General features: G+C 38.3%; 1 long non-coding RNA gene across 1 annotated transcript; it reads left to right on the top strand.

The window, feature by feature from the left end:
- Positions 1-39160: 39160 nt before the first annotated feature.
- Positions 39161-45533, top strand: LOC132641103 (uncharacterized). The gene is made up of 2 exons (XR_009582684.1): positions 39161-43521; positions 44617-45533. It is a non-coding gene; the product is annotated as an uncharacterized LOC132641103 (long non-coding RNA).
- The last annotated feature ends 26556 nt before the right edge of the window (positions 45534-72089 follow it).

The raw sequence follows: 72089 nt of genomic DNA, 5'->3' as shown, positions 1-72089 counted from the left end.
GATCATTCAAGTTTTTAGGGAGGGGGCATTTCAAGCGTGGAGTAGGCGGAAAGCAAAGCAGCCGCTATCGACCACGTGCCTCCTCAATCAGCCTTGTTATTAAGCCCCAACCTAGGTTAGCCTTTAGGACACTCTTATGTGCATCATGTCATTTGGACCTAGCAGGACTCGATCCTTTGTAGGATACTTGCCTCAAAATGATGTCAAACTGGGACCATAGCCCAAAAAGGCATTAATCATCCCTATGTGCTAATTGTTGCATCTTGAGGGTAAAACGGTCATTGGCGGACTGATTTGGTGAGGAGTGTTTGAAAAGAAAAAAAATTAGAAGACTTGAAACTAGTAAGTGGGTGTTGAAAAGAAATTTCATAGCATTAGGAGTTTTAGCGTGTTTTATAAAAGAAAAGAAGAAAAAAAAAAGATTTTTCCCGTTCTTTGATTTATTAGAAAAAAAAAAAGGATTTTTTTTATTCCTATAAATTTTGTTCAAAAAATAAAATTCCAAAAAGATTTTACTTTCGTTATTTCTTTAAAAAAAAAAAAAAAGTGGTTTGTTTGGTTTTAGTCTCTTTAGCACGTGTCTTAGTTTTTTTTTTTTTTTTTTTTTTTTTAAAAAAGATTTTTATTTTTGTTATATTCCATGTTTTTGAAAAAGAAAAAAAAAAATAGTTGTTCTTTTCGAGTGAGATGTCAGTTTTTCAAAGTATCTTTAATAGTCTAATCGGGATGAACTACGCACACCCGATTCCCGTCCCTCGGAGCGACGATACGTAGGCAACCTTTTTCGTGTTCGGTGATCTTTACTCAAATAATAAAATAAAAAAAGAGTCTTCTTTATCCTTATTCAAAAAAAAAAAAAAAAAAAAAAGGAAGAGAAAAGAGAGTTAGTTTAAAAAAAAAAGGAAAGAATGGGGAAAGAAAAGAGTGAGTCATGGCAAACTTTTGTACTTGCAGCAAGTTAACTTGCTCAAACGAAAAGAAAAATGAGAGGAGGAAGGAAAGGCCAAAGCGGTGGAAATTGGGATGATGCCTAAATGACCTTATGCGCTCAAAGTCATCCAAGAACTGATAATTGTGACTAGGTGCATTGCATACAATGTGATATTCTACTTTTAATGTCGTAACACTAACACATTGTTTTTTATTTATGATTTATTAAAGAAAGTTGTTGGTTTGTGGATAACACCGGGTCAAAGGGAAAGTACTCATGACCAGCAAAGAATCAGACACTACCATCATTGACCCGTCAAAGAACCATGTGGAACAAGATTCAGGGTCACATAGTGAGGCTTAACGGTTCAAACAACAAATGATTGAAATGCATCAGCCATAGTCTAGCGGGCAACCCCCTCCGCTATTTTCCACTTCCACTGACACTTCGCTACCAAACCCACCAGATGTCATTCCATATCACAACTATCCTTGCAGCTCTGACACCTATTTCACTACCCAAGAAGCCAAAATCACTGCATGTCCTGCACCACCCGCTATTCCTGCCTTTGTAGCCACTCTACCCACTACCCCTGCTTTTGCAACTCATCCACTAGTTGTGATTCTTGGATCTATTTGTGCATCTGTGTTCAATATTCTTGAGACCCAGCATTATGCTCCTGAACTGACACTTAAGGTGCTTGATTCATATTGCTACACCATTCAGCTCAAGCAACCATTTGAACTTAAGAATCTTGTCAAGACAGAGGAGCATGAGGAAATGTTTGGGAAAATGAAAAGTTTGGAAAGATCTATGAAGAACTTACAAAGTCTTGGAGGTCATAGAAGTGTTTCGTACGAAAACCTATGCATGTTCCCTAATGTCCATTTTCCTACTGATTTTAAGGTCCCAAAGTTTGAAAAATACGATGGACATAGTGATCCTGTGGCCCACTTGAAGAGGTATTGCAATCAATTGAGAGGAGTTGGGGGTAAGCAAAAATTGCTCATGGCCTACTTTGGTGAGAGTTTGATGGGTTTAACCTCAGAATGGTTCATTGATCAAGACTTCACTAAGTGGCATATTTAGGACGACATGGCTCAAGAATTTGTGCAACAATTTCAATATAATATTGACTTAGTCTCTGATCAACTTGAAGAAAAGATCTATAGAAAATTTCAGAGAATTTTCCATTAGTTGGCGGGAGTAGGCTGCTAGGACCACTGACACCCAATTTTTGACCTCCAAAAATTCAAATTAACTAGTCAAGCTTCTTGAATTCCAAACAGAGTAAAGAATTAATCAGAAAAATCAAAAAAATACTTTCTAAACTATTTTCGGTGCTATTTTGCCATTTCATTTGGCAAAATACCATAATATATATTACGTATAAGTTTAAGTATTAATTTTGTCTATTTTATCAATTAGAAAATCCATTTTTGCACAAAAACAAGGGTTTTAATTAAATACGTATTTTAATTGTCGGTTTAAAGTCATATTTTACTTTGTTAAAATCAAGAAGCTTAATTAGTTAATTAAATAATTACTTCATCTCAATTTCACATCAGTTAGTTTAATGTTAAAAGGTTGGTTCGATTTTACAAGGATTGAGTTTTAATTGGCTATTTTAGATGAGCTTTTGGTTACAATTGAAACAAGAAAGGCTATTTATTAAAATAAACTCTAGCCAAACCCAACAATCCTATTTATCAATTTGAGCCCCTTTTTCTCTATTTTGGCCCAATTAGCCCAGCCCAACTTCTAAAATAACCCGACCCAAATACTTAATCCGCCTAAAGTTATTTTTTTGCCCTTCATTTTTTAGCAATAAACAGATCATCAACCAAACGAACCCCAACAACCATATAGAACCCAGCTAGATAATGCGATTTTTGGTTGAAATTCGAGGACATTTTTGCTTTGTTCAGCCATTTCGGGTAAACCATTCAATGCCCTTGTTTTCTTCTTCCAGCAAACTCTAGTTCAAACGGTAACCTTGCCCTTTTCCTTTTTCAATTTCATGTTTTTTGGGAATTTCCTTGGCTTCTCTAGTAAGATTCAAAATTTTCAAATTCCTGCTCAAAGTCGAAACTCTAGTTCTTTTTCTCCTATAAATACCTGCATTTTGAACTTCTTTTTTTGGGCCACCACTGTTCCCTTAGGTTTACACACCTCAAGAGAGGTTTTGGACACCACAAATGGGTTTTTACACCCGCAAGAGTAGAAACACTTAGAAACTAGGCTAAGCCTTGAGTTTCGAGGAAGTTTCTTGCTCGTAGTTAAATTTTTGAAGTCGTTTCCGTTCGTCGGAAGTCGATTCGGGTGAAAGGTAGTTCGTCGTCGACCCTCGTCGCCCCCGTCGCTGCTCGGCAAAAAGGTAAACTTTCCCCCAGTGTCTTAGTTTTATTCATTTCTTCTATTTTTGTACACTTTCAAATTCGTGTGGATTACTCTTAGTTTTTGATTTATTAGATATTTAGCTTTTTATATATGTTTGAAGCATGAGTCAGTTTTTTCCATTTAATTTTCATCGTTATCTCAGTAGCATTCCATTTCTATAGGTATATCGTGTCCTGTTTTGCTTAAGGAAATTAGTGCAACCAGTGTTTTGATTTCTGTTTAACATAAATCAGTTTGTACTCTATTTGGATTATGTGTTCACGTCATGGTATTAACACTAATTTTGCTTTTAAAGTAAATTCGTGTTAGTGTATTAACAAGACTAAATATATGTTTGAGTACCAGGATTCTGTCATTAGGTTTCTGTGTTAAGAATTGGATAAGAATAATATGCATTCTGTTGTGGAGAGCTCTTTTTCTAGAATTTATCTCTTGTGAGTTATGTCCCAAGCCTCAACCAAAGTGTTACGCTTGGCATTTGTGAATATGACTGGTGGGGCGAAATCTAGCTTGAAGTGCTGTCAAAATTTATATTGACCTACTGTTTAGTAAAGCTAAGTACTCCAAACCTCTTTCTTTTGGGTTGTTATAATTGTTTTGATTTGGTTTAAGTTTAATGACAAGGGACCTTTGAGGTTTTGTTTGAATATTGCTATGACCAATTATGTAATTCTCAAGTGCTTCTTTTCCCTTCTTGTTATTTGCTTTCTTTACTGTTTCCCTTCAGTTTGATATAGTCTAAATATGTATGTGTTTAAGTCAAATTAGAAGTTTTAAGTTTTCAATTATTTTCTTTGCTGACAAACTCAAGTTATTTGCTAGCAAACACATGTATTCTCTATTTTGAAAGAAAAAGAAGTTTATATAGGTTCTTTAGTGCTGAATATGATTAGATGAACATGTTTGGTTATTTAAATTCGTTTTAGTCCGAGTCAGGAATATCCTGCCCAGAATATTATGCCAAAAATGATTCGAGCATGTTTTGAACATCACTGCAGTCCGCTTATATAAATCTGTATGTTGACAATAAGTTGTATTAGAAAGCCATGGCTCTAAATTCTTCTTTTATTACTTGGACATCATGGACGCAAAATAAATAATCTTAATGTTCGACCTCTAGATAAGTTTCTTCCTTTCCCCTGTCAAGGAGTATTTTAAACATGGACCTATATGTTTTGTTTAGTAGGATGGATCATTAGCTTTGGGTAATATTTTATTATAATAGGTGACTGATTAATCTCTTGGAAAATCTGGATTAGAGTCATATTCTTTTATTGGAAGTCATCTTTATAAATGTTAATTCGTTTAGTTCCGTCTGTGTCAATATTTTGTTCTTTGACCATATGTAGTCTTCTTAGTATATTTATTTGATACAACAAATACTCACAACCTTCAGCTCTTGCTTTAGACATAAGGCTTTTGTTCAAATATAGAAAGCATGTTGCTACATTAGTACTATAAACTTATTAATTTTCTTTTGTTGGCATGATTTAGCACAAGTGCAAAGTTTATTGAGGTAATATAAAATGAACCACTAGTTTAGTCACAGCTAAAACTTGATTCTGAAAAAGACGAGGTAAGATTTGCCTTACCATTAAGATTGAGGCTGCTCAAGAAGTTTGTGTTTAAGAAATGTACTGTTTTTCCACTCCGAGAATAAATCTGAATTCCGGGATAAAAGGGAATAGATTAGAGTTTAGTAATCCTTTGTTTAAGCTTCAGTTTATTATACCACTATGATGGAATAGTAATCCTATCTATCTTCATTAATTTGTCTATTAAGTAAGGTCTTGAAAGTCTTTTGAGAAAGTAAACATGTTCTGTTTTAATTCACGGGTTGCAATTGGTTGTTACTTAATCTTAATTGGTGATTGAAGAGCTCGGTTTGATCTATTTCTAAATATCAAAATCTGTTCCAAGTGCTAGCTGCTCATGTTATGGTTTAAGAAACATGGCTTAACAAGTTTACTTTAAAGAAGAATAGGCTCCCAGGTCTTCATTATTTTTTAAGAGCTAATCCTCATTTTCTTTGAAATAATTGGGAACTCTTGGTTGTTATGGATTATTCAGGTATTCATACACTCTTAATCTCTGAACTTTAATTCTCATTTAATATGTTAAAACATGGCTAAATATGGTAATTCTTCAACAATTGATATTTTGTGTTTCTTTGTTAGTAGCCTGCTAGAGCCTATACTTTTCGATACTCATTCTTTACTTTTCTTTTCGTTGTATGACCTGGGGAGTTTCAAATCCCAAATGTCCTTGAGCTGGTGCTGAATTAGAAAAATTGCTGCATTTTGAGATTCCGGAAGCTGGGGTTTGAATAGCTGCTACTGTTTAGCATATATTGTTACATCTGAGTGTGGTTTGCTGCTACATTGTGATGCCTCACTTGAGATGAATTGTTGTACTTCGGACAAGTCCAAGATTAATGAGAATATGCTGCCACACTTGGATGTAAATTTGTTCCTGCATGTGTGAAGCAAAAAAGCTGCAATAGGTTGGCGTTGCTACTATCTGATTACTGTTTCTGTTTAAGGACAATTGGCTACTGTTGTTGCTGCAAATTTTGAGGCAATTTTTCATTCCGTTTGAGGCCATTTGCTGCTGCATTTTTGTCCATTCGCTGATAGATTTTGGCCAAGCAATTTGGTTGTACTTTGAACCTCCTAGCTGTTATGTCTTTTGATGAGCTTAGATGCTAAGCGGCTTGCTGAAATCCATTTGTTGTTGGGAAGTAGCTGCTGCAATCTTTGGAATTCAAAAGCTACACTTCTACCATATACTACATTTGATTATATTCACTGATTTGAACGCGATACTACACTTGGGCCAATGAAAAATTTATTTTTGAGGCCATGCCTTGTCCGGAAAGGTTATCCCTCGGTTTAGGCAATGATGATCTCATAGTATAGTAATAAAGTAGGATCCAACATGCGTTTTGGCAAGGCGACTAGAACGATTGATGAGTCACTAGTTCACAGCCATGACATGTTCCGGAGTCCTTTTCCCTAGATTAAAAAGAAACATGAGTCTGAGCTTCCATAATCAAAGCTCTCAAAGTTTGATACGAGTTCGAGGGATATTATTATTTATATTCCTAAATATCACCCTACGTGGTGGCATATCATTTTGACTAATTACTTTCCGTCTCATTCTGTGGGGTACCAATAAAACAGCACGGAAAGCAAAGCTTAAGGGTAAAGTAAAAGGATCGGATGCTTAGAGCTTCAGATGAAGATTAGGAGAGTGCGAGATTTGGGCCCAAGGTCGATAAAGCTAAACTTTCTTCCCTTCTTTATTTTTGTTTAAAAACATGTTTATTTTATAAGTTTCCATTCACTTTGAGTGAACATGTTTTTTGTTGTAAATATTTGTATAGGTATTGCAACCCTTATAAGTTGGAACCTAGGATTCGGGTAGATGATATTTCAAATTGTACCCGAATAATAAAAGAGTTGTATTCCATTTGATTAAAGTAGCTAAAAGTGAAAGAATGTTTTCTTGTACAAAAAGTTGATTATCTTTGAATATATCTTTAAAAGTACATTTTATAATTTGAGAAACTTAAGAAAAGAAAGTAAAAAGAAATATTTGGGCTAGACCTAACTTAATGAATTCAAATGAATAAAATTTCTTTAAAAGCCTGAGTTTAGGAAAATAGTTCTGAGGATATGATTGACCAAAGAGATAAAATGTGGATAATGCATGAATTAATAAAAGACTATACATATATGTATACATATGTATTTTCTTACAAACACACACATAGGATTAGGTTTAGACAAGGCACGCCCAATATTACTGTCCTTATAAGTAAAAGGACAAACTATTTTCTACCCGGATATTTTAAACCCGAACTCAAAGTACCTTTACTTAAAGGGGAATTTACTTAACTCTTTTAAAACAAAAATGATATGCCATGACAGTATTTTTATACGGAAAACTAAACAAAGCATAAGCACTTCATACAAAATCACACATTGAAGCTTGAAGGTCAGTTGTATGCCACGGTTCCTTAATACTAGGGTGCCTAACACCTTCCTTAAGGGATCACCAGAACCTTTACCTAGAACTCTGGATTGCGAAGGATTTTTCACTGTATTTGAATAAATCCTTAACCACCGATTTTTCTAATTTCCTTAAAATTAGGTGGCATCTCTTTTTCAAAACAAGTTCGAAGGAGCACCAACAAACTCGTAGTAGTTTTCTGAGCGCTAACCCCGCTCGCGAAATGCGAACCGTAACAACCACCGTTGAATGAAAGCGAGGTTGTGGAGACTTTTATCCAAGCTCAAGATTAAGAATATTATCAACACATGCTCCCTGCCTTGGGCAAATCATTTGTTGACGCCATTAAAATAGGGGAGATTGTAACGACCCTCCCGGTCGTTATGGAAAATATAGGATCACCCCACCAAATAGAACTTTTCCAAGGGTAGAACGAGCTAATAGAAACTCGATTGTATAAGTCTAAGAACTGAAAACTTGACTTCTTTGTGATTATTGTTTGATTGTGTTGAGTCCATGGGGGGGTGACATAGGAAATTAGAAATCCGTCGGGAATTTCGAAGCCACGGGTGATTCCGTATGGCGTTTTTATATCATTGGGCATGTTTTGTTGTGTTTGTGAGGCCTCAGATGAAATGTTAGGTGGTAGAGTTGAAAAACTGTGAAATCAGCGAGCTTACTGGCTCAGCGGTACCGCTTCGGCGGTAAGCCGAGTCTGGGTGTGTCCGCTATGGCGGGCACTGAACCACTGTAGCGGTGCCACTATAGCGGGATCAGGCCCGCCACAGCGTAGGGAAGGATTTAGTGAGGTCCGCTATAGCAGGCACTTGCCCGCCATAGCGGGACCGCAGCAGTGATAGATGGGCCGCCGTAGCGGCCGACAGGGACAGAATATCGGCTTTTAAACACTTAGTTTTGAATTTTTTATTCATAAAAATCCAAAACAGTTCCCCACAAGCACCTAGGGCGAAATTTCAAGCTAGGGCAAGAATATCCTTGAGAGGTAAGTCTCACTCATTCCTTCCATCATTACGCTTTCATATTCTTGATTATCATCCCATGTATGGGTCTACAATGGTGAATTGATTAATAGACTTCCAATAATTGATTGGGTTACAATTGTTATTGTGTGTTTATCACCTAATGGCTGGAGTTATCACTTTTTAATCAAGAATTGAACTATTAGAGACATGAACTAAGTGAGTTGAGACTTAAGGTTTCATAAAAATGGTCGCTTGACCATGGGAACTACTTGTAATAGATGTTTTGATTAAATAGCCTTGTAAATTGATAGTTGGTGGTTTCTAAGGCCAATGTTAGGCTGATTTACACCTAAAAATCACTCACCCATTGGAATGGGGCAAAAGGGAAGGGTGTTCTTTGAATTGATTTTGTGACTAGAGTAATTTTGACTTATTTAGCATCTTAATTGCTAGATTTTGAGTGTTCCGAGGCTTTATGGAAGGAAAAGTCTATAGCGGAGTATCTGCATTGTTTAAGCTCTACATTTGAGGTAGGTTACGGTCTACTTGAGTTAGACTTTGATTAGTTGATTGTGTGTGTTGTGAAATTGATAGGAGAAAGTATGTCTAGTCTTCAAGCATGATGTGCGTGGTTGAAATTCCTATATGCTATTGATTGAGTGATTATGTGGGTTTCGTGCCACTATTTATTAACAATGTGACTATATATATATATATATATATATATATATATATATATATATATATATATATATATATATATATACACACACACACACACATATGAAAAGGCTCATTTGACCGGGGTGAGGATAAGGCCTAGCTATGAACAAGCACATTTGACCGGGGGTGAGGATGTGGCCTAGTTGTGAGCTCGTGTCCGAGGAGTGAATCCGGAACGAGTGGTACATGGGCACCAAGAGTCCCATGCAGGTCATGACTACTGAGCAATGACATCAGTTAGTATGTGTGTACAGCGTGTGTATGGTTATTGTTGGTAGACTTATTCTGTTGTTTGCGTCCGTTGGTCTGACTCTAGATATCGTTGGGTGACTTGATTGTTATTATCCTTGGTCGACTTGTTGTTGGGTTATTTGATTATGTGCTGTTGACTGGCTTGTCTATTTTATTGATTTTATGATGTATGCATGATACTAATCTTAGTCAGCCTATTATATCTACTTATACATAGTGTTTGATACTACCTTGCTGCATTCTTTGAGTGCAGATTGTGATCCAGAGATTGCTACCCGACCTTATATCTAGCGTTGAGGCCGTTTGCTGACAGATTTAGGGTGAGCTTCTATCCTTGCCAGGCCGCCTCGAAGATCTTCTTTTCTGATGTCTATTTTCATTCCAGACATTGTTGGTTATTTAGTTAGACAACATACATTCCTTAGACATGTTTTGGATTAGAGTCCTTGTACGGTGACTTTCGGATTTTGGGATTGTAATAGTTAGGACTTCCGCATTTACTTCCTTCTTTTATGGCATGACTAAATTTTGATTTATCTTGTGCTTGAATGGTTAATAACTGATTGAATTGGTTAACATAAAAATGGACTTGAATGAGTAGATGGCTTACGTTTTGGTTCGCCCACTAGGAGTTAGTGTGGGTGTCGGTTATGTCGGGTTGGGTCGTGACAGAGTTGGTATCAAAGCTTTAGGTTTATCGATCTCGTCGTACAAGGATATGTCTAGTAGAGTCTTGCGGATCGGTACGGAGACGTCTGTACTTATCTTTGAGGGGCTACTGAACACTAGGAAAATTCCATTTTCTTTCTTTCTTTCTTTCTTTCTTTCTTTCTTTCTTTCTTTCTTTCGTGCTACTTGATTCCAATTGGTATCTAGATGATTCAAAGTGGTATCTAACTATCCTTCATTCTCTCGCAGATGGCGAGAACATGCGCGACAACAGCCAGAGGTACAGGTGGAGGTAGAGGCGCAGGCAGAGGGGCGACATCGGCTGGGGGCAGAGTCCCAACAAATGATCATGTGCCTCCAGTGGCTCCTAATGAGGCCGCGAAAGATACAGCTGCACCAGCTCAGCCGGGGACAGTGCCAGTTCATCCAGGTGCTGCAGCTGCTCCAAGTATACCAGATGCGATGGCGCAGGTGCTGAACTGGCTACATGGGTTGGCACAGACCGGGTCGATACCGGCCGTTCCAGCAGGTAGGGGTGCAGGGATAGCAGCCCCAAGTCTGGATAGAGTTCAGGCTCCGAGAATTCACATGCTGCAGCAGTGGCACCTCGCTTCGAAGAAGTTTCGGGTTTCAAGGCATTTTCGAGGCTAGTTACAGGGCCAGTGATGACCGATGAAGAGCATGATTTATTTTGGAGGTTCACTAAAATGAAGCCTCCAGTTTTCTATAGTACTGAGTCAGAGGTTGCCTACGAGTTCATCATAGATTGTCATGAGAGGCTCCATAAGATGGGGGCTGTGAACAAGTATGGGGTTGAGTTTGTGACCTTCCAGTTCTTGGGTGATGCCAAGTTATGGTGGAGGGCATATGTGGAGTGCAGGCCAGCTGGGTCACCTCCGTTGACTTGGGTTCAATTCTATTCAGTGTTTCTAGATAAGTATGTTCCACGTACTCTGAGGGACAGAAGGAAGGATGAGTTTTCTAATATTGATCAAGGGAACACGTCTGTTGCTGTTTATGAGTCCTGTTTCCATTCCTTGTCCCGATATGCTCTTCAGTTGCTGCCTACTGAGGAGGAGAGGATCAGGCATTTCGTGAAGGGATTGAATACTGGACTTCAGCTACCAGCTTGTAGCTACTGGGTTTCATTCCAGGAGGTAGTGGAGCATGTCCGTGTTGTTGAGGGGATTAGACAGGAGAGTCATGAAAAGCAGGTAGAGAAGAAAACTCGAAGGGCTGGAAATTTCAGCAACTCCTTCTCGAGAGGTTAGAGTTCATAGGTGTATTCAGGGCGTCCGGTTCAGTCCACTTTGCAGGTGTCCGTTGGGGGCGCATCAGGGGCCAATTATCAGTCTTTAGGTTTATATGGGGGTTATACAGCTTCATCAGCTTCTATTCAGCGACCTACGCTGGACCGCGCTTGTTACGAGTGTGGTGAGGTAGGGCATATTAAGAGGTTTTTCCCCAGACTCAGACAGGGTGGACATGAGACTCAATATCAGGCTCCTTCAGCTTCTTTGCACCAGATAGAGGAGGTAAGGACAATGCACCGGCAGGGGGGCAGCCACACCGCGGGTAGGGGTGGCGCTCAGCCTAACTGAGGCCGTCCTCAGGCAGGCAGAGGTGGACAGCAGCCCGACAGGGGCGGGGTTCATACTGGACAGGGTAATCGCGGTGGTTCGCAGGCTACAGGAGGGCGCGGTCACTTGTACGCTTGCCCAGGTAGACCCGAGGCTGAGGCCTTCGATGCTGTCATCGTAGGTACTATCTCAGTTTATGACCGGATGGCTTCTGTTTTATTTGGTTCAGGTTCTAATTTTTCATATGTGTCTTCATATTTTGTTGTGGGTTTGGATATGATGTGTGATACTCTTGTTGCCCTTATTTATGTATTTACTCCGGTTAGGGATTCAGTGGTGGTAGATAGAGTCTACCATTCTTGCGCGATTACATTTATGAGATATAGTACATGGACGGATTTGATGATCCTAGACATGGTAGACTTTGGTGTCATATTGGGCATGAGTTGGTTGTCCCCGTATTATGCAATTCTAGATTGTCACTCCAAAACCGTTACCTTAGCTATGCCCGGGGCACAAAGACTTGAGTGGAAGGGCAACCTTAGTCCCCTCCCTAAGAAAATCATATCCTTCGTTCGTGCTAAGAAGCTAGTGGAGAAGGGTTGTTTAGCGTATTTAGCACATAGCCGTGATACCAGCGCAGATACTCTATCTGATCGTGATATTGACTTTCGGATTGATTTAGACCCAGGGACTCGTCCTATCTTTATTCCACCCTATAGGATGGCACCAGCAGAATTAAGGGAATTGAAAGAACAACTGCAAGATTTTTTGAGTAAGGGGTTTATTCGCCCAAGTGCCTCTCCTTGGGGTGCTTCTGTGTTGTTTGTTAAAAAGAAAGACGGGTCTATGCGTATGTGTATTGATTACCGTTAGCTAAATAAGGTAACTATCCGGAACAAGTATCCCATTCCCCGTATTGATGACTTGTTTGATCAGTTACAAAGAGCTTCTGTATTCTCTAAAATTGACTTAATGTCAGGGTACCACCAATTAAAGATTCGGGCAGAGGATGTTCCTAAGACAACTTTCAGGACCAGGTATGGGCACTACAAGTCCTTGGTTATGTCTTTTGGGTTTACAAATGCCCCAGCTGCGTTCATGGATTTGATGAATAGTATGTTTAAGCCCATTCTAGACTCTTTCGTGATAGTGCTCATTGATGATATCCTGGTGTATTCTAGAAGTATGGAGGAGTATGAGAAACATTTGAAGATTGCTCTTGGGGTATTGCGAGAGAAGAGATTGTATGCTAAGTTCTCCAAGTGTGACTTCTGGTTGTCTTCTGTTTCTTTCTTAGGGCATGTAATTTTGAAGGAGGGTATTATAGTAGATCCGCAGAAAATTCAGGCAGTCAGGGAATGGGTTAGGCCCACATCAGTGACCGAAATCCGTAGTTTCGTGGGTCTGGCTAGCTATTATCGTCGGTTTGTGAAAAGGTTGGCCTCTGTTGCTTCTAATTTGACCCGTTTGACTCAGAAAAAGGTATCATTTCAGTGGTCCAATGAGTGTGAGGAGAGCTTTCAAAAGCTCAAGATATTGTTGACTACAACGCCTATTCTAGCATTGCCCGTGGAGGGCAAGGATTTTGTTGTTTATTATGATGCTTCATGTTCTGGTTTGGGTGTTGTTTTGATGCAGCAAAAAAGGTGATTGCTTACGCTTCTCGACAGTTGAAAGTGCATAAGAAGAACTATCCTACTCATGACTTAGAATTGGCAGCGGTGGTGTTCGCACTGAAAATCTGGAGGCACTACTTGTATGGTGTCCATTGTGAGGTGTACACTGACCATCACAGCTTGTAGCATGTGTTCATTCAGAGGGATCTGAACTCTAGGCAGCGGAGATGGATGGAACTTGTCATGTCCCAATCGGAGAGCCATGACGGGCACCCGGGGCTAACCAACCGGGCACCTCTCATCGTACATTGACATTCGTATCTAAGTGAGTCACATAGCTTATCAACAAGCTCTATGCCTCAATATTACCATTTCCAACGGTTAAAACACTTTTATATCAACATCAACAACTACGCCCATATATATATATATACACAAGCCGACGAGGCTTAACAAAATAATATACCAAAAGTATGAGCCGACAAGGTAAAAGACATCTACTATACATGTGTCACGACCCGACTAGGGCCATGACGGGTACCCAGGGCTAACCACTGAGCATCACTCATTCTATTATTTATCATACTCATTAAGCGTACATTCATTAACTTTATACTCAATCATAGAAAAATCATTCTTCATTTGGAAACGTAATTACTTTCATATACATAAGCCCTTCGGCTATCAAAATAATAATATAGATACAATAGTAACATCGTGAGACCATACTACCCACACATGCGTATCTACGAGCCTCTAATAGAGTACTAGACATGTGGGCGGGACAAGACCCCATCGTGCCCAAAATACATATATATATACACAAAAGAATAAACCAAATAGCACCTCCGGAATAATGGAGTGCTCCTGTAAATCTACTGGTAGCTCTTATGGATCTGCATCGTCTCCCTGTCTACCTGTGGGCATGAACACAGCGTCCAAGATGAAAGGACGTCAGTACGAATATTGTAATGAGTATGTAAGGCATAAACAATAATGATATATCAATGAAATACGGAGACATCGAGTGAAGAGCGATCTGTAACTGACTGTCACTTAAAACTGAAATAATGCATGCTAACTTACTTCATAATCATCATCATATCATGTATGCATATATGTATAAGCTGCCCGACCATATAGGTACGGTGTGATAATCATTAGCCCGCGTTTAGGCCTCCCGCATCCAGGGTATCATCTCATGCCGCCCACTAGTGGTGTCTGCCCATGCCATCTAGACATGGTGTATACGCTGCCCGCTTTAGTGTCTGCCCGGCCATGTAGGCGCGGTGTGATAGCATCATGTACATCCTTATCATATTCTCATCATACTATTATCATAATGCATGACTTGGAACTTAAGACAATTATACTCTATCGGGGTGACATAAGGTCGTGAACCCCCGATTTCGTTATGGAGCATTCATAAGCATTCTGCCTCATCTTGAAGGAATTTTAGCATATAAGGTGAGTGTATACAATGAACAACATCAATGGATCATAATAAGAATCATTAGCTTGTAGAAACATAGTATCATGGGCCTTAGACTCTTTAGACTTAGACTCATCATTATCATGCTCGTAACATACCTCTTATCTTATCTAACATGAAGCTCTTTACTAAGATTGACTCATAATGTTCGGGATGTAGGACAGTCATGAAGAGCTAGGGAATATCATGTCACACGAATCATGCCTTAGAAAGAAGGGACTAGCCTTACATACCTTTTCGTTTAGCTACTCTATCGCTTGAACGTTCCTCTCCAATATTCACGTTTCTACCTTCAAGAGAGTTTATACTCATATTAGATAATCAATAACATAAGCGTGTTTGAACTAAAGCTATAGAAAATTGAGCAGCGTCTCCTTTATTTATACTACTTTCTCCATATCATATATCAACTCCCAAACATCAATAACAACATCCAGAATATCATCATCAATAACTTTTATCAAATTCATCATTATCCAATCCCCACAATTTCCTCTCAAGGTCATCCATAATCATGATCATAGTACAACATTACATTCATTATCATCTAATGTTTCTATTATGCTCTTGACATCATTCATAATGTAATTACAATCACAACATATCAATATTCATGCTTCATTCCAAACTACCACTCAAATTTTACACTATTCCCACTTTCATGACCCATTTCCTATACCCTTCCACAATCCAAGGGTTTCAACTTTTTAACACCTTAAATAACATGTAAATACCATAAAACTTACCTTTGATAGTGTGAGAATGAGCTTTAAGTGGAAATACTTCACTTGAACAAAGCCCTAGTTCTACTTCCCATGGAATTTCTTGACTTGGATGAACTTTGATGTGTTTCTCACACTTAGTTTTGTTGATTTGATGAAGTTGATCATCAATTTCTCATGAGTTCTTGTATATGGAGTGTGTGGAAGGTTCTAGAGAATTCTCGAGCTGTGTAGAAGAAAAATGAAATGAAATAAATGTGTTGAGGTCCTTATATCAACTTTTAAAAATCTGTCCCGACGAAATTATACGGATACTTATACGATCCGTATAAATTTATACGGTCCATATAAGTGACCGTGAAACTGCTTCAGCAACCATCCCTTTTTGTGTCAATTTGACGGCACATTATACGGTCCGTATAAGTGACCGTGAAATCACCCCGTCAACTTCTCGCTTCAGTGTTCATTATACGGCACATTATACGGTCCGTATAAGTGACCGTATAATCCCATCAGTGAGGGACTTCACTGTGTCGATTCTGCGGTCCATTATACGGACCGTATAACATTATACAGACCACATAATCAGCCGTAGAACCCACCTTTTCTCCGATCTTGTTCTCGTCACTTTGTTTGATCTCAAATCCTTATGGAACCTTCTTGACACTTGTTTAACTCCTCATTAACGATCTAAGGGACATTATAATTCTTCTCCAAGGCACTATTAAATCATCATTAACTAGTTACTCGTAAATCCTTTCCGAAACCTATCGTATGCCCTGCCTTTTCTTGTCAAACTTTCTTCTCTTACTCCGAATGTCTTTGAGACCTTAATTAGGGTCATCAAATATCATTCCTTACTTATTCAATTACCGTATTCTCGTGCTCTTCATTAGTCTATTCATTATGCATCAACGGGGAATTTTTCGAGATGTAACAACATGACTGTCTTGAGCCTCTAAGAATAGTATGAAACATCATCATAAAGACGAAACAGGGCCCCGCCATGCCCATATATATACAAAAGAATAGCACTCACAGCTGCAGCTCCGGATCAAATGGAGCTCCTCTAAGCAATCACTGGATATGCAGCCTAAGGATCAACTCTATCTCCCTGTCCACCTGCGGGCATGACACAGCGTCCACAAACAAAAAGACGTTAGTACGAGTAATGTACTGAGTATGCTAAGCATAATCAATAGCATAATGGAAGCATGAGAAAATAACATAAGATAGAAGAGTCATGGGAGGATAGAGCCTTTTATACGTCTAGCGTCGTTCATTGTATTTACTTACCCTCTTTCTAATGGGGACCTCCCATTTCATACATTTATACTTATACTAGTATCATACCCGACCTCAGAGGTTCAGTGTCTTACGTACCCGACCATGATGAAGTTCAGTGTTATACGTACCTGGCCCTACCAAGGCTCAGTGTTACCCGTACCCAACTGTAGTGGTGTGCGCGCGATAGATATCATGCCCGGCCATATAAGATTGATGTTCTTAATAGTCATACCTTGATGCATATATATATATATATATATATATATATATATATATATATATATATATATATATATATATATATATATATTACATACATATCCTCAACATTATCATCGTCATCATTACTTCATTATATCGTTCCTTAGAGGATCAACTATTATAGGATAAAATCGATGGTATCATGAGATTTTCAAGAATCACGAACCTTAGTGATTCTAAGAACGGAGTCATCTTGGAAGACAATATGGAATTCACGTGAGGGTATACAGCGATGGGATCATGCCTTAAGAAAGAAGGGTTAGCCTTACATACCTCTTTGTCTTCTTAACTACTTAACGTTCACCGTCGAAGCTTGGAAAATCTACATTTGAAAAGGATTCGTACCTTGGTTAGGCCTTAAAGATACTCTTAAATTCAAACTAGAACAATTCATGAGTTAACGAAAATTGGTCAGCATTTCCCTTATCTCATCGAATTCCACCATATTACAAAACAACTCCCAAGCATCCGTAATAACATCCACAATATCATAATTAAGTAATCACATTCCATTAAGTCTTCAAAATTCATTCTCATATTCAACTTATACTAACAACTTCACATCTACCCTTAGCACATTTTCATACAATGCTTCCTCATCATCATTATTACCTTTTATAACAAGAATATATCCATATCATACTAAGAATCATGATTCAAGTTGGCTTACTACTCAAAAACATCATGAAAACTATATTTAGAATTCATCCTCTACTTTCTCCTTTCACCCAAGTTATGCAACAACTAAGCATTCTTAATAACATGAAATAAGCATGAAAACTAACCTTTTATCTCATAAGAATGAGCTTTGGAGCAAGCTATCAACTTATATGGAAACCCTAATTTCAATACCCAAGTTATTCTTGAAGTCTACTAACCCTAGTGAGCCTTCCAACACATGAACACCTTAATTCTTGCTATTTGATCTTTGTTTTCCCTTGAGTTTGAGTGGAATATGCTTGGATAAGGGTTTTAGAGCTTTGAAGAGTTTGGAGAAAGTGGGAAATGAAAAAGAAAGTAAGGGTCATCCATGTATATAAAAAGAAAAATTTGACCCGACCCGATTATACGGCCAATTATACGGGATTATTGGACCGTATAATCTCACCAGAGATCACCCTTCTGTGGAACTAATCTACGGACCATTATACGGGCCGTATAATTTATACGGTCCGTACAAATGGCCGTACAACTGGAAATTCTGAATTTCATGGTCGTCGACTCGTTTGACTTCCAATCCTTGTAGAACCTTCTTGGAACTTATATAACCCTTTATTAACCATATAAGCTGCCTCTCAAGACATTTCTAAACACACATCGAATCAACTATTGCGAAAACCTTTCCTAACACGTCTTGCATCTCACTTCCTTTGATGAACTTAACTTCACATATTCATATGACTTCAAAATCTTATGGTACACACTTTAAGCTATCTAATACTCTCCTTAATCTCGTAAGGACTTCACGTTCATCTTAGGCTCACATTAGTCTACTCACAAGGCAACAAATCCGGAAGTTCCGAGATGTAACATTTTTCCCCCCTTAGGAACATTCGTCCTCGAATGTTAGGTTCTTGGCGATTCTATAAAAATTTCGCTAGAGTTTCCCCTGTAATATGGCACTCCCAACCTATCACAGCAACCCAAAATATCGCCTCACAGGGCTACAACAACAACATACACAACCATGGCCACACACGACCAAGAAAACATCAAGAAAAAACATTATTTGCCTGAGGAGGTTGGCGTCTCTACCTGAGTCACTTCTGGAGGTGGAAATAAATGCGGGTACCTGAACTTCATATCTTCTTCTGCTTCCCAGGTCATTTCCTCTCTATTATTATTTCTCCATAAAACTTTAACTGAAGCTACATCTTTGGTTGTAAGTCGCCGTACTTGCCTATCTAGAATTGCAATGGGAATTTCTTCATAAGATAATTGTTTGGTGACTTGGACATCCTCTACTGGTACAATTCTGGAAGGATCTCCAATGCACTTACGAAGCATTGATACATGGAAAACTGGGTGAACTGACTCTAAATCAGGAGGTAGATCTAATTCGTAAGACACTTGGCCTACCTTGCGTACAATCTCATAAGGCCCAATATACCGAGGACTAAGATTGCCCTTTTTGCCAAATCTCATAACGCCCTTCATTGGGGGCACCTTCAAGAATACCCAGTCTTTCACTTGAAACTCTAAATCTCATCGACAATTATCTGCATAAGATTTCTGATGACTCTGAGTTGTCAATAGCCGATCCTGTATGAGCTTAACCTTTTCTATGGCTTACTGGACCAAGTCCGGTCCTATCAATCTGGTCTCCCCTACTGCGAACCACCCAATTAGCGATCTACACTTTCGCCCATATAGAGCCTCATACCGGGCCATTTGGAAGCTGGAATGACAACTGTTATTATTAGCAAATTCAATAAGTGGTAAGTGGTCATCCCAACTACCTCCAAAATCCAACGCACATGCCCATAGCATATCCTCGAGGGTCTGAATGGTGCGTTCAGCTTACCCATCAGTCTGTGGTTGAAATGTTGTGCTAAGACTCACCTGAGTCCTTAAACCTTCTTGAAAAGATTTCCAGAAATTAGCTGTAAACTGTGTCCCTTTATCGGAAATAATAGATACTAGAACACCATGGAGTTGTACTATTTCTTTGACATAAAGATTTGCATAATCTTTCGCTACATGTGTAGTTTTGATCGGTAGGAAATGAGCTGACTTTGTAAGTCTATCCACAATTACCCATATAGAATCATATTTGTGCTTAGAATGAGGTAAGCCTGTGATGAAATCCATATTTATCATTTCCCATTTCCAAGTCGGAATTTTCATAGCTTACAACAATCTATCGGGCTTTTGGTGCTCAATTTTCACTTGCTGACAATTGGGACATTGAGCTGCGAACTCCGCTATGTCTTTCTTCATTCCATTCCACTAATATATGGATTTAAGATCATGATACATTTTCGTTGCTCTGGGGTGGACAGAATAACAGGAACAATGGGCTTCTCTCAATATTTGGTGGCGTAATACTGCAACATCCAGAACACACAACCTGCCTCAACATCGGAGAACTCCATCTCCAGAAATCTCAAAAGATGACTTCTTCTTCTGAGGGAGCGTATTTCTGTAACGAACTAGCATAGGATCCTCGTACTGGCGCTCTTTCACTTCGACCACTAGTGACGAGACCACTGAATTCTGAATGGTAGTTCCCTCATTGCCTGAGTCCACTACCCAAACTCCTAGGCTAGCTAGTTGCTGGAGCTCAAGAGCTAACTCTCTTTTCTCTGGCTGAACATCATATAAACTTCCCATAGATCTACGGCTAAGAGCATCAGCCACAACGTTCGCCTTCCTAGGATGGTATAGGATATTAACACCATAATCTTTCAACAACTCCAACCATCGCCATTGTCGTAAATTCAATTCCCTCTGCTTGAAAATATACTGAAGGCTCTTGTGATCCATGTAGATATCCACATGGATACCATAAAAATAATGTCTCCACATCTTCAATGCATGAATCACTGCAGCTAACTCAAGATCATGGGTTGGATAGTTTTTCTCAAGTTTTCGCAACTGCCTTGAAGCATAAGCAATCACCTTACCATGCTGCATCAACACACATCCTAACCCAACGCCTGAAGCATCGCAATAGACGACATAGCCTTTGGTCCCTCTGGAAGTGTCAGGACCAGGGCCGAAGTTAATCCATTCTTAACTCTTGAAAACTACGTTCACAAGCATCCGTCCATTGAAATTTTGCTGATTTCTGAGTTAGCTTTGTCAATGATGCAGAAATAGAAGAAAAGCCCTATACAAATCTTCTGTAGTAACCTGCTAAGCCCAGAAAACTACAAACCTCCGTAGGTGTTGTAGGCCTTGGCCAAGTCTTCACGGCCTCAATCTTTTGGGTATCTACCCGAATGCCATCAGTTGAAATAATATGCCCCAGAAAGGTCACTAAGTTCAACCAAAACTCACACTTTGAAAATTTTGCAAATAGCTCTCGAGTTTGGAGAATCTTAAGGACAGTACGTAAATAATCCGCATGTTCTGCCTCGGACCGAGAATATACCAGGATATCATCAATAAACAAGATCATGAATAAATCTAGAAAAGGCCTGAACACATTGTTCATCAAATCCATAAATACTGCCGGCGCATTAGTTAGCCCAAATGACATTACCCGGAACTCAAAATGCCCATATCTTGTTCTGAAAATCGTCTTAGGAATATCTTTCTCCCTAACTCTCACTTGATGATACGCGGATCTCAAATCTATTTTTCAAAAACCATTTGGCGCCTTGTAATTGGTCAAATAAGTCATCAATCCTTGGAAGCGGATATTTGTTCTTGATCGTCACCTTATTCAGTTGTCGATAGTCAATGCACATTCGCAAGGAGCCATCTTTCTTTCTTACAAACAACACGGGTGCTCCCCAAGGGGATTAACTAGGCCTTATGAATCCTTTCTCAAGCAAGTCCTTCAATTGCTCCTTTAACTCTTTCAACTCTGCGGGGGCCATTCTATACGGAGGAAGGGATATGGGATTGGTATCCGGTAGCACATCAATAGCAAAATCAATCTCCCGCTCAAGAGGGAGGCCTGGAAGCTCATCCAGGAATACATTCGGAAACACATTCACCACGGGCACAGACTGAAGAGTTGGCGATTCGGCTTCTATATCTTGAACCCGGACTAAATGGTAAATACAACCTTTAGCAATCATTTTCCTTGCCTTGAGATAGGAAATAAACCTACCTCCTGGAGATGCCGTGTTTCCCTTCCATTCCAAAATTGGTTCTCCTGGGAACTGAAAGCAAACCATCTTCGTTCTACAATCAACATTGGCATAGCAAGAAGCCAACCAATCCATGCCTATAATAACATCAAAGTCCACTATTTTCAACTTATGTAAATTAACCATAGTACGATGATCACAAATCACAACTACACAATTTTTATATACTCGGCTAGCTATTACCGGTTCACCAACGGGTGTCGATACCTCGAAAGGTTTGATTGACTTCGGTTTGGCCCCAAGTCGACCAGCAATATATGGGGTAACATATGAAAATGTGGAACCGAGATCTATCAAAGCATATACATCATGAGAAAATACCGACAATATACCTGTGACGGCATCAGGGGAAGACTTAAGATCCTGTCGCCCAACCAATGCATAAATACGGTGCTGAGGACCACTAGAACTGGGAGCTCTTCCTCTACCTCTACCATGGCTAACCGGCGCCTGTGAACCTTGCACCAAAGGGTGTATAGATGATGAAGACTCGGCTGCCGACCCTGAAGGCTGGATCTTACCCCTACCACCAATCGAGGGGCAATCACGCATGATATGGCCTGGCCAACCACATGCATAGCAAACATCTGAGTCTAGTCGACACTGGCCCCAATGTAGCTTCCCGCACTGAGAACATCGTGGTATGGGTGGCCTTGCCTGACCCGAGTCACCTCTGTAATGAGAACTTGAAGCTCTAAAACTCTGGCTCGTCCCAGATTGAGTAGATCTATCAAATCTTTGGCCTGTAAACCGTGGAGGCGTACTGGTCATAGAATGGCCTGAATGCCTAGAAAATTGCTATCTTTATCCTCCTCTAAACTCACCAGTCAGACCCGAAGATCTAGCCCTTTTGTTATAACCTCTGTCAAGCTCACACTCACCTTTTTGTGGTTGTTGGCTTTCCTCCAAATTCTGGGCGTGGGCTTGAATGCGAGAAATATCCATATTGTCCTAAAGGGACGCAGTCAAGCACTTATCCATCAAATGTGGCCCTAAGCCACTCACAAATCGGTGCACTCGAGCACCCATATCCGCTACCATGGCCGGAGCATACCTAGCCAAAGAGTTGAAGTAGAGACTATACTCCACGGTGCTCATGCTTCCTTGCTTAAGATTCAAGAACTTATCATCTCTAGCCCGCCGAAACTCAGGGGGCAAATAATGTCGGAGGAAGGCATCAAACAATTCTTGCCATACCTGGGGAGGTGCATTAACTCCCCTAGAAGACAACCAAATCGTATACAATTGGACTGTAACATCCCGCAATATATATGATGCTAACTCCACCAATTCAACGTCGGAAGCATGCATTAACCAAAGTGCCCTCAACATTCCGTTAATAAAGTTTTGAGGGTCCTCATCCGGCTTTAACCCTAAGAACTCCGGAGGGTTCAAGCTAATAAATTCACGGGCTCTTGCACTAACAGCCTTTTCACCATGACCTATACCTTGCTGCTGGGCTTTAGCGTCAACCAATTGAGTCAACAATTGAATAGCCTCTTTCATCTCTTGACCCGAAACCTCTGGTGGAGGAGCTGGGGGTGCTGGAGCTGGGGCTGGGGCTGAGGATCCCTCATGCTCCTCAGAAATAGGAAACGAGTGAGAGGACTAAGATCGAACCGCCTTTTGGGACTCACCCTCCTCTATAACCATTGGTGATACTCGTTCGGCCCGCTTTTCTGCCACTGTCTTGCCCTTTTGGGCTGCTGTAGCTTTGCTCTTTACAGGCATTTTTGAAATTCATAGCACACGGTTAAGGAAAGATAAATCCTTATATCATAGCTCTATCGCACGATCTGTGAAGAAAAAAGGTCATTCATTCCTAAAAATGCCCGCAGCCTCCTACTTATAAGTGTAGCGCGCAACACACCTATAAACAAGACTGGTAAACACACCCTAGGACGTAACTGCTCTGATACCACTTTTGTCACGACCTAACCAGAGGGCCATGACAGGCACCCGGGGCTAACCCACCGGGCACCTCTCATCGTACATTCATATTCGTATCTAAGTGAGCCACATGGCTTATCAACAAACTCTATGCCTTAATATTACTATTTCCAATGACTAAAACACTTTTATATCAACATCAAAAACTACGCCCATATACATATACACAAGCCGACGAGGCTTACCAAAATAATATACCAAAAGTATGAGCCGACAAGGTAAAAAACATCTACTATACATGACTGTTTACGAGCCTTTAAGAAGAGTATAGAACGTCATCATAAAGATGTGACAGGGCCTCACCATGCCCATATATACAAAAGAATAGTACCCACAGTTGCAGCTCTGGATCAAATAGAGTTCCTCTAAGCAAGTACTGGATATGCAGCCTAAGGATCAATTCTATCTCCCTGTCCACCTGCGGGCATGATATAGCGTCTACAAATAAAAAGACGTCAGTACTAATAATGTACTGAGTAGGCAAAGCATAATAGATAGCATAATCGAAGCATGAGAAAATAACATAAGATAGAAGAGTCATGGGAGGATAGAGCCTTTTATACCTCTAGCGTCGTTCATTGTATTTACTTACCCTCTTTCTAATGGGGACCTCCCATTTCATACATTTATACTTATAGTAGTATCATACCCGACCATAGAGGTTCAGTGTCTTACGTACCCGACCATGATAAAGTTCAGTGTTATATGTACCTGGCCGTACCAAGGCTCAGTGTTACCCGTACCCAACTGTAGTGGTGTGCGCGCGATAGATATCATGCCCGGCCATATAAGATATATATATATATATATGTATATCATTTCACCCCTGAACTTGGCACGAAAATTCACTTTAGCAACTAAACTTAAGTTATATTTATATACCCCCCTTAACAACTTACGTTTTAATTATTTTCCACCCTGAAAAATTAATACCACTCTCACAATGTGAGATGTATTACACTCGCGCCACGTCATTGCCACATCATTGCCACGTCATTGTCACGTCAATGCCATATCAAAAATTACCAACTCTTCATTTTGTATTTTTTTTTAATTATTTTTTCTCTTTCTTCTTCTTTCTCCCTTTTGTCTTTCTTCTTCTTTCTCCTGCCATCACCGCATGCACCATGCCACCACCACCGCCGCCGCCACCACACCACCACCACCATAACCACCGCCTTCTTAAATCAACCCAACTGAAAAAATCCATCTTTGTCAAAGATTTTCTTTTATTAATCATATTTCAACCATAACCACCACCACCGCAGCCGTCAACCTTCCCCACCACCGAAGCAACAATAGTTTCCAACAGACCATCTTCTTCTAATTTTATTTCTACTTCTCATTCAAATCACCAAATTAAGAAAACTCACAAATTTTGGACTGAAATTCGGATTTGTATCAACAAAAAAAAAAAGAGGCGGCGGTGGTATCAACCAAAACCCACCTGCAATTTCTTCATTACAATTCATGCAATTTCTTCAATTTCTTTATTGTTGTTTAGAAAAATAGAGACAATAACAGAGGCTTTTCCCAATTTCAATGGCATACCCGCTTCCACTCTCCACAAGTTTGCTTCGCCGCTTCTTTGAAAATTTTCAATGTCCTTTTTCGAATCTGATTCGAAAACTACCAAAAACCTATAATTCATTGTTGTTAAATGATGAAGAAATTGCACGAACTGCCCTTCAAATGGACTTATGCAACAGCAATGAAGAAATTGCACGAACTTCCCATCTTCATTTGCATTTTGTGTTCACATTAAATTAAATAAAGATATGTTTGTTTACCCATTTATAGATGCAATATTAAATTTGCTCTCTTCAATTTATCTAGAAAAAGAAAGGAGAAAAATTAAAAGAAGAAGAAGAAGAAGAAGAAGAAGAAGAAGAAGATGAGGAAGAGAGCAGCAACGTTTTGGAGGATGGAGAAGAAGGAGAGGGAAAGGGTGGGGAGGTGGGGTAAAGGTTTAGGGGCAATGGGGCCCATTTTTTATTATTTTTTTATTGTACAATATACACACATCAGTGGCCCCACCTTATGTTTATGGAATTTACGCGCATGATTTTTTTTTTTGGCCACATCAGCATTAGAGGTGGAAAATAATTGAAACGTAAGTTGTTAGGGGGGGGGGTATATAAATATAACTTAAGTTTAGTTGCTAAAGTGAGTTTTGCTGCCAAGTTCAAGGATGAAAATGTGTATTTTCTCTCTCTCTATATATATATATACACACACATACGTATCCTCAACATCATCATCGTCATCATTACTTCATTATATCCTTCCTTAGAGGATCAACTATTATAGGATAAGACCGATGGTATCATGATATTTTCAAGAATTATGAACCTTAGTTATTCTAAGAACGGAGTCATCTTGGAAGACAATATGGAATTCACATGAGGGTATACAGCGATGGGATCATGCCTTAAGAAAGAAGGGTTAGTCTTACATACCTCTTTGTCTTCTTAACTACTTAACGTTCACCGTCGAAGCTTGGAAAATCTACATTTGAAAAGGATTCGTACCTTGGTTAGGCCTTAAAGATACTCTTAAATTCAAACTAGAACAATTCATGAGTTAACGAAAATTGGTCAGCATTTACCTTATTTCATCGACTTCCACCATATTACAAAACAACTCCCAAACATTCATAATAACATCCACAATATCATAATTAAGAAATCACATTCCAATAAGTCTTCAAAATTCATTCTCATATTCAACTTATACTAACAACTTCACATCAACCCTTAGCACATTTTCATACAACGCTTCGTCATCATCATTATTACCTTTTATAACAAGAATATATCCATATCATACTTAGAATCATGGTTCAAGTTGGCTTACTACTCAAAAACATCAGGAAAACTATATTTAGAACTCATCCTCTACTTTCTCCTTTCACCCAAGTTATGCAACAACTAAGCATTCTTAATAACATGAAATAAGCATGAAAACTAACCTTTTATCTCATAAGAATGAGCTTTGGAACAAGCTATCAACTTATATGGAAACCCTAATTTCAATACCCAAGTTATTGTTGAAGTCTACTAACCCTAGTGAACCTTCCAACACATGAACACCTTAATTCTTGCTATTTGATCTTTGTTTTCCCTTAGGTTTGAGTGGAATATGCTTGGAGAAGGGTTTTAGAGCTTTGAAGATTTTGGAGAAAGTGGGAAATGAAAAAGAAAGTAAGGGTCGTCCATGGATATAAAAAGAAAATTTGACCCGACCCGATTATACGGGCCGTATAATTTATACAGTCCATATAATTGGACCGTATAATCTCACAAGGGATCACCCTTCTATGGAAGTAATCTACGGACCATTATATGGCCGTATAATTTATACGGTCCGTACAACTAGAAATTCTCGAATTTCATTCTCGTCGACTCGTTTGACTTCCAATCCTTGTGGAACCTTCTTGGAACTTATACAACTCTTTATTAACTATATAGTAGGTCCTATAGAAGCCTCTCAAGACATTTCTAAGCACGCATCGAATCAACTATTGCGAAAACCTTTCCAAACACGTCTTGCATCTCACTTCCTTTGACGAACCTAACTTCACATATTCATATGACTTCGAAATCTTATGGTACGCACTTTAAGCTATCTAATACTCTCCTTAATCTCGTAAGGAATTCATGTTCATCTTAATCTCACATTAGTCTACTCACATGGCAACAAATCTGAAATTTTCGAGATGTAACAGAACTGCTGAAAGATTATGACATCACCATTTTGTATCATCCTAGTAAAGGAAATATAGTGGCTGCCACGTTGAGCAGGAAGTTGGCTAGTATGGGAAGTCTGGCCCGTTTGATCCCTTCAGAGCGTCCGTTAGCTAGAGAGGATTCAGACTCTGGCAAACAGTTTTATGAGGCTGGATATTTCCAACATGTGTAGGGTTTTGGCTTGTGTTGAGGCTCGGTCATCATTTCTTGTCACGACCCAACTAGGGTCCATGACGGGTACCCGGGGCTAACCACCGAGCATCGCTCATTCTACTACTTATCATACTTGTTAAGCATTCATTCATCAAATTCATACTCAAATCATAGAAAAATCATTTTTCATTTGGAAACATAATTACCTTCATATATATAAGCCCTTCGGCTATCAAAATAATACACACATACATATATACATATATACGCTTATCAAAATCGTGAGACCATACTACCCACACATACGTATCTACGAGCCTCTACTAGAGTACTAGACATATGGTCGGGACAGGACCCCGCCATGCCCAAAACATATAGGTACATAAAATAGTAAATCAATGGCACCTCCGGAATAATGGAGTGCTTTCAAAACTCTGCTTGTCGACTTCTATAAACCTAGGTCTCCTCCCTGCTTACCTGTGGGCATGAACACAGCTTCCAAAGAAAACGGACGTCAGTACGAATATTGTACTGAGTATGTAGGGCATGAATGAAATGAACATATTAGAGAAATCATAGGACATAAGATGTAGACATAACCTGCGTAACTTTTAAGGGAGGATACCTTTCATGCCTATATCATATATAATCACAGTACATGTATAATCATACCATATCTGCTCATACACATTAATCGTTATCCGCATTCGGCCACGTAGTGGCTCGACAATATCACATACATATTTTTCGGGCTTTTCCTACATATATCATATACATATCTATATCATATACATACCTGGCCAACCAAGGCTTCAGGGTTACACATACCTGGCCCTACCAAGGCTTCAGGGTTATATCTACCTGGCCCTACCAAGGCTTTGGGGTTATATCTACCTGGCCCTACCAAGGCTACAGGGTTATATCTACCTGGCCCTACCAAGGCTTCAGGGTTATATCTACCCAACTGCAGAGGTGTGCGCGCGTTACATAAATATATATATAGATACATAAACATTCTACCCGGCCATATAAGCTCGAGTTTTCATAATAGCCATACATAGGAACATATATACATAAAAGCCCATAAATATCTTTAGCGTCGTCATCACTATTATCATCGTCATCATTATCATCATCGCTATCAACATCGTCATTAGTATCATCATATATATCTCATAAACTTATCATGACTTTTCATAGAGCATACATTTGGATTTAAAGACAATCTATGAGAATCGCATCGTATTCGTAGCATGAACTTCGTAATAATATCGCATAATAGACTTTATAATCTCTAACTTAGGCTCATCATTACCATCATCGTATCTATTGCATATCTCCTACCTTAATCTCATATGGAACCCCTTATGAACATAGACTCGTAACTTTTCGGAACTTTGGTCATAGGACATGCATTAGAGCTTATAGACAATCTATAACAATGTCGGGGTGACATAAGGTCGAGAACCCCCGATTCTTTTATGGAGCATTCTGCCTCACCTTGAAGGAATTAGCATATAAGGTGAGGGTATTCAATGAACAACATCAATGGATCATAATATGGATCATTAGCCTTGTGGAACCATAATATTATAGGCCTTAGGATCTTTAGACTTAGACTCATCATCATCATTATCGTGTTCGTAACATACCTTTTGTCTTATCCCATATGGCTATTCATGAACATAGGCTCTTAGTTTTCCGGAGGGTAGGAAAGTCATGGAGAGGTAAGGAAATAATATCATAGGAATCATATAGGTATCATTAGCTTCGTAGGAATATCATATCATGAGCTTTATGACTTCTAGACTTAGATTCATCCTCGGTATTGTCATGTTCATAACGTATCTTTTTTCTTTATCTCATATGAAGCTCTTTATACTCGTAGACTCGTCATTCCCGTTATGTAGGAAAATCATGGAAAGATAGGAGAATTCATGTCATATGAGTCATGCCTTAGAAAGAAAGGACTAGCCTTACATACCTCTTTCGTTTAACAACTCCATCGCTTGATTGCTCTCCTTCAATGCTCACGTTTCTACCTTCAAGAGAATTCGCATTCACATTAGCTAATCGATTACATGAACGTGCTTACTAAAGCTAGAGAAAATTGGGCAGCATTTCCTTTGTTCATACAACCTTTCCCATATTGCATATCAACTCCCAAGCATTCATAATAACTTTCACAATATCATAACCAACAATCTTCATTCATCTACATTCCCCTCATTTCATAATTCCACTTCAATTCATCCATAATCATGGTCATAGTATACTAGTACGTTTTCTTGCATATAATACCTATCCCGTGTTCTCAATATCATTTATAACATACTTATAATCACAACATATCAATATTCACAACTCATTCCAAACTATTACTCAAAATCTCATTATTCTCATGTTTATGACCCATTTTCTATATCTTTCTACAATCCAAGTGTTTCAACTTTCAAACACCTTAAACAACATGGGAATACCATAAATCTTACCTTAGATGGTGGAGGAATGAACCTTGAGTGCAAACACTCCACTTGAGCAAAACCCTAGTTTCACCTTCACGTGGATTCCTTGTCTTGGATGAACTTTAATGAGTTTCTTACACTTTATTCACTTGGTTTGATGTAGTTGATCACTAATATCCCTTGAATTCTTGTGGGAGAAGTGTATAGAGGTGTTTTAGAGAGAAGGGGAATGAAGGGAAAATGAAATGAAATGAACTTGGATCCCTTTATTAATACACAAAATTTGACCCGTCACAGATATACGGACCAACATACGGTCCGTATCTTTTATACGGGCCGTATGTCTGGCCGTATGTTTGGTCCAGTGAGGGTTTCCCATCTTGGCTAAATATACGGCCTAACATACGGCCAGTATAATTTATACGGCCAGTATGTTGGGCCGTATAATGCCAGCTGTTCCGATTTCGTTCTCGTCGACTCGTTTGATCTCCAATCCTTAGGGAACCTTCTTGACACTTGTTTAACACCTCATTAATAATCTACGGGACATTATAAATCTTCTCCCAAGCATCATTAAATCATCATTAACTCGTTACTCATAAATCCTTCTCAAACATAATGTATACCTTGTCTTTTCTGGGCAAACTTTCTTCTCTTACTTCGAATGTCTTTGAAACCCCCTTTGGAATCATCAATTGTTATTTCTTACTTATCAAAACGTCGTATATGTCGCGCCCTTCGTCATTCTATTCATTGTGCATGAACGAATTTTTTTTCGAGGTGTAACATTTTTAGAGCAGATTAAGACTAAGTTGTTTGAGGATGCTAAGTTGTGTAAAATTTGTGACAAGTTGTTGCGTGGTGAGGCCAAGGAGGCCATGATTGATGAAGAGGTGGTGTTACGGATTAAAGGGGCGAGTTTGCGTGCCACGTGTGGGTGATTTGATCAAGACTATTCTAGGAGAGGCTCACAGTGCGAGTTATTCTATTCATCCTGGCGCTGCTAAGATGTACCGCCATTTGAGACAATACTACTGGTGGACTAGGATAAAGCGTGATATAGTGGATTTTGTCGCTCAGTGTTTGAATTGCCAACAGGTGAAGTATGAACATCAGAAACCTAGGGGCGCACTTCAGAGGATGCCCATTCCTGAGTGGAAGTGGGAAAGAATAGCAATGGATTTCGTGGTTAGTCTTCCGAAGACGTTGGGAAGTTTGATTCTGTCTGGGTTATTGTGGACAGGTTCACTAAGTCCACCCACTTTATTCCGATACGGATAACTTATGACGTGGAGAACTTAGCCAAGATCTACATTCGTGAAGTGGTTAGGCTACATGTGGTTCCTATCTCCATCGTGTCCCACAGGGGCACAACGTTCACATCTCGATTTTGGGAGCATTTGAATGAGGAATTGGGTAGTAGGCTGGACCTTAGTACAACTTTCCACCCTCAGACTGACGGGCAGTCTGAGTGAACCATTTAGGTTCTTGAAGATATGCTTCGGGCTTGTGTGATAGACTTTGGTGGTCATTGGGATCAATTCTTACCATTGGTTGAGTTTGCATATAATAATTGCTACCACTTGAGCATCGACATGGCTCCATTTGAGGCATTGTATGGCAGGAGATATAGGTCTCCCATTGGTTGGTTCGATGCGTTTAAGGTAAGACCTTGAAGTACGGACCTTCTGAAAGAGTCCTTATAGAAGGTGAAGATGATTCAAGCTAAACTTCTTGAAGCACAGAGTAAGCAAAAGGATTATGTGGACCGTAAGGTCAAAGATCTTAAGTTTGGGGAGGGAAAGCAAGTGTTATTGAAAGTCTCATCCATAAAAGGTGTGATAAGGTTTAGGAAGAAGGACAAGCTTAGCCCGAGGTACATTAGGCCATTTGAGATTCTCAAGTATGTGGGGGAGGTAGCTTATGAGTTGGCTTTACCTCCGGGCTTATCAGGTGTCCATCCGATATTTCACGTTTCGATGTTGAAGAGGTATCACTGCGAGGTTCGTAGATAAACCGTTGGTATTCGATTTTGTTAGATGAGAACTTGAAGTATGAAGAAGAGCCTATTGCTAGCATAGATAGAGATATTCATAAACTAAGATCGAAGGAAATAGCCTCCGTGAAAGTTCAGTGGAAGAATCGCCCAGTGGAGGAAGCTACTTGGGAAACAGAATCGGATATGCGTAGCAAGTATCCCCAGCTTTTCGCCGAGTCAGGTAACGTTTCCTAGATTCCTTATCTTTGTCCGTTCGGGGATGAATGGTGTTTTAATTGGTATCTGGTATAACGACCCTCCCAGTCGTTATGGAAAATATAGGATCACCCCACCAAATAGAACCTTCCCAAGGGTAGAACGAGCTAATAGAAACTTGATTGTATAAGTCGAAGAACTGAAAACTTCACTTGCTTGTGATTATTGTTTGATTGTGTTGAGTCCATGGGGGGGAGGGGGTGACGTAAGAAATCAGAACTCCGTCAGGAATTTCGAGGCCACGGGTGAGTCCGTATAGCGTTTTTATATCATTATGCATGATTTGTTGTGTTTGTGAAGCCTCGGATGAAATTTTAGGTGGTAGAGTTGAAAAACTCTAAAATCAGCGAGCTTACTGGATCAACGGTACAGCTGTGGCGGGACAGCTGTCACGGTCAGCCGAGTCTGGGTGTGTCCACTATGGCGGGCACTGGACCGCTGTAGCGATGCTACTATAGCGGGATCAGGCCCTCCACAGCGGAGGGAAGGATATAGTGAGGTCCACTACAGGAGGCACTTGCCCGCTATAGCGGGACCGTTGCAGTGACAGATGGGCCACCGCAACGGTCAACGGGGACAGCATGTCATCCTTTTAAATACTTAGTTTCAAATTCTTTATTCATAAAACTCCAAAATAGTTCCCCACAAGTACCTAGGGAAATATTCCAAGCTAGGGCAAGAATATCCTTGAGAGGTAAGTCTCAACCATTCCTTCCATCTTTACGCTTTCATTTTCATGATTATCATCCTATGTATGGGTCTACAATGTTAAATTGGGAATAGTAACCATAGAACTTAATAGACTTTCAATAATTGATTGGGTTATGATTGTTATTGTGTGTTAATCACCTAATGGCTGGAGTTATCACTTTTTAATCAAGAATTGAACCATTAGAGACATGAACTAAGTGAATTGAGACTTAGGGTTTCATAAAAATGGTAGCTTGACCATAGAAACTGCTTGTAATAGATGTTTTGATTAAATAGCCTTGTAAATTGATAGTTGGCGGTTGCTAAGGCCAATGTTAGGCTGATTTACACCTAGAAATCACTCACCCATTGGAATGGGACAAAAGGGAAGGGTATTCTTTGAATTGATTTTGTGACTAGAGTAATTATGACTTATTTAGCATCTTAATTGGTAGACTTTGAGCGTTCCGAGGCTTTACGGAAGAGAAAAGCTATAGCAAAGTAATTTGCATTGTTCCAGCTCTACATTTGAGGTAGGTTACAGTCTACTTGAGTTAGACTTTGATTAGTTGATTGTATGTGTTGTGAAATTGATAGGAGAAAGCATGTCTAGTCTTTAAACATAATGTGTGTGGTTGAAATTCCTATATGCTATTGATTGAGTGATATGTGGGCTTCGTGCCACTATTCGTTGGGTTGGAACTTACAGGTTGATGATGTTATGGTGAGAAGTTAATATGATCTTTTTGGTGAAATTGAGATACAAATGATAATTCGATTATTGAAAACAATGTGACAATAAATACGGATACATATATGAAAAGGCTCATTTGACTGGGGTGAGGATAAGGCCTAGCTATGAACACACACATTTGATCGGGGGTGAGGATGTGGCCTAGTTGTGAGCTCGGGTCCGAGGTGTGAATCCGGATCGAGTAGTACATGGACACCATGAGTCTCATGCAGGTCATGACTACTGAGCAATGACATCAGTTAGCATGTGTGTACAGCGTGTCTATGGTTATTGTTGGTAGACTTATTCCGTTGTTTGCGTCCATTGGTCTGACTCTAGATATCGTTGGGTGACTTGATTATTATTATCCTTGGTTGACTTGTTGTTGGGTTATTTGATTGTGTGTTGTTGACTGGCTTGTCTATTTTATTGATCTTATGATTTATGCATGATACTAATCTTAGTCAGCCTATTATATCTACCTATACATAGTGTTTGTACTGATACTACCTTATTGCATTCTTTGATTGCAGATTGTGATCCATAGACTGCTACCCGACCTCATATCTAGCGTTGAGGCCGTTTGCTGACGGATTTAGTGTGAGCTTCTATCCATGCCAAGCCGCCCAAAGATCTTCTTTTCTGATGTCTATTTTCATTCCAGACATTGTTGGTTATTTAGTTAGACAGTATACATTCCTTAGACATGTTTTGGATTAGAGTCTTTGTATGGTGACTTTCGAATTTTGGGGTCGTAATAGTTAGGGCTTCCGCATTTACTTCCTTATTTTATGGCATGACTAAATTTTGATTTATCTTGTGCTTGAATGGTTAATAATTGATTGAATTGGTTAACATAAAAATGGACTTGAATGAGTAGTTGGCTTACGTTTTGGTTTGCCCACTAGGAGTTAGTGTGGGTGCCGGTCATGGCGGGTTGGGTCGTGACAGAGATGATAGAAGATAGGATTAGAAAAGGACGTATTGTCAGTTTTGCTACTTTTAACTTCACCGCACATGTAATTCAAAATGGGTTAAGAAATCTTGGGATAAAGAGGGATGAAAATTCTGATGTTACAATGATTGCATCAGGATAAAGTCAGCCTTCGAGGGGCTGCCATCGTCAATATACTCAGCCTCAATGTTGATCACCAAATTACACATAATGGCAAGCACTAACACCACAAAACCCTTATTTGTTTCCACAAAATTTCAGAGCACCATATAATCCCCGTTCGAGGCAGGAGTACGGGAGGAGACAGAGGCCAAGGGATAGTTTCACACCGATTGGAGAATTTATATGAGCTTGTTCCAGAAATTGAGACATTTGGGCCTGATCACTCCTTTAATCGGGTATACTCCTGACCCGCATTCAAAAAGTTTTGATCCCACCGTACGATGTGCATATCATTATGATATTCAGGGACACAGTACTGAAGACTGTCATACATTAAAAAGATAAATAGAAAGAATGATTCAAGAAAAACTGATTGTAGTATAGGATAGCGACACTCCAAACATTGCAGAGAATTCTATACCGGCACATGATGATGCACACTTTGTGGCAATGAGGGAATTAGCCAAGGGGACCCAGAACCTATTTGTTGAGGATAATGTATTTGACATTGGTAAAGTTTCTAGTAGTGTTGATATGCAACTTAGCGTTTAAGGTGTTAAGCTCAGCAATTGGGGAAGTCATTTCTTTTCCCACTTAGAAGGAGTATTGGTAGTTTGTTTTGATGTTCTTTCGGTTATCTGGATTATTCAAGGTTGTAATTTGGATTTTACTTTTCTTGTTTTAATGTTAAAACTCTTCTATCCTTTTTGTTTAATGAAAAAAAAAAGTTTTGGCTCTTGTCAGATTTTTAATTCATTTTGTTTAGTTTTCTTTTATACAGTTTGTTTCGGGTTGGTTCTAGTGACATGGCATGCATGCGGGTTTTTCGGTCAGATCTTAAAACCTGGTCTAGCTAGGGGACAAATGCACCAAAACTTAAAAATTGTGCAGAAGGACATTTGAAAAAACAAGCAGAGACAAGTATCTAGGAAAAATGAGAGACAATATGCAACAATGCATTTCTTGTGAAGAGATACCATATGATTTTCATTTCTCATTCTCAAATTACGTGTTTTGTACTTGACATTTTTAAGGATTGGTATGACGAAGGCATTTCATTCTGCTATCTAAATGTTGTGTCACCATTTGCTACCCCTGTTAAGCCTTAGTTTTATTTTCTTTCATACCCCTCTTTTGGAATCAAAATAGAATCAGAAAAGGAAAAACAAAAAGAGAAGGACAACAAAAAGAAAAAGAAAGAAGGAAACAAAATCACACAAACCAAAAAAAGAAAAAAGAAGAAGAGAAAACACAAGAAATAAGCCGCCTGAACTATGTCTGACCTGATTTTTGTCTCGATAGAATACGTAGGCAACCCTATTCTGGGGGTTTGGTCCAACCAAATAAAATTCAAAATTTCCCGTTTCAAAGAAATTGGGACAAAAGTTATTTTTCCTAATTTCAAAACAAGTTATGAGAGCACAACAGGAGTTAAAGGGTTGAACAGATCAGGCCGCTGAATCATAAATGCATGTCTTGACCATTGGAGCTAGCTACCACATTCAGATAAGTGTCCTTTTTCCTTTTCTCCTAGTAAGGGATATTTCTTGTTGAATATCGCTTCTTTCCATTTCTACATTTTTTACTTTTCTTGTTTTGTTTCGTTGAGTCAATCCATGCAGAACGAGTGGAGAGAGGATTTCAAAACTTGCTACCAGCTTTTTCAATTGCGAAACAAGACATTTGGCTAGCACATGAAGGTAACATGATTCAAAGTGGGGTAGAGTACCCAATGAGTTATCGTTCGTTGACAGGTTCTGGAGTCATGAAAATATTAAGGATTAGTAGAGTTTGAAATGATGGGCACCATGAAACAGAGTTGTTAGTGTTGGTGTTTGTTTAAAATTACTCAAAGTCACTCCGGTAGCAAAAGTTTGGGTCAATAGTCCAACGAGCACTGACTATTTGAAATCACAGCTGAATAGGACAAGTGCATGAGTAATCATCTTTAGAACCAAGGACACAAACCAACTACCACATTTTTAAACTCACAAATTTTCTTTGTTTGAAACAGGAATGGATGTTATCCTCAAATCAAAGGTTCAAATCTTCAAAAGGTGCAATGTCTCATTTTTGCTGATGTAAAGGCAATGTCACAACATAGGTTTGCAAGCAACAAAAATTGATCAAAGTTTCAATTACGAATAATGTCACCTCTAGGAGTCACACTTCCTAGTCCGAGTTTTAGGAGATGCACTTCCTAATTCAAAGCTCTACTCCTAGGAGACGCACTTCCTAGTCTGGTCTTTCAAGTTTTGCTTTTAAGAGACACTTTCTAATTGAACCATAACTCATAGGAGACGCACTTCCTAATTTGGATCTTTCAGTTTTTACTTTTAGGAGACGCACTTCCTAATTTGAACCACTACACATAGGAGACGCACTTGCTAGTTTGGATATTTTGAGGTTTTGCCTTCAGGAGATGCACTTCCTAGTTTGAATCATCACTCCTAGGAGATGCACTTCTTAGTAAGAGTATTTCAGTTTAACCCCTCAGAGATGCACTTCTTAGTTTGGGTCTTTCTGGTTTTTTACTTTAGGAGACGCACTTCCTAATTTGAACCATAACCCCTAGGAGATGCACTTCTTAATGCAAACCTCTACTCCTAGGAGACACACTTCCTAGTCGAGTCTTTCAGTTTAATCCCTAAGAGATGCACTTTTTAGTCTGGGTCTCCCTATTTTGTGACTTTAGGAGATGCACTTCCTAATTTGAACTATAACCCTAGGAGACGCACTTCCTAATGCAAACCTCTACTCCAAGGAGACACACTTCCTAGTCGAGTGTTTCAGTTTAATCCCTAAGAGATGCACTTCTTAGTCTGGGTCTCTCTGGTTTTTGACTTTAGGAGAGGCACTTTCTAATTTGAACCATAACACTTAGGAGATGCAATTCCTAGTCTGTGTCTTTAGATTTTGCTTTTAGGAGACGCACTTCCTGATCTGAACCTCCACTCCTAGGAGACGCACTTCCTAGTTAGATTTTTCAGCTACACCTCTGGGAGATGCACTTTCTAGTTCCAATGATTCTATCTTAGTTCTAGGAGATGCATTTCCTAGTTCGAGTCCTTTAAACTTTCCTCCTAGGAGATGCACTTTCTAGTTGGAGCCTTTGATTTTACTTTCATCATTGAGTTATTTTACATATAGTTTATAATTTTTCTAACACTCACAAATTTTTCCCAGTGGAAACTGGGGCAGAAAATATTTGTTCGTTTTGTGTGTTTTTAATAATTCATAGGACCCACCTGTAGAATGGGAGGTAAGTCAGGACCCGCCTGAAGAATTGGAAAAGTCAGGACCCTCCTGAATAGTAGAATTTAATTTATCAAGACCCTCCTGAATAGTAGAATTTAATTTATCAAGACCCTCTTGGAAAATGAGATTAGTTTATCAGGGCCCTCCTGGATAATGGGATTTAATTTACTTTTGCTAACACTCACAAAATTTTCTTGGGGTAAAAGTTTTTTGTTCGTTTTTTGTGTTTTTGATAATTTACAGAACCCACCTAAAGAATGAGAAGCAAGTCAGGAACCCGCCTGGAGAATAGGGACACTTTCAAATTTCAAGTTCAGGAATACTCCTGAGAATAGGGACACATTCAAATTCCAATTTCAGGAACACCTTTTCAATTTCAAGTTCAGGAGCCCGCCTGAAGAATAGGATGTACTTTTAGATTTAATTGGAAGTCGCAGAAGCCAGCCTGAAGAATAGGGCTTACTTTCGAGATCAATAAGGTTATCTCACCACTCGAGAAAGCGTGAAGATTCAAGTCAAAATTCAAGAGAAGCTGCATAGATAGGATCTCATACTTATATCTTCTTTTTAACTTTTGTTTTCCATTTTGATGTAATAACAGGAGCCGCGGATCGGAATCTTGACAGAACCTCACTCAAATCTTTAGCTCAGTATGTTCCATCACCCTTATGTTTCTTGAAATACATGAGACCTGATTCCCTTATAACCTGGGATATGTAGGATGCCCAAGACCAGGGCTCGGTCACATTTTTATTTTGTTCCTTTCTCTTCCTTCAAATAATGGTCGAGTCAAAATTTGTCTCGTCGTCTATGTCTTTGTCTGAGAACTCTTCGTGTTCCCAATCAAAGAGAAATAGGCTACAGGTACGTAATTTTTACCTACCTCGGGATGTTTTCATCTTTTTTAGTGTATAAATTTTTCTTTTGAGTCGAATATTGCTCTTTGGAGTTTTATCTGATTTTAGTTGTTTTATTCATGAAAATCGAAAACTACAAAAATAGAGTGTAGTTTGTTTGTCAAAATTTTGTATTTTTCTTAAAAATTAGTTAGTTAATGCTCTTATTTTTGTAATTTTAGATTTTTGTTTACTATTAATAGAAAACTAAAAAAAAAGTGATAAAACGAAATCAAAAGAGGACCAATCAAAAAGTTCTACCTCATAAGATTCCTTCCAACAAACTAATTCATCCAATTTCATTTTACAATACACGTTTTATACACCTGCATGCATAAACCATCACACCTCCAGTCGAATTTTTCTTGCTCACTACTCCACTCTTCTACACTAGATATACACTAGCACACAACAAATACATAGAGAGATCAGAGAGTGGAGGGACGACCAAAGAAAAAAAAAAACAAAGAATCATCATCACCTTCATCTCCAAACACACAGAAATGGAAATACCTACACAACACCAAAAAAAAAAAAAAAAACCAACTACATCGTCCCATTTTTTCCGGTCACCTTCATCACCGCCCCCCCAACTACATCTATCACCCATATCATCACCACCACCGTATATCACCTTCAAACCACCACCAACGCACCACTGTTCCAACACCATACAACCACCCAAAACCGCCTCCACCATAAACCCCATTTTCGCCACTGGCCAACAACCTTTTTCCCGTTCACCACCCTATTTCCACCAACCAAACACCACCGTGACCCACCCTGTTGACTACCCTTTTCCCACCAACAAAACCGATGCCTACCTCCCCTATTTTTTATTTAAAAAACCCCCATCTGAAACACACTCGAAATAGCCCGAAATAGTTTTGAAAACCACCCCGAAACCATCAACTTTTCGAATCTATTTTTTTACCTTAATTTTTCGGTTCGAATTTTTTGGTTTTGAGCCACAAATCTGGTTTAATTAATTGGAGTTTTCAGATTTTTTTGTCGAGGTCATCGGATTCCGGTCAAGGCTTCAGTTTGGTTCTTGCCGATATAAATTTGTGGAATCAAAGCATTGAGGTCCAATTCTAAACTTTGCCCCATCTTTAATTCATAGATCTTTGTTATTGATGTTGGATGGAATATTTGCTTGGTGTTTGTTTTCTTTTGTGAATTACTGATCCGATGGGGTTAATAAGGTTAATTTGTGTAACAATTACTTAGTGCTAAAAACCACGTTAAGTTTTTCAATTTGCTTAAGATCTATAGGCTAATTTCTAAAGATATGTTAAATCGTGATTAGGAAATTTAGTAAAAGGGATCGCAAGATTGGGCTTTATTTTTATTACTTACTTCGTAAATTGGATTGGGTAGGCAAACATTAGGTTTGTTTAAATTGCATGTGTGTTTTATTCCTTTTGCTTGCTTTATGTATTGTGTATTCATTCCCGGGTGGGATGTCCCGGAAGAAAATCAATGTAAAAAATGGAGTCCGCTCTTGGAGAAGACCCTGGGATGTCGGGGATAGCTTAGTATAGTTTAGCATAGGGTAGTATAGGTTTATTTTCTCGCATTTTTCTTTTATTTCGGGTTGTAATAATTCAGACTTTATTTTTTGAATTTTTCTTATGCACGTGCTTGTGTGATTACTTGAGTTTACTTGACTGAGTTTCTATTTAAGCCGATACGAGTTAATTAAAGAGACCGTGCTAAAACCACGAGACTCGAGGGATGCCACACACCTTCCCCTCGGTCAACAGAATTCCTTAACCGGAATCTCTGTCGCTGATTAGTTTTTAGAATCAAACTTGTTTTGAAAGGGATATTGATTTCATGGTGACATGGCATACTAAAGCTCGATGTCAGGCGGCGACTCTTTTTCTCTAAATAAAATTCCTTTTCAAACACAATTTTCGTCACTTTCTAATTGAAAACCCTTTGAACTTAACAGAAAAATCATTTTTGTGGGGAAAAAGGGGTGTGACAACCTCATAATTGATTTACCACTTCGAACGTCCTAAATTTCAAACTAGAAAACCTCTAACCATTCGTGCGATTATCCCTTTCATCCGATCAACTCAACCGAGTAGTACACCAGTAGTAGTAGGAACTAACCGAAACTTACACAACAGGGACAAGACTCTCAATCCATTATTAGATGCAACACTCGATAGCTCCCTGAGTACTAAAACTTCGCACTTGTCCAACACTAGCGTCATTCTCATTAGTCCACCACTGGCTCCCATCGACCCACGGCACAACCAAACTTTTCAACTCAACACTGAACCCTCATGTCAATTCTACCCGGTATGACTGCAACATAACTCTCAAATACTCTACCTCTTGATTCCACGATCCCTTTACCATTCCTCTAAACATGACAACCCAGTAAACATACCCTTTACTGAAGGACAAGGACCACAACTGCTTTCTTGTAACGATCCGTTTGGTCGTTATAGCATTTTTACCATTTTTTCCCCTGTTGGCCCTTCCCCGAGCCTTGTTAGTATTATTTTGACACACAGGGACCGGTGGCACAGTTCCCTACTCATCATTTTGGGTTTTGGAATGACTTTTAGAAAATTTGGCCTTAAAGCGAAAATCATTTGACTCGAAGTTGACTTTAGGGTAACGTGCCTGTAATTGAAGTTTGATAGTTCCATTAGGTTCGGAGGGTGATCTATGACTTAGTAGCAGGGTTGTGAAAAGCGAGCGCTTCTGCGCTTAAAGCGAAAAGCGAGGCGCAGCGCAGCCCTTGCGCTTTTCTGCTCTGAAGCGAGGCATTGGTAAATAAGCGCGCGCTTTAGCCCCAGAAGTGTGAAGCGAGGAAAGCGAGAAAAGCGCAAAAGCGTGCGCTTCAGCCCCTAGGGTTTTTTAAATAATTTTTTAAGTGTTTTAACTTAAAACACCATTCCCGCTTTTATTGGGACTCTTACGGCTACTGCTCCTCAACTCTTTACGCCTCTTTCAAGTCTCAAGGTTAGTTTTCTCTTCTTTTCTTCTCTCCCTTCTCTTCTCTTCCTCTTCTTATTTTCTCTCTTTTACATGCTGCTATGCTGCTACGACTGCCAGTTTCTTTTTTATTTTTTTATTTTTTCAATTCTTCATTGGGTTGCTCTTTTTTCTCTTCTTCTTTTCTATTATTTTTCAGTTCTTCAACTGGGCTGCAATTTTTTATTTCTGTTTTATAATTTCTTTCACTGTTCTGCCCTGTTTTTGTCTCTGTTCTTCAATTTTTTTCTGCTCTATTTTTTTCATCCCTGTTGACTGTTCTGAAATTTATTTTTTTGTTATGATTCTAGTAAGTTCTGTTTTTGATTCACTGGGTTGCTCTTTTTTCTCTTCTTCTTTTCTATTATTTTTCAGTTCTTCAACTGGGCTGCAATTTTTTATCTCTGTTTTGTAATTTTTTTGATTGTTCTGCCCTGTTTTTGTCTCTGTTCTTCAATTTTTTTCTGCTCTGTTTTTTTTCATCCCTGTTGACTATTCTGAAATTTATTTTTTGTTGTACTTGTAGTAAGTTTTGTTTTTTGATTCAATGGCATCAAGCCAAAAAAAAGATCCAACTTGGGCGTATGAGGATTATTGAATATCTAGTTCTAGTATCTATTATTTACTTCTTAATTTAAGTTATTTATCTATGCCTATTTAATATTTTTTATTTTTTTATTAAACTGCGCTTCACATGAAAAAAGCGCGCGCTTCGGTTCACGCTTCTCGCTTCGGTGAAGCGAGGCCTCGTCGCTTTTTTCCGCTTCTCACTATCCAAAACCTTGCTTAGTAGTGTCATTGGTTTGGTTCCCGAAGGGTTCGGGTGTGATTTGGGTCATTGGTTGAGAAACTGGTTAAGTTAGAATTGGAGTTGACTATGGTCAACATCGAGTCAAGATGATCTCGTGTCGATGTTTTGAAAGATCCAATAAGTTTGTATGATGATTTTGGACATGTCCACAAAGTTTGGTTAGATTCCGATGAGTTTTGGATACGTTTGGGTTGTATGGTGGTTGTTTTCGGTTTTGACGTCGATTTGAGCATAAAGGTTACCATATTTAGCAAACGGCCTTTGATTCGTTTTTCGACTGAACCATTATAGCTGTATTGTAATTTCATAACCAAAGCAACAAAAATCATCGAGTTTCTACTTCGTATGAGGAAATTATGGTCATTTTACTAAGAATTGTGTTGATAGATTTTTCAGATTAATTACGAAATTGCCACTGAATTCGTATTTAAAAATATGCATTCTTCCAAATATTGAAACCACCATATCTCATTCATTATAAGGTCAAATGGAGTAATTTAAAAGCCTAACTTGAGTGAACTTTCACAAGGAATCCATTGGAGGCATCAAAAGCTAGCTTTTGGATCATTTAGCACCAGGAACGAGGCGAAACAGCTAGGCCTTTTGTCTATGAATGTTGCTTAGGGTTTCTCTCATCTTGAAAGCATGGGTTTGGAAGAATTCAAGGATGTTCTTTAAGTTTCTTCTATGGGGTAAGGTCTAAACCATAATCTAAGTATTTCCCTTTGATTCATTCCGTAGTTTTAAGCTTTAATTCATGATTTCTAAATTAGGAAATTGGGGTTTTTCATGAAAGAGGGTTTAATGGGTCTTTCTTGAGAAGTTCATAAAATTGGTTAGACTTCCTAAGCTGCTTTAAATGATGAAATTGATTGGGTTTATGCTAGATTATAATATATCGAAGGTTGTTAATCATATAGCTTCCATTATTAGTGATGAATTCTTGAATTTAAGAGTTAGAGTTTATACCCAAAATTGGAGGTTTTGCTTGAATTTTGAAATTGGATGAATTCTTGAGTTAATTTAGCAATTAGTTGATGGTTTTTGATCACCTAGTGTTTAATTGGATAATTTAGCCTCGAATTTCCCATTTTTTCCTTGTGGGCCCCGTTTCCCCAAATTCTAGGGTCGATTTTTTACCCAATTAAAATGATAGCAATATAGATATCGTTCTTTATAATTTCTAATATAGTTTTCGAATATGAATATACTTTGATTATTTGGAGACTCAAAGGAAGGGAAAGTGTGTGGCTGACGGTTCGTGACTACTTATTTCGGCATTCCAGGTAGGTTACGGTTTACCCATGTGGTGATACTTCGACTGCCAAACTGTACATTTAGATGATATTGTCGTAGTTTCATGTAAACCTTCCGGTATGAAGTTAGGTTGGATGTTGCCTTAGGGTTTGTTATTTCTTGTGACTTATTTGATCGGGCTAGTGGCCTGTAGACTCCATAGGACCCTATTTGGTACGTTGTGTATAAATTGGTGGATTGTTTGTGAATTGGGAGTAAATCGGAAGGATGAAATTACTTGATATTGATATTGGTACTTAGTGTACGCCTCGTTATTAGTATAGCCATTTTGGGATAGTTGGCTCTTATTGTTATGGAAATTGGAGATTCATTATGATTACTGTGTGGATCCCTTATTGATGATACTGATGCGCTGTGTGTGGCACAACTTGAACTTGATATTATTCATTGTTTGTACTTGTATCGTTCCATACTCATTTCATATCATCTTATTATGTTGTGTGACTGGCACTATTGATGGAAACGAGAAGGAACATTGAGGATTATGGAACATAGTAAGTCACCTCTGAGCTGTGTGCGGAGGGGCTGATATGGAACACCGATATTGTGACACTTGTAGATAATTGGGTCCTCTGAGCTGTGTGCGGAGTGACAATGCTTGGACTTCGTGGGTCTCCCATGGGTTGTGCTGCCGAGGAGTGGAGATATTCCGCTCTCGGAGTGCAAGAGTACAGGCATTGCATTGCATTCATATCTCATATGGCATTGCTTGATTATGCTTCGTGGTTGATGATGATTTGGATATGGTGTTGGTCATATTCTTGGACTGTATTTGATATGGGCTACATGTTGATTTGTCTTGATGGTACCTGGTTTTCTGTATACTTGGATATTTACTGTATTTGATATGGGCTACATGTTGATTTGTCTTGATGGTACCTGGTTTTTTGTATACTTGGATATTTGTTTCACTTGGGTTTAGTTGTTGCATCAAGGTTTGATTATGTGAGTCGATTTCTTAGAAGCATGACCTGTATTCTAAGGTTTGCTTGTTTTCTCTTACCTTGTTATCTTTATGTATGTCTGTGATGGTTCACTTTTTCGCGCGGGTTTAGGGCGCAAAAAGGCTACTACGAACTCGTTGGTGCTCTTTCGGACTTATTTGAAAACTAGTCGCCACCTAATTTTTAAGAAATTAGGAAAACCGATTTTGAAGGGTTTATTCAAATGCAGTGAAAAAAACCTTCGTAATCTAGAGTTTTATGTAAGAGTTCTGATGATCCCCTGGGGAAGGTGTTAGTCACCCCATTATTAAGGATCCGTACTAGATGGTTGACCTTTGAATTCCAATGTAGGAGTATTTGCTTAAACTGCTTATTTTGTGTTTATTTTCTCGCGAAAGAACTATCATCAATAAATCGCATATCATATGTTCCTTTGAGAAAAATTTGGATTTATTTCCTTTAAATATAGGGTATCGTAGTTCCGGAGTTATAACATCCATATATAAATAGCCTCCTTTTATGTATAAGGAGTATATGTGTTTATAAGAAAAAAGTGTAAAGAAAGGTCTTGATTTATAAATTAAGTCCATACTCATACACTCGGCTCGGGGTGGTACTTATTGGCACATTCAGTTTTATCCGGAATTCTTATATTATGACGGTTTAAAAGGCGTTTTTCTATTTTGGAGTGATAGCTATTGGCGGTGTATACTTACCTTTTGGCCTTTTATTTGACCCAAATCTATAGTGAACCGAGTCTTACTTCAGTCGGTTTCTTTTCCAAAAATAAACCAGTCCAACTTTGTTCAAAATTTGATTTATTTTGTTCGGAAAGACTGCATTTTTTAGGATTGCTTAGTTTCTTAGAATTTTTCTGAAATTTATACAAGTGACATAAAATAAACCAACTGTTTGGGTCAAAAACGTTTGTAGGTATTGCGCCGAAAATCTATTTCTTGAGGCCTTTGTAAAGGTTCTCCTTTAAAACAAACTTTTAAAAAAAATCGGGTTTGCATTTTTTCAAAGAATGTGGAGGGAAAGAGCTATCAGATTTCTTTTAAATAACCAATTGAATTTTGCTAACACTAAATCGGATTTCAGTTTTTAGTTTTGAAAGAGACGGAATAATGCTTGTTTATGCAAAAAAAACAGCCTTGAAAACCCAGTTTTATACCTTATTTTAAAATGTTAGAGTTAATCGTGGTTTTGAAAATTCGCTTGGGGACTTAAAGTCATCTAAATGGCATAAGAACTGTTATCCTAAGACGGCTAGGTCAAACCATAGGGTTCCACTATAGTATGAGTTTAATACAACTTTTACAAACATGTTTGAATTTGAACACATGTATATACAACGAGGAGAGATAGACTAGGGGCATACCAAGCCCCTAGTTGGCCATTTTGACCCATGGCTGGGCCTTCTGCGCGCCTGGCTATTATTTCCTTCGCGGACTCGATCCTAATTTGAAGATCTTGGACCCAAGTGGTTATGCAAGTAGAGGAGGAAAAGAAAAAGGGGATTTGGTTAGTTTATATTTAATTGCTCTTATAACTGGGATAATCAAACACACACACACACACACACATATATATATATATATATATATATATATATATATATATATACACAAACGCATGCACCATATAAAGGATCATATACTGGCCCCCATATATATCGAGACTACCTATAGGGATTTATTTTAAGGCTTAGTATGGTATGGGGACTGGGTTTTAGCCCAGTGTTTCCGATGTCGCACAAGTTCCAAGGGGTTTCTAAGAACCCCAGGCATGGGTAACACCGAAGAGACTAAAAATACCCCGAATTACCAAACCAGGTCCTAATACATATCCCAACAGTCTAACATACATGGAGTGTATACGAATCACACACATATATATAGGCATCATACTGGACAGTAATAAGTAAAAAAAAGAAGAACAACACTTCTAACTATTGTAACTTTACATAGAAGGAAATGAATTACATAGTGGAAAAGATAAAGGGATAGTCCTTGCTAAATATAATTGTCATCTACTTTATTGGGCCAAAAAAAAAAAAAGATAAGTCCATTGCTGAGGCAGTTCTACTCATCCCAGGATCAAAACAATATCCAAGCCCAATATTTTATAAATAGAAGCTAACTAGGACATTCTTTCATGAACAGTTTTGAAGGAAAAGCCCAGCTTAATTAACAGCTCCAAATAACTACTCTATCATGGTGATGCTACTTCTATTCAGGACAATCCACACTTGTGCACAACAATGGCAAAGCATTATAGTCATGCCCAGCCTTACGGAAATAAAGGACTTATACAACTTTTTTTTTTGGGGGGGGGGGGGATATATAGCAAGGTTAAATGGATAGGAGAAAGTAGAGGAGGCAAGATAAAGCCTGTCTTAAACACCAGATATGAAACAGATCATCCAGATATTAGAATTGGACTGGATTTTAAAAGACATCATTTCATGTAATGTGTGATTAGAACCAGACCCTACTCTAGATGAAAGAGGAGATTAGTTAATCCAGTTAAGAGGTTTTAAAGCATTACACAAAAAGGCAAGTTAAGGGAGCAATATTCAACTGAAAAAAAAAATTCTAGAAGAAGAAACCTAATTCATAATAATGGAAAATAAAATTGGGAACTGATCCTGCACAGTACAGCTTAGACATGGCCTAGAGTGAGATGAGTGACACACTAATTCAATGCACAATTAGAACAGAATAAACAAGACAGCTTAGTTGAGTGTACCCAGACTTGAACAAGTTAGAACATCCCATTGGCACAGATTAGTTTAAAAGAAGAGGGGAAAGAAGAGAGAGAGGCACATATCTACGGAAGAGTTTGAAAGGAACAAGGTAACACATAACCTGAAAAAAGGGCACACTCTCCTCAAACCAGTTTTAAAAAAGAAAGAGAACAAACAAACACACTCTTGGCCTTTAAAAGTGAAACAATCATTTGACACATTAAGTTTTGGAAAAGGGTCATACAGTTTTGCATACTTGATCTTTAAAGGATCACACAACTCATACAAATAGCTTTTAAGAGAAAATGAACACTTTACAACTCAGTCTTGAAAAGGGATAGGTCAATTAGATCAACAGGAGTAGTTTTGGAGAATAACAATCACCCTATGTTTGGTCGGAAGGAAGTATCAAGTCCATATAAATTCAGTTTTCTAAAAAAAAAACCTAGACACTTCACAACCATAAACTAAGAAAGGAAGAAGAATTTTGCACACACTAGTTTATTGAGGGAAAAGAATCAGCCAGTCTCACTTTTAGCTCTAGGAATAAACATGATACTCTCATTTATTTAAACCAAGGATATTCCATTCATTTGTAAATCACATTAAATTTTAAGAAAAAAGAGTTTCTTAGCAAGTTTAAGGCTTTAAATAAAAGGACAAGTGCCAATGAGTACTACAAACATTACACAGGTATAGGAAACTGAACTTTGCACTTTTGTAAAAATGAACAAAGCACCAACTACCAAAGTAACAGATCACTCAAGGATAGGGCAAGAATGAGAGATCACCATTTTAGCCCAATGGACTCAAAGAGGTCCTTAATCATTATTCATTTTTATCAAACAAAGAGAAAAGCTAGAACTTGCTTCCTGTTTACTAGGCTTATCACAAAATAAGTAGGTTTGAAGTGACAAATTATGTTTGAAGATAGTAACTAATATAATCAATCAAGGGCATCAAGTTCTGTTTCTAAAAAAAAGAGATAAGTAAGGGTATGCCAAATATTAGTGTTCTATGTTTGGTAAAAGAAAAGGAAGTTGGAAAGCTAATCTCAGAGGAAATTTAACTATACCAATGGGTCTATGACCTTAAGGTTTGAAATTTGTATCAACAACTCTTTAGATAGAAAAAATAAATTGAGCATGACAAATATTTATGGCATTGATTCTTCCCAGAATAACTACAGGTTTAAGCAAAATCACATCCCATCAGGATTCACCATACACAGAAGGGGGAAAGTTCGCATAGGCAAGTGTTAAGCACATAGATCACAACAAGAATTGACCACACTAGTTTATGAAAACTAAATCCTATTTTCCTGAATCAATCCATGAGAACCAAACAAACACATATGATAAAAGGCTATCTATTATTTTTGGAAAGAATGGGTTGACCAACCCTTGTCAACTATTTTGACCAAAATGACAACCAGACACTTAGCAAGCCCCCCAGAACTTCTCTTCTTGTCTTTTAAAGAAAATGACAACAGACAACCAAGCACAGATATCCAGGCAATCAACTTATGTCAAATAGTAATCAAAGAGAATCAAGAATTTAACTTTACCCTCCACAGACCTTCAAACTTACTAAATTTCTATTAGCTTTCTATTCTTTTAATACTACTTAAGCTAAGTGAGACATGATAGCATAAAAGGAAGTGACTCTGTTCTTTTTAGACCAAAACAAACCACAAGAACCTTTTCAATCATTTAACACTATTCCATTAATACCAGACTTATACAAAGAAGACCCTTAACTAAAGTTTGAAAGAAACAGAAACTGAAAAGGGGATTTAATGATAGAAACTAACACATGACTACAAAGCAAATTTTCAGAGGACAATAAGAGAGAGCAAACTAGGACTAAGAAGACCAAACCAGACAGAGAAATCAAACAGCAGAACCTTTTGAACTTAGCGCTTTCCTAGCCTCATCCTTTACTATGAACACTCTTTTTTTACCGGAAAACAATCAATTGTAATGCAAAACAAATTAACAGAACCTAAGGCAATCCAATCAGTTTCAAAGAACCATGTTGACCCTTTTGAAAAGAATGAAATCCATTTGCTTAACCATCTACTAGTGAAATCCTGCCTAATAAACTATCACAGAGTGATTCAAAGTCCCAGTTCTATATTTATTTTTTAAGTTGTACAGGCAAGAGACAAAGTCCTGAACACATCCAATGTCTCTTAAATGACAAATTCAATCCCAGTGGTCACCCTTTGACTACTAGCCAATCTCAGACAAATAATGCAAGTTTCTAAACAAGCAAGTTCATCAAAACAAGCCACAAGATGACTAAATTTTACACTGGAATCACATGATCAAATTGTTTGCATATAATTTACAAGTAAGGCACCCTTTTCTTTTTTACTTCAAAGCCATTTTAGACAGTTAAACCTATGAATTAAGTGACGAAGTGATACTTAATCTGAACTAGGCAAAGCTGGTGCAAGTAATCACCTCATGAACCAACAATCTATACTAAGGAACAACACACTAAATCAACACAAGTTGTAACAGTAAGGATAAAGGAAGGATAAATCCATAATCAGCAAAAAAACGGAACCCACAAACCATTTGGAACAATAACAACAGAAGCTAAAAGCTGAAACTAGGAAGGCATAAATTATTTTACTACACAAAATGAAGGAACACTGAATTTATTGCTAGAAAAACCAAATCCCTAAATCAACTAGAAATAACAACAATACACCACTAAACAAGCTCAAACATTTATAACAAACTGAAACTAAAAAGAAATAACAAGAGCAATTGTTACCTTTTTTGGACACGACCAAGACCAAACGTGAATTTGGGAAGATCCTACACAAGCCCAGCAATGAAAATAACAAAGAACCAAAATTTAGAGACTAGGTTTTCGAGAAAAATCGAAAGAACCTTAAAAATTTTGAGAAAACAATCTAACTTTTAAGGATTAATATTTCAAATCCCTAATTTTCTTAATTATCTGACCCCTTTTTTTCTTCGTGAATGGATAGAAACCCTAAAAATGCTCTTGCGACTACAACCAACGATGTGGGACTCTTCTATTTTTACAAGTTTAAGCCCAGATCCACGGATGAAAGGCTTAGATTCAAGGCATACGACAATCAATGGTTGTAATCGTTTCTTACAACTGTAAAATAGAGTAAAATAAATGCAAATACATGGATTGTACCTTATAGGGGTTGTTAGGATGAATTTCGAGCAAAAATGTGAGAAAAAGGACGAAGCTTTTAATCCTTCGGCCTCTTCTCACCACCCCGATGATGTCATAGTGTTGGTGGTGAATAGTGAATAGAGATTTGACCCAACATAAAAGGGAGAAGGGAGCATAGGGGCGGCTAGAGTTTCACCCTAGCCCCCTTTTGAAAATAAAAAAATGACCCCTCCGCCCCCCCCCCCCTCTCTTTTCGTTTAAGTGTTATGCTGAGGGAGTATTATAATTTGTTTGGGTCGGGTCAGCCCTTAATGGGTTGGACCTGGCCCTTTTTTTTTTTAATTTGAAAAATTCTATTTTTATATCAAGGGTGTATATACGCGCATATATAGTGAATATGGGCTCATAGGGTAACACAAGAATTTTAGTAAAATAGGTCGTTGTTTAAGACACATAATCATAAAAAGGAATAATTAAAACGAGGTCGATTGAAGACATAACAAAATTAAAATAGTTTTAAAACCTATTTTGCAGAAATAGCCTCAAATTGACCCTCAATTAAATAAAGACTGCAATTATGGCCAATCTTTGTAATTAATTGCATAAATATCCTCGCAATTAACTATTTGCCAGTGTAGCCTTATCTTGGTATTTAAATTAACCAATTAAGACTAATTTGCATTAACATCCTTAGTTAATCTGTCCATGGCTTGGACATTTCAATTAAGGCCGTTCGGAATTCAGAAATTTGCAAAATTCACCCCAGCTGTATTGAACCATGAGTTGGTTAATTATGAGGTGGTCATTTTTGCAAAATAACAATAATTAGGCTAAAAATAATAATTTAAAACCATTTTGCCATAAGCGGCACAAACATGCATATATAGTAATAATTCAAAGCTCGAGGGGTAAAAGTTGTAAATTCTTTTAATTACTCAAATTCCTTGGATATAAATAAATAATTTCCTTTTATCTAACTTTCTTGATTTTTGCTGAATTAAATGAACAATTATTTGAAATTGTTCTGCTGCTGGTGAATTATAAAAACTACTATAAAATGCTGATAAATTTTTGAATAATTAATAAAGCTTTGAAGGTGCCCCTATTAATTTATGGAAGTAAAAAATGTTAACCTGAATAATTGTTTAAAATTATTCAGAATTTTTTGCGAGTGTGCAAAATTATCTTATTTATTATCCAAGGACCCTGAGTAAATAAAATAAATCACGGGAGGTTAAAAATCAGGTGTCAACAATGTCAACTAGTCTTAGTCGGCCTATGATACCTACCAGTACTGTTGTTTGTACTGACCTGCACTTGCTGCATTCTTTTATGAATGCAAAATTCCAGGCGGGATTGAACTCTATTTCTCGTGGCTGATAGTCGTTTCGAGAGTTGCTGTTTAGAGTCTACAGGGTGAGCACGAGGATGTCTGCCGTCTTGAAGATTCTTCTTTTATTTATGTCTTATTTGATATTTCGAGACATATTCAAGCTTAGATGTATTATTGATAATTCCAGGCTTATAGATTCTAGTTAGATGTTCTTGTATGGTTAGACCTGACCCAGGCATGTATTTTCCTTACTTTTGCATATTTTTATATCATTATCGTCAGACTTACGTGATTTTGACTCTTCCGCTCATTTACTTATTTTATTCATGTTTTTATTATTGTTGGGTTGAGGGTTCGCCTACCGAGGTTAAAAAGGTAGGTGCTTCCACGACTTAGCTAAATTGGGTCGTGACAAGTTGGTATAAGAGCATTAGGTTACCCGGTCTATTAGGACAAGAGCAAGTCTAGTAGAGTCTTGCGGATCGGTACAAAGAGCTTCGTACCAATCTGTGAGAGGCTATGGGGCTTTAGAAAACTTCCCCTCTTTCATTCTTTCGTGCCACTTCATTCCAATTGGTATCTGGCTGATCCCAATTGATATCTGAATGTCATTGTCTTATTTTTCCTCGAATGGTGGGAATCGTTCTTAGATTCTTATGCGATCGGTTTCGTATGACGTGTTGCGATGTGGCACGAGATGTGTCATCCTGATTCAGATGTTTGACCAAGTTCAGTTCCTAGTTATGGCTTGGGATTTCAGTTGAGTGGAATTATGGTTATGCTTAAGTCATTGTGTGGTCTTTTAAGAAATGGGGAAGTTGGTACAAGGAGTCGAAGATCTCCGTGTTTTCAACGTTAATTGCTCGAAAGTGGAAAGTGCATTTGCAGCTTATCTAGAGAGATTTGTTCGAGGATACGATGGGTTTTGGGGAAAGGTTTCAACTTCAACAAGGCTCATGATGGCGTGCGTGGCACGAGCACACCTATGGCAGGTTAACGGTTTATCAATAGTTGAGTGTTGGAGATCGATATGCGGAGACGAGTGTGAGTTCGGTAAAAATTATTGGATTTGGCAAAGTATAGTGACTACGTGTAATAAAGAAAAAAAAGTTGTGAATAAGGATGTAGAGGACGACTTTTGTGTAAATGTCGGTAGCGAAGCAAGACTTCTTCGGGTATTATTGGTACGAGTACTTTTCGTGGTAATAGTACGGCTGTGTGAGGAAAAGGATTTGAGTACATTGATTTCCACGATTGGGAAGGAAACAATTAGTATCTGGCATGCTGGTTAGAATGAAGTTGCGATCGGTATGAGAGTAGAATTCATATTCGGTTGTGAGGATTTAAGTTGGGATTCGATGTGGTATTTTGCTATGTGATTTGTGAGATCTTTCAGGAATATGGTTATGGGTTCTAGACCAGTAAAAAGGGATATTTATGACGAGTGGAGGCTCAAGGTGTTGGAATTGTGCCTCGGGTCCTTTGTTAAAAGGTATGTTTTCATTAGGTCTTTGTGTTTAGAGGAATGATAAGAGTATCGTGGAATTAAGGCTAGTGTATTAAGAGTTGTGTCATGGTCATGCAAGGTAAGATGTACGTAAGGATTCAGTGTCGATTTGGCGAAAGTGGTTATGCCTTAGGCCAATGAGAACCGGTGATTAATTTGTAAGAATGAATTTAGTGTCGTACGGGAGTGAAGTTCTAGTAATCAAAGATCTATCAGAGGTTGCATTTAGCATCAGATTGAGATTGAGAGCTTTGTACCTATTGTGTTAGACTCGGCTAGTTTCTGCTAATACTGGTATTTGTTATTCAGTTAAGTCGATGGGTTAATTGCTTGAATGGTTAGAGATGTTTTGGTTCGACAAGTAGGACATTTGAAGTGGTAAATCAATGATGAGATTCAAATTAATTCAGGTTATAGAGAACATTTAACATATTTGAGTTAAGGAAACTTGAGCAAGGGCCCCTTGGTAGAGATATGTGGGGACATTGGTAGGACCGAGTTTGAGGTTCGTTGGATTTAGAGAGTATTCAGTTTTAGAATCGAATGCGTTAAGGGAACTCTAGTTTGTAGAGTGCGTGGTATGATTCTATCTCCAGGATTGGTTCGGCTAGTTTTCATGACTTATTATTATGCGGTATTCGATTGAGTGGATTCGAGAATTGATTATGGTGTCGATGATTGTGATTCGATTAGAAATTGGGAAATTGACGAGTCAATAAAGGGTATAGTTGATAGTGAGTGGACAAATGAGGTACATCCTCTGGATTACTTGGGTTTAATTGGATCGTGGTGTCGTTGTCTTGAATATTTTAGATGAGATTTTGATTGTGTGTAATCTCAATAAAGAAAGGTCTACAGAAACGGACTAAGTGATGCGAGGAAATTTCGTGAGGTCTTGAGATCAGCAATTAGTGAGAAGTAAATTTCAGGTATCCAACATGTTAAGTTTTATAGGAAATGGCTTGTGGGATACACCATTGGACAGTTTCGTAACACTTTTCAGTGGATGAGTTAGTATGGTTTTGAGAGACAGGATTTATGGAAGTTCCTTTTGTGTGAGGGCCAGCATTGTAGTCTCGGTATGGGACCGTATTCGTGGTGAGTGTTTTATGCTATGAGTAATATCGACTGGATATTTGGAGAAAGACCTTTGGCTATTAAGGGCCTTAAGATGGTCGTGCTAGGATGGCGCAAAAGGTTGCGAGAGTTGATGCTTTCGAAAATGTTATGGTTATCGAGGTATTACGATGGAAGTTCCATGGTTAAAGGGTTGTTATATAAGACAACAGGTTCTTAGCGTCGAAAAGTTCGGGTTGTACCATATGTGCGTATTGGGTAATGATGAGAAACTCGAAGTTACTTTCACAAGGTATAATTCTTTGGTACTCAGATGACAGCTTATATATGTTTTAGCTTTTGGAGACGAGGGTGATAGACATGATTTCTTATGCGTGGTAAGGTCGTGATTGGTTTTGGATTTGTCTTCGTGTGTTTCTAAGAAGGGGTGGTATGAAGAACCACTTGAGAAGGGTGAAGGAAAGGTTAGCATAATCAGAGTATGTTACCGGTTCAGAGTGTGCTATGATTGTGTTTATGTCTAGAGGTTTGTACCGTTTCGAGAAATGTGTGATTCCTATTGATCGTCTCAGAGGCTTGGTTATGTCGAGTAAGATAGTTCCGATAATAGAAGCTCTTTTATTCAGGAATCAGTTGCGAGAGCATTTCAAGCATAGTTATATGAAAATTGGGTCCTTGACTATGTAAGATAAAGTCTTGGCTGATAAGGTGAGCAAGTTGCAATTTTGGGTTTACTTTGTGCCGTGGAGGCTTCGTGTTGATTATGATAAGGATTCCGTGGTTATTGTAAGCAAGTTAAGTATGAGCATCAGAGACTTGGTGGAGTGTTTCAGAGGATGTTCATTTCCGAGTGGAATTGGGAAAGGATTGCCTTGGATTTTGTTGTGGGTCTTCCAAAGACTTTGAGCAAGTACGATTCGGTCTGGGTTATTGTTGATCGGTTGGCTAAGTCCGCTCATCTTATTCCGGTTCAGGTTACTTATACAGCTAAAAAGTTGGCCAGGATTTGATTTGTGAGATTGTGCGATCACACGAGATTCCTATTTCTATCATCTAGTGTCGGGGTACAGTATTTACTTCTCATTTCTGAAGGACATGCATAACGAGTTGGGTACTTAGTTGGAATTGAGCACGACTTTACATTCCAGTACTGAAGTGGCTCCATTTGAGGCTTTATATGGTCGGAGGTGTCGTTGTCCCGTGGGATTGGTTTGATGCATTTGAGGTTCTTCATAGAGTTGGAGATGTTGGGTGTTTCTCCGATTTTCCATGTGCCTATGCTAAGGAAGTACCATTCCGATGGGTCTTACATTATTCTTTGGGATTCAGCATTGCGTGATGAGAATTTGTCTTGTGAGGAGGAGCCTATTGCCATCTTGGATAGGAAGGTTAGAAAGTTGAGATCTCAGGAGATTCCGTCAGTGAAAGTTGGTGGAAACATCATCCAATTGAGGAGGCTACTTGGGAGATTGAGTCTGAGATACGTGAGAGATATCCCCAGTTATTTGCAGAGTCAGGTACTCTTCCTTTGTTTCATTCCCTTATTGCTCGAGGACGAGTGATTGTTTAATTGGTATCTGATGTAACGACCCGTATGGCCGTTATTGCGTTTTTACCTTTTTGCACCCGTTGACCCATCCCCAAGCCCTGTTAGTACTATTTTGACCTGCGGGGATCGGTGGCATAGTTCCCTAGTTATTGTTTTGGGTTTTGGAATGACTTTTAGAAAATTTGACCTTAAAGCGAAATCGTTTGACTCGAAGTTGACTTTTGGGTAACGTGCCTGTAGTCAAATTCCGACAGTTCCATTAGGTCCGGAGGGTGATTTATGACTTATCGGTGTCATTCGTTTGGTTCCTGAAAGGTTCTGGTGTGATTTGGGTCATTGGTTGAGAAACTAGTTAAGTTAGAATTGGAGTTGACCACGGTCAACATCGGGTCAAGATGATCCCGTATCGATGTTTTGAAAGTTCCAAGTAGGATGATTTTGGACATGTCCACAAAGTTTGGTTAGATTCCGATGAGTTTTGGATATGTTTGGGTTGTATGGTGATTATTTTATGTTTTGACGTTGATTTGAGCATAAAGGGTACCATATTAAGCAAACGACCTTTGATTCGTGTTTCGACTGAACCATTATAGTCGTATCGTAATTTCAGAACCATAGCAACAGAAATCATCGAGTTTCTACTTCGTATGAGGGAATTATGGTCATTTTACTAAGAATTGGGTTGACAGATTCTTTAGATTAATTACGAAATTGCCACCGAATTCGTATTTAAAAATCTGCTTTCTTTGAAATATTGAAACCACCATATCTCATTCATTATAAGGTCAAATGGAGTGATTTAAAAACCTAACTTGAGTGAAACTTCTCAAGGAATCCATTGGAGGCATCAAAAGCGAGCTTTTGGATCGTTTAGCACTAGAAACGAGGCGGAACAACTGGGCCTTTTGTCTATTAATGTTGCTTGGGGTTTCTCTCATCTTGAAATATTGGGTTTGGAAGAATTCAAGGATTTTCTTCAAGTTTCTTCCATGGGGTAAGGTCTAAACCATAATCTAAGGATTTCCCTTTGATTCATTCCCTTGGTTTAAGCTTTAATTCATGATTTCTAAATTAGGAAATTGGGTTTTTTCATGAAAGAGGGTTTAATGGGTCTTTCTTGAGAAGTTCATAAAATTGGTTAGACTTCCTAAGTTGCTTTAAATTATGAAATTGATTGCGTTTATGCTAGATTATGATATATCTAAGGTTGTTCATTATATACCTTTCATTATTAGTAATGAATTCTTGAATTTAAGAGTTAGGGTTTATACTCAAAATTGGAGGTTTTGCTTGGATTTTGAAATTGGATGAATTCTTGAGTTAATTTAGCAATTAGCTGATGTTTTTTGATCACCTAGTTTTTAATTGGATAATTTACCCTCGAATTTTTCATTTTGCCCTTGTGGGCCCCGTTTCCCCATATTCTAGGCTTGTTTAAAATGATAGCAATATAGATATCGATCTTCATGATTTCTAATCTAGATTTCAAATATGAATAGACTTTGATTATTTGAAGACTCAAAGGAAGGGCAAGCGCGTGGTTGACGGTTCGTAACTACTTATTTCGTCATTCCAGGTAGGTTACGGTTGACCCATGTGGGAGACTTCGACTAGCGAAGCGTATATTTAGATGATATTGTTGGATATTTCATGTAAACCTTCGGGTATGAAGTTGGATTGGGTGTTGCCTTAGGATTTGGTATTTCTTGTGACTTGTTTGATCGGGCTAGTGGCCTGTAGACTCCATAAGAGCATGTTTGGTACGTCGTGTATAAGTGGTGGATTGTTTGTGAATTAGGAGTAAATCGGAAGGATGAAATTACTTGGTATTGATATTGGTACTTAGTGTACGCCTCGTTATTGGTATAGCCATTTTGGGATAGTTGGTTCTTATTGTTATGGAAATTAGAGATTCATTGTGATTACTGTGTGGATCACTTGTTGATGATATTGATTGTAACGACCCTTTTTGTCACAACCCAACCGGAGGGCCATGACGGGTACTCGGTGCTAACTCACCCAGGCACCTCTTTTCCTATATTCACGTTTACATCTAGGTGAGGCATATATCTTAATCATACTTTCTATCCATCATTCATGCTAATCTCATTGGGCAACAATACGTTTATATCATCATCAACACAATGCCCATAACCATGTACACTAGCCGAGGAGGCTATCAAGATAATATACAAAATATAAGCCGACAAGGCTAAAGACATCTAATCATACACAACTGTCTATGAGCCTCTAAGAAGGGTAGGTAACATCATATAGGCGGGACAGGACCCCGCCGTGCCCATGTATGTACACAAAAGAATAATACCAAAAGCTGTAGCTCCGGATGAAATGGAGCTCCTCTATGTAGTCCCTGAATAAGAAAGCTATGTATCAAGCCTGTCTCCCTGTCCACCTGCGGGCATGACGCAACGTCCACAAACAAAAGGACGTCAGTATGAATAATGTACTGAGTATGTAAAACATAATTAACATCATAATAGGAGCATAAGAGACAGCATGAGAAACAACATAAGATGGGAGAATCGGGAGATAGTAGAGCCGTCATCACAATTACTTACTTGTCTTTCATAGGGACCTTCTATGTCTAATGCGTGCCCGTGTACATACATACAAACATATACATACATCTATATCCGTGTCCATATTTGTATTCGTATCCATATACATGTTCATATCCATAGCATATCCGACCATGAAGGTTCGGTGGTTTCACATACCCGGCCATGACAAGGTTCGGTGATTACACATACCTGGCCCTACCAAGGCTCAGTGTTATTTGTACCCAACTGCAGTGGTGCGCACGCAATAGGTATCATACCCGGCCATATAAACCCGGTGTTACGTAATAGTCATACATACTTAGTCACGTATACGTAAGAGCCCATAAGTATCGTCAACATCATTACTATCATCGTTTCATTACATCTATCCTTAGAGGATCAACCATCATATAAGGAAAGTAGTAGAATCGTAAAAGTATCGAGAATCATGAGCTTTAGTAGCTTTAGAGATAGAATCATTTGGAGGACATTATAGAACTCATGAAAGGATATGTGTATAGCCAAGGAACCATGCCTTATTGAAAGAAGGGTTAGCCTTACATACCTCTTTGTCTTCTTAACTATTTACAATCACTGTCGAAGCTCGAATAATCTACATTTAGAAGAATTCATACCATGGTTAAACCTTAATGATACTATTAAACTCAAACTAGGATCATTCATGATCTAATGAAAATTGGGCAGCATTTCCCCTATTTCATCAACTTCCACCATTTTACAAAACAATTCCCAACAACCACAATAACATCCATAATACACTCATAATATCATAATGAAGTAATCACACTACATTAGCCTTCAACAATTCATCCTTATGATCAACTCATGCCAACAACTTCACACCCATTTAGCACATTTTCATATAATCTTCATCACCATTATTAACTCCCATAACATGATTATATCCGTATCATGCTAAGAATCATGACTTATTTTAGTTTACTACTCACAAACATCACAAAAGCTACATTTAGACTTCATTTTCTACTTTCTTCTTCTACCCAAGTTTTGCTACAACCAAACATCCTCATTAACATGAAATAAGCATGGAAACTAACCTTTTTATCCCATAGAAACAAACTTTGGAGTAGCTATCAACTTGTACCAAAAACCCTAGCTACAATGCCCAAGTTTTCTTAAAATCCACCAACCCTAGAAAGCCTTCTAACACATGAACACTTGATTCTTGCTATTTAATCCTTATAATCTCTTGGGTTTGAGTAAAATATGTTTGGAGAAGGGTTTTGGAGCTTTGGAGAGTTTCGATGAAATATGGGAAATGAAAAATGAGTAAGGGTCGTTCCCCTTTTAAAATAAAAATCTGACCCGACCCGATTATACGGCCTATTATACGGGCCGTACAATTTATACGGTCCGTATAATTGGATCTTATAATCATACCAGGGATCACCCTTCTCTGGACAAAACCTACGGACCATTATATGGGCCGTATAATTTATACGGTCCGTACATGTGGCCGTATAACTGGAAAATTTTGATTTTCGTTCTCGTCGACTCGTTTGACTTCCAATCCTCGTGGAACCTTCTTGAAACTTATATAATACTTCATTAACCATACAATAGGCCCTATAGCAGCCCTTCAAGATATTACTAAATAAAAATTAACTCAATTGTAGCGGAAACCTTTCCGAACACGACTTACATTTCACTTCCTTCAACATACTAAAATTCACATATTCGTATAACTTCGAAATCTTATGGTATAAACCTTAAGCTATATAATACTTCCCGTAATATCATAAGGATTTCATAATCACCTTAAGCTCACATTAGCCTATCCACAAGGCAACACATACGGAATTTCTGAGGTATAACACATTTGGTCGTTATAGTATTTTGACCCATTTAACCTTGTTGACCCTTTTCCCGAGTCCTGTCAGTACAACCTATGACTTAGTGAAGCCATTGGTTTGGGTCCCAAGGCAGCCAGGGATGTTTTGAGTCTCGAGTGAAGCCTTAATTTCATAGTGTTGAGGTTGACTTGGTCAACACTAAGTTAAAATGATATATTTTGGGAATTGAAAGGTCACGGTTGCGTTCGTAACGTGGTTTACAATCAAAACGCATATATGGTTTTTGTTCGGACGGTACCGGATGAGTTTTAGGAGCTAAAACGAAGTTTTGAACAAATTAAAATTTTGGGCACCCGCTATAGCTACGGTGGCACCTGCTATAGCGAAGGGTGCACCCGCTATATAGAAAGGGGCACATGCTGCAGTAGGTGCACTGGGTAGAATTCCGTTTTTAAGTGGTTTTTTTCAAGTCTTTCCCTCATAAACCCGAAAACACTTCCTTAGAATGTGAGAGGCTATTTTCCTAGGGCTAGGGTGAAGTCCCTCCTTGAAGGTAAGTGCAAACCCTCATGTGATTCATTGTCATTCCTTCTTCAAATCCCATGGCAAGCTTAAGCTCCATTAATGGTGGGTGCAAGATTAGAACCCAAGAATTGATGAAACCTTCAATAGTTGAAGGGTTGGGAGATAACAATGGAAAAGCATTCACAAACACTTTGAAGTAAGATTCTTACCTAGTATACATTATTTATTTGTCGATTATCATCATCTCATCATCATCCTATACACTAATTGTGAAGAACTGATTGGTTAATAACAAGGGCTAAAAATAGAAAAGATGAATTTGGATATCTTGTGATGAATAGAATTCTATGAAATTAAGATTGAAGGTTAACTAGATAATAGTTAACATAATTATGCACTAAATTTCCTGTTTTACCCTCATGAACTCGGATTCACATTGTAGGGGTATTTTGGACATTTTTTCGAAAAGTATAGTAATATGGGTATCGTTGGACTCGTTTAGACCCGTAGAGTACTATTTTGACTATATTGTATATGAATTTGTAATAAAATTATAGTTTTGCCCTTGTGGCACCGGTTTGGCTATTTTGGGTCCATTTTTGGATTTTGGGTAAAACTATGGCACTACGGGTATCCTTAGATTCATCTTCTGATATAGAATTCAAATTCAATAGATGCTAATCGTTTTGAGGTTCTCCAAAAAGGAAGGCAAGGCTAAGGTTTGGCGAATCGAGACTGTTGCTCGGCATTCCAAGTAGGTTACGACTTAGTTTAGTTAGACTTTGATTAGTGAAACGTATGTATTGTGTAGAATTGACGAGATAAAGCATGATTAGTTCTTCGAACATGGTGTTTTGGTTGGATATTAGCTAGGTTGGTATGACTTCTGATTTTGTGGGCTCTATGCCTTTACTTTATGTACTGAAATATGTGGTACAGTTGTATTCATATTGTGGCGATTCGGGATGGATTTCTATAGGTTGATTGTTGTTGATGGTGGATTGTTGCCCTGTTATTGTGATTAGACTTATTACCTATATTTTCATGTTGTACTCAATTCTCTCTTAATGTGGCGCATATCATCGGAGAAAGGAAGGGTACTGAGTTTAGACCTGAATTGTGATTTATATATTTATGATAGTACGTTGATGAACACTTGATGTATGATTTACTGTTGATGATAATGTACAGAAAAATGGAGCATCTTGTTGATTTTATGCTTATATACGTGAACTAATCTTAGTCGGCCTATGATGCTTACTAGTACATAGTGTTTGTACTGATACTACCTTGCTGCACCCTTTTTGCATGCAGATTATGTTCCAGAGATTTCATCCAGACTACATCTCTAGCTTGAAGCTAGTTTGCTCCATCAGATCCGAGGGTGATCTTCTAGCCATGCCATGCCACCTGAAGATCTCTCTTTTCAGGTGTCTACTTTCATTCCAGACATTATTTGTTATTATATTTGAGATATACATCACTCTTTAGACATTTTTGGTTAGAGTCCTTGTACGATGACTTTCAGATTTTGGGGGTGTAATAGTTAATACTTCCGCACTTATATTATCTATTAATTATGACTTGTTTTATTTATTCATTCATTCACATGATCATTGATTGCTTAAGTATAAATGATTAAAGGAGTTAAAATTTGCTAGTGATTAATGGGTTAACGAGTAAGGTTTCGCCTACTAGTGGTAATAAGGTAGGTGCACGCACGATCGGTAACTTGGAACGTGACAGTTGGTATCAGAGCTTAGGTTCATGAATCTCGTTGTAGAAGGACGTCTCTAGTAGAGTTTTGCGGATCAGTGTGAAGAACTCCGTACCTATCTACGAGAGGCTATGGGACATTTAGGAAACTTCCACTTCTTTCATTCTTTCGTGCTACTTCATTCAAATTGGTATCTAGACGATTCCAATTAGTATCTGCACTTCCTTGTCTTATTCTTCCACGAATGGTCGAAACCCCTCCCCTAAACTCTTTTGCGAGCGGTTTGTGTTACGGCATGGCCTAGTATGGTGCTAAATGCATCTTCCTGATTCGGACGCATGATCCAAGTTCAGTCTCCAGTCGTGACTTGAAGTTTGGTTGTATTGAGTCCATTTAGGGGGTGACGTAGGAAATTAGACCTTCGTTGGGGATTCCGGGGCCACAGATGAGTCCGTATTGTCACGACCCAACCCCATGGGCCATGACTAGTGCCCGAACTGGACACTCGTGATCTCGATTATACAAATCACAATTGTTACTACTGTGCCATATCACTTTTCTCTAATTTCTCTTTCAAGTCGACTTCCTTTTTCCTTTTGCTTACTATTATTTCCGTCATTGCGAAACCTCTATGCTGGATCTTCCCCCAACACGATCTTATAAGCTTTCTTATCTACTGCCCCATGACTCGCTTATTGGTTTCACACTTGCATTCACTTTTTATTCATGTAGAACATGTCACACATCTTTAGTCGTTTCCTCGCTACACTTCAATTACTTTGTATAAAAGTTCTTGCTACGTTCTCATTATACCCTGAGCATAATCAACTCTATAGAGTGCCACTTCTTGATCTCATTCGTTATAACCTTCGTATTTCATACCCCTGTCTCAGTCATGCTGTTACTTTATTTTGCTAATAAACTTGTCATATTTTACTCGTGCTTATCCATCTAATCAGTACTTCAATATCACTCTATTAGAATTACCCTTTCTCTTTTATGTCATGTTTTAGTACTACCAGTCTCCCTAATTTACTCTAGCATTTCTCTTTACCATATCAATGTCGAACTGACAATCGCTGCTATTTTCAATTCAACAATATTTAACTCATCTCTTGTAGTGGTGGACGATACTCCTAACTTAATGTCGTCCTGCCATTACTTTTTACATAACATCTTTTCCCGTTAGGACATATTACAAGCTTGTATCTCATCTCCTTTAAATTCTAGAAAAATTTCGGCAGAGTTTCCTCTATATTTCTTTACTATCCAAAACCTGCACGCAGCAAATACCAGTAACGCCTCATAGGGTTAATGTATATATGACATATCTTAGCCATACAGGGCTCCCAATTTCAAGTAAAAATATAAAGATGTCGAAACTTACCTCATATATCACACCTCGAGACGTACCTGATCCTTTAGCGATTTGTCCTGTTATAGCTTCCTATCTACCTTCCCTTCCATTCTTCAACTTTACATTTCAATCATACTTCAATATTCTTACCTTATCCGACATGCATCTTTCGCACCGTTGCTTACCTGTGTACTTTGTAACTTCCAATATCATCAGTCACTTTCTTCCGTCGATGCTGTTCTTCTGCTGAAATCAAGGGTTAGTATAAGACTGGGCTCTATCGCACGATCTTAGATATGAAAGTAAGGTAACATCCTAAATGTCCTGTAGCTTCCTGTTTATAGATGTGGTGCACAACACACCGATAAACAAGACTCTACTAGACACGGTCTGTAGACACTCCGAGGATGAACTGCTCTGATACCACTTTTGTCACGACCCAACCCCATTTATTCAATGATCCTATCGAATTCGCAAGTAATCTAACACACCTCAGGGCTATCGTAGGAAACATATAACATATACTTATATCATATTCAAAGTGATTGTCCTATTTTCCCTTAATGATAATTCCAACTCAACATTTCGACTCAATTTACCATATATTTTCCCTCAACTGACTCAGAGTATCACAAACACACTATTCTTGCGTCTCTTACTCCTCTTTTTAAGTACCTAATTGGTTTCATTCCCGACATGTAAATACTTGCAAGTTACATAACCGTTCTTGTTTGATTCGTGAATGAACATCTAAACTTATTCATAAACTTCCATTCCTTTGGTTCGTTCTACTTTACGCATATCATACATAACAAAACTCTATTTTTTTTGTTGTAACTTATCTTGTCATACTCTTTTCTTTCCTTTATTTGTCCCCTGATTATCGCATCTTATATTCTATAATAGAAAGCTTTATGTCCCTTTTATTCGTCACTTATAAATCGCTATATCATTATCAAACGACTCTACTGTCAATTCCTTTGCCTCTATTCCAACATAGCATCGCTATCCTTTACAATATTCCTTGAGTTATCCGCTCTCAACGGCATGTTGTTCAAGGTCTTTATAATGATTTTTAGTACAGTCTCAGATACCCACTCGATTCTTGTCCACTTATTTACTAGCTATTAGACTCATTTCTACATAAAAGTCTATATCTATCACATCTCAGGATTCCTCGTTTCAATCCCTACACTTGTATTTTCCTTACTTGCTTCCTCTCTTTAAGGGTCTTACTTATCTCTGTTACCTCACTTCCAATCTCGAACTCATATATCTCTTTCGTCAATTCCCTTATTATACTATATCATATTCATATGTGAAGTCTTAACGTGCTCATCTTGCAGTTTTGCAACCAAGTAATACAACCAACATAGCAACCCAAACAAGGTTGTATTTTACATAGCTCAACCATTAGTTATGAGTCAATGTCTACATCCGCTCAAATTAACAACTTCTGTTCCATAGGGATGCCTGAAATAGTAGTATGTCTAGCTATCCGTATTATCCATGTAATGTAACTTATTCCATTCTTCAATACTCAGAATTCACTTATAGCGTGATCCTTCCCTTTTCTTCCCATCTCAACTTATTCCTCTCTTTCCCGTAGTCGACTTATAGTGACCGTAACTGCATTTTCTCTTAAACCTGCCATCTTTATTTTGAAAGATCTAAGTCTCATACACAACTAATACCTCTTATGCCTCATACTTTCCTACTCTTGTGTTGCACTCAACATTGATTTCAAAACCAAATCATAATCATGTCGTATTTGTCGTTGGTGATAGCCTTGCTTTATTGCTTTATCGTCGTACGGTAAACATTTTTCTTTCTAGCTTATTCCTTTCTATACTTTACTTGTTCTATCTTGGTATAGGATATTCATAGGAGATGCATTTTTTTTATACGACTACTTCTTAAGTGCGCGTACTTCGCATATTTCCTTTTCTTCCTATACCCATACTTTTTCCTTTTTATTCATTCCTTCTCAATTTATCTTATTACCTCCCGTTATAATCAATCCTTCATTCCTCGCACGAGGAACCCTACTCTTAACTCAATAGCGCCTTGTCCTTTAGGATATATTACTTCTATACAGTCCATTCTTCGCTTCCAAAACTTATTTTGTTCATTCTGATCATCCCCTCTCATTCTTATTATGCTGATCCCTTGCCTAACAATCATTTTATTTCGTTATTCATCTTTCCGTAGTCTTGGTCTTTTACATCCAGCAAAAAATATCACTCGTATACGAACCTGCTAGATATAGTCAGACTGAAACTAAGGACAGTATGGAAACTTGTAAAAACAAACGAAAGATTCACAACGCCACATATCATAAACCTGTCTCCTGAGGAGTCACAGCTGACCAAAGCATAACACAATACGCAAGCCGAAAAGGCTGCCACTATATACGGGAAGATCCAAAACAAACCATATCGACACAGTCAGATACAACCCACATATGTCTACAGACCTCTAAGAGTGTACAAGTGAAATATGACGGGACAGGGCCCCGCCGTACCCCTGGACATGTATAAGTTGACATCAAAAGATTTGTACCAAAATAATCTAGGCTCCGGAACAATGGAGCTCTCCAAAACAGCTGAGCAGAAGTCCTAAGCTGGAGGATCATCGAACCGAGTGTCTGTACCTGCGGGCATGAAACGCAGCCCCCCGAAGAAAGGGGGTCAGTACGAGATATGTACTGAGTATATAAAGCATGAAATACAATAAAGAAGATCAAGACTGAATAAAAGGTAACAGAAGGCAAGTATGATAATAAAGGATACCAATGCACCTGTGCCTTATGAGATGAAAATCATGCATGTCTTTATCATATACTATATCCGGCCCATTATGGGACTCGGTGAATAAAGTCATCATATACCATACCAACCCATCATGGGACTCGGTGCCATCATCACATCATCATATCATCATATATATATATATATATACGTACCCGGCCCTCTAGTGAGGGGCTCGGTGAACAATGCAGTGAAACTGTGCACGAAAACATACCCGGCCCGGGACTCGGTGAAAGATATATTAACAGCATGCACGAGCAGAGTATTGACCAACCATATGCAAACTAAATCATCATCTGAGGCTCAATAGAATAAGTAGAATGAACCAACACTTGAGTATTAAAGACAGCAGTCATGTCAAGTACCCCTCGAATGTCACTATGGATTATATCAAATAGAATTTCAGGAATCATAGACACGTATCAAGACATAATGAAATAGCTTCTGGAAATCAAGAATATTAGCCATCCTGGTGTCTCTAAGAATATGAGCTTCTTTGGAGTTTATACATTCGTCATCTGTTTATCTCACATAGATCATGCCAAAAAGAAAGAAGGGTTAGCTTTACATACCTTATGTCGTCTAAGGAACTTAACTTAATCACGAACTTTTCACAATTAGTATGCCAAACCTATAATCGTAAGATTATGCATGTGACTTAAGAAGGCTTTCGTATATTATATATATTAATTGATAACTTAATTCTAAAACGAAACGGGCAGCATCTCCCTTATATCATTAGTATCTCCCAATTCGGTATATCACCACAACAGCCCAACAACAAATAAATCTCAAAAACACAACAACATACTTAATTTACTGCAACAATCCATCCAATATATATACTTAAAATCAATCCCTTAAAGTTATCTCTATTTCTAATGGAATTTCGACAGCATTTCCTTTATAAACTGGACAAACCCGAAAATCCAATTCAGCTAAATTATCAGCAACAACGTCAAAAAAATAATATAGAAAATCAATATACATCATAACTCAAATATTTCCATCCATTTAACTCCACTGAAACAGCCCCACCTTCATAAACCTCCCAAAAATGCCAAACGAGCTTTTAACATTATTTCTTCCGTTCTAATTTGTTAAAACTCTAAATAAACACTTTAATAACATAAGAGGAACCTTATACATACCTTAGCAGCATATCAATCACGAAATATCATCCACCAAGCTCAATAATTAGCTTAAAACGACGACAACAACTCGTACTACACTTTATCCTTCACGAGCCTGGGGATTCGGGGCCTCGAACTTGCTCGATTCTCCACTTTCTCTTTCTAACTCTCCTATCTCTCTCTCTAAAAGTTTGTGGACTTCTTGATTTGAAAATGAATGAATTTGTATGCATTTAGTCCTTATATATGGTTCTTGGGTCGGTTCCCACCGACCTTGAGTCGAGTTGGGCCGAACCCACTGCCCAGCTTGACCTTGCTGCATTAAAATGTCCATAACCTTTTATGCCTATGTCGTGTGAAGGCCCACGACCTATGGTTGGAAAGCTAATTAAATTATATACAACTTTAATATTTGTGGTTTTCCCAAATTCCCAAATAATGATGGGGTTATGGTCTCCCGAAGTCAGATCACTCGAAAACGTAACTTAAAAACATCATTTTGGAGGGCTTACACTTGGATTTGGCTCAAGGGTCCTTCTTGACTTGTCTTTAACTTCACATATATTGTCCATATAACTTATCATATGTCCTTTATAAAAATCCCATCATGTGGGCCCTACCTCAGCTTACGGTTACGAGGGCTATATATATTTTAACGTATCATTCCAATCATATTGTACGAATTCCAAATATCATACTCATGCTATCCTCATGCTACTACAGTAGAATTTCATTCTTTATACTTGTAATATTTGCTCCTCCTTGAACTCACATTAAGCCGTCTGTAGCCTTAGTAACAAGAAATTTTCTGGGGTGTAACACGTATGGTGTTTTTACATTAATATGCATGTTTTGTTTGTGTTTGTGAGGCCTCGAATGAAATGTTGGGTGATAGATTGGAAAACGTGGCAAAAGTTGAGCTTACTGCCCTAATAGGATCGCTGCGGCAGGGCTTGTACCGCTACGGTGGCACCGCTATAGCGGCGAACTCCTCGCCGCCAGCGGTCAGTCATTGTTCATATGTCCGCCGTGGTAGGTTATGTCCTGCTATGGTGATGTCGCTATAGCGGAACATGGGCCGCCATAGCGGTGGTCGGTTTTCTTTTGGTCCGCTATAGCGGGCATTTGGCCGCTATAGTGAGACCGCTGCAGCGGTAGTTCGATTGCTACAACGGTCGACGGTTATAGTAAGCCGTGTTTTTAACTTGAATTTTTTTTTTACGAGGGGTGAGTTCCCTTGCCTTATCTTATGATTATCTATCATCTTAGGCTTGAATTAATGGTGCAAATGTGTGGGGACTAGTCGGAGAAGACGAGTTCTACCTTAGCATTGAGAATTGAATAATAGCCTTTAAATATTAGTTTAATTGGTGAGTCTTGCCTATAGTAAGATGGGATTTCATGAAGTAGAAAATCATAAGCTTGAATCTCTAATCTAGACTAAGATTGATTAAGGATAAAAAAAAAAAGAGGTCGTTTGAAACAAGAGCTAATAATTTGATAGTTATGTTGAGGTTGTACAATGTGAAGTCGACTCGAGGGTTATGTATGGATCGGTAAGTTCTAGTATGTCATAGGCTATAGGGGACTTTGGTTGGATAACAGAAACGAATACTCTAGTGGTTATTGTGTTATTTACGGCTAGTGAGAGATGATATTATTTATTGTACTATATGTGGTTTTGAGTTTACTTATATGTTTGTTGGTTGGTGTTCCGGAGTTGTACAGCATCCTGCTAAGGTAAGGCTTATTTCCGAGATCTCTAAGTTAAATTTCGTCGTATTAAAATAATGGTGATTTTAGTTAAATTAGTTGTCTAAGTCAGAAAAGGGTTAAGTATGAACTTAGTGAAGCAGGTGTCTGAGTCCTGATTTGTTAAGATAGATATGAGGAATAATAAAAAATTAAAAAAAAAAAGTTTGATGGTAGTTGAGATTTGTCTAAGAGTTGATAACTGTTGTGATTTCCTGATAAATAGTAAATTTGTCATAATGTGAGAAATATAGGGATGTTAAATAGTTCCGATAGGACGAGATGTTATGAAAAGTGTGCTAATGAATAGTCTCGAGGAAAAAAGGTAAATGAGTTGGTGGAATAGATAAGGTTATTGGGTTTCACGTGGTCCTTTTGTAGTATTAGGTAAGTGCTAGAAACAAAGAGGTTCGGGTAAGTCCGCGATAAACTATTACTTGGCTTGAATGGTTGAAAGGTAAAAGGTTGACATAGTAGTATTAAACAAAGCGTGTCGAGAAATGAAATCTTAGTTTACTGATCTAAGAAAGAGTTGTTGTTTGCATTGGTGATCATAAGGGTCTAGAGAAGTGGTAATCGTTAGAAGTATAAATTAGGATTAGTATGATTAGACTCCAATATATTAGATGACGCCTATGTGTTGTAGAAATTCCTGTGGTAGGTTCGAGTACAAAAATATAGAAACCGGGTCTTTTAGCTAAGCTATAAGAAGCTTTGACTGATAAGATGAACGGATAGTGATTGGTGCGCACTTCGTGCAGTTAAGTTTTCCGTGTGGTTATAATGCATGTCCTTGGGTTATCGTCAACCTTCGTACTCTCCTTCTTCGTTTGAGGACAAACGATTGGTAAATTGGTATCTGATGTAACAACCCGTTTGGTCGTTATAGTGTTTTGACCCATTTAACCTTGTTGACCCTTTCCCCGATTCCCGTTAGTACGGCCAATGACTTAGTGAAGCCATTAGTTTGGGTTCCAAGGCGTCCGGGGATGTATTGAGTCTCGAGTGAAGGATTAATTTCATAGTGTTGGGGTTGACTTGGTCAACTCTAAGTTAAAATAATCTATTTTGGGGATTCCTAGGTCACGATTGCGTCCGTAACGTGGTTTACAATCAAAACACATATATGGTTTATGTTCAGGAGGTTTCGGATGAGTTTCGAGGGTTAAAACGAAGTTTTGAACAAATCAGAATTTTGGGCACCCGTTGTGGCGACGCGGGCACCCGCTATAGCAAAGGCGGCACTGCGCATAATTTCGTTTTTAAGTGGTTTTTTTCAAGTCTTTCCCCTCATAAACCCAAAAACACTTCCTTAGAATGTGAGAGGCTATTTTCCTAGGGCTAGGGTGAAGTTCCTCCTTGAAGGTAAGTGCAAACCCTCATGTGATTCATTATCATTCTTTCTTCAAATCCCATGGCAAGCTTAAGCTCCATTAATGGTGGGTGCAAGATTAGAACCCAAGAATTGATGAAACCTTCAATAGTCGAAGGGTTGGGAGCTAACAATGGAAAAGCATTCACAAGTACTTTGGGTAAGATTGTAACCTAGTAGTCATTATTTATTCGTCGATTATCATCATCTCATCATCATCCTATACATTAATTGTGAAGAACTAATGAGTTAAGAATCCTAGGGCTAAAAATAGAAAAGATGAATTTGGATATCTTGTGATGAATAGATTTCCATGAAATTAAGATTAAAGGTTAACTACATGATGGGTAACATAATTATGCACTAAATTTCCCGTTTTACCCTCGCGAACCCGAATTCACATTGTAGGCGTATTTTGGACATTTTTCTAAAAGTATAGTAATATGGGTATCGTTGAACTCGTCTAGACCCATAGAGTACTATTTTGACTATATTGTATCTGAATTTTTTATAAAATTACAGTTTTGCCCTTGTGGCTCGGGTTTGGCTATTTT

The sequence above is a fragment of the Lycium barbarum genome, chromosome 5, assembly GCF_019175385.1.
Source record: "Lycium barbarum isolate Lr01 chromosome 5, ASM1917538v2, whole genome shotgun sequence".
In the NCBI taxonomy this organism is placed as follows: domain Eukaryota; kingdom Viridiplantae; phylum Streptophyta; class Magnoliopsida; order Solanales; family Solanaceae; genus Lycium; species Lycium barbarum.
Note: the sequence above shows the minus strand (reverse complement) of the source record. Positions and strands in the feature narration are given on the sequence as shown.